Source organism: Cornus florida, unplaced genomic scaffold (genome assembly GCF_030987335.1).
Source record: "Cornus florida cultivar Cherokee Brave unplaced genomic scaffold, ASM3098733v1 CherokeeBrave_3.0.0_Hap2_Chr03, whole genome shotgun sequence".
NCBI lineage: Eukaryota > Viridiplantae > Streptophyta > Magnoliopsida > Cornales > Cornaceae > Cornus > Cornus florida.
In genome coordinates this window covers 42,631,635-42,703,723 of record NW_026775573.1, presented here as the reverse complement: position 1 = coordinate 42,703,723, position 72,089 = coordinate 42,631,635, and the positions used below count along the sequence as shown (strand labels likewise).

Below are 72,089 nucleotides of genomic sequence, written 5' to 3'. Positions count from 1 at the left end.
TCGTGTGGGTTGATTGGGGTCATCGTTTGCAAGTTCAGTGTCGACTAGTGATGGGTTCAGGCTGGGTAGATGGTGATCTTAATAGTTCTCAGTAGTTGGGACATGGTGGAGTCACAGAGTTTGGTTGGGGGCTTGTGCCTCGTGTGCTTAGTATGTGACGGTGGAGAGTTTTGTTTGGCACGGGGTATGTCTTTATGTCCAGTTAGTTATTGTGGGGGATGAGATTGCATATGACTGTGGTCACTATTCGGTCGATGTTGCGCTAAGTCACAAGCACAGGGTTGTGAGTGACATGGGATGTGGGATTCTTTCGTGTTGAGATTTTTGGTGTAGCATGTTACTTGGGGTACTTGAAGACATACTCCGTTTTTATCCTTTCTTCCTTCATTTGTGAGGGGGGCTGATTTTGGAGACGAAATCTTTTAAAGTTGGGGAGATTGTGACGTTTCTGATTTTTCTTATTTTCCAATTTCGGGATTTTTTTGATTTTTCGAATTATTTATTTCGTCTTTGCCTCTTTTTGCTTGTCGGACGCCGTAGGGTATGCCGGGAGAGTCCCGGGAGTTGGTTGGGGCATTTCTTCGAGTTCAGGACTCTTAGAAAATGCATTGTTGGCCATTTCGGTATTTTTTCAGTTTTTCGGGCCTGGAGGTCCTGAGCGGGACCCGCAACCGGTATTGTTGTGCACGAAAATTATTTCTCGGAACCATTGCATTTCGTACATTATTATTTGATGTATATTTATGTGCTTATGTGTTTAGACATGTGGTTATGGTGTGTTAAGTGTATGTACATATATATATAAAGACAAAAAAGATATTTTTAATTGGGTGGGCCCCACGTGTTATAAGCTTATTATATATATATATATACACACACACACATATCATTATCATTCATTAGTTTTTTGGCATAATCACTTTCTTTCTCCCACAGCTTCTTTCCTTTTCTATTTTCTATTATTCTTTTTTTTTTTCCTTCTTTTACCACACAAAATCTTAAATCTATACCATTCTGTTGGGAATTTAACTTTACCACTAAAGGCAAAGTTAATAAGCACGATGAGAGCTTTGATTTCATTGGAGCAAAGTTGGATTTGGGTGATTTTGGTGCATTTCAAATTTAGGACTTTTTCTTCAAATCAAGGTAGAATTGTCTAATTGTCGAATTACTTGAATTTGGTAGTTAATTGTATGTTTTTGCCCCCTTTTTGCATGTCAATTTGATGCTTAAATTGGATAAATTGATTCTTGGGCTTTGGCTTATGCTTTAGTTTTGTCTAATTGATAAGTTGATATAATTATATGTTTGTTTTGTGTATGATTTGCAAAGGCATGCAATTAAATGGGCTAAGTGATGGATTATATATATTTCTTATATGGTAGTCTTGATGTTTTGATTAAATACATGTTAGATAATATTTTAATGTTTGAAGTATGCTATAAATGTGAATTAAATCTCTATGTGGCTACAAGATTGTCTATTGTGTTATGGAGCATAATGAGTAGTTATAATACTCCTAATTTTAAAAGGATAGTCTCGGTATTTATTTATTTCTTTTATTTGCATTTTTATATTATTTATTTGATTTCTTGGTTATTTGTTTAATTGCTTATTTGAATTAATTGTGTATGTGGTTATTTGACATAAGTTGTTTATTTATTTGTATGATAAATGATTAGTTTTTGTTTGCATATATGTTAGGTGTTTAATTGAAATTAATTATTAGGAATTAAATCATTTAAATGTTTGTTTTATTTTATTTTAAATATTTATGGTTAAGGATGGACTTGGATAGTAGTATTGGACCACCCAATGGGTCACATTGACTACTTAGATAAGATTATTTTTGGGTATAGATAATTACCCATGTGGTGTAGGATATATATATATGGGTATATATGTATAGTTATGGATATTATATTTATTAATATTTAAAATGATTAATATTAATAATTATAGTTGGTTATATATATATATATATGTTTTTATCACGTACAGACTTATATGTATTTATTCTTTTATTTTTATTTCTCTTTTATTTTATTTTCCTTCTCCTTAGGTAATTAGAATTAGGTTAAATTATAATTGCCTATATATATATCATTATATGTCTGCTAAGGGTTAAAAACCCTATTCACGTATACAGATAGGTTTGAGAGAACTAAGAGAACAAGTTAGGGTTTTGGCCATAAATTGAAGGTTGGACCAAGGAAGAAGGAAGAAGGTCTGCTTGTGGGTTGAACCAGGAGTAGCGGAGGGGTTTAACGGTAGTTAAAGAGTCACCGGTATAATTATAGAAGATGGTTTAAGGTTTCAAACTGAAACCTAAGGCAAGTTCTTTCTCTTACTCCTTCCCTAGACTTGTGTTTTGTATATACCTAAGTAATCTCCAGGAATTAATCAGACATTAAAATTAGTCTTGTATGCATGCTATTTCAATTTTAAAACAATATTGTGTGACTTTATTTGAAATTGATTGAACTTGAATTTTATTGCATGAACATGTGTTTTGATTGTTATTAAAGATATATATTTGATTTAAATAAATTATGAGGATGTTTTAGGACATAGTTTGGACCCCTAGGAACCTTAACAAAGGAGTACAGAGGGATTTCATATCGTCGGAGACGAAGAAGATGATAGGAAGTAGGGACAGAGCCGGCTCCCTTTATCTTTCTGCTTAGGGCTCTCTGGGAGAGAGAGCCGACTCTCTAAAGGGGAGTGCCGGCTCCATGAGAAAGAGAGCCGGCTTTCCATAAGGGAGTGTGACGGCCCAAGTTTTTCAACTTGGTGAATTAGTGATGAATCAAAAGTTGACCCGGTAACGGGTCCGAAATGCGAAAACAAAACCAAAAACAAGTTTTATAGAGATATCAATCATCCCTAAGACACCCAAGTGACTTTCCATGAAGTCATGAAACTCAAAGAGAACGAAAACGGAAGCAAAGGTCAAAATGGGCAAAATCCATTAACTAAGGGACAAAATGATCAATTTACATATAAAAAAAGAAACTTGACTCTAAACAAGTCAAATGAGGTCCATACAGCATAAACTAATCATTTCACAATATTTTAAGAGGTCTTAAGAACTTTGGCCAAGAATCCCACAAGACGCCCATTCCCGGTTCAAACAAAATCTGACACTGTCTCACTAAAAATGAATAACTCCCACTGTGATTTGAATCTAAGAATGGCATTGGCACCATTGGAAAGTTAACTCAAAATCCTTGAGTTTAGGCTCAAAAATCACCCCATTTGGATTATAAATGAAGAAGTTATAACCATTTGAAGTCGGAACAACAGTGCTGAAACAAAATCTAAAAGGCTGGTGTGTGAAAGCTATTTAGGTCGATCGAAATGGCATTTCGGTTGACTTATTTCGGTCGACCGAAATGAACAGAAATCTTCCTGAAAGCTGATTTTTTAGGGAAGGTCACTTCGGTAGACCGAAATAAGGCATTGGTCGACCGAAATGAACCCAAACAGTGATTTTAGCTAATGGAATGTGTGTTTTTGCTGTTCAAATGAATCCCAAAAGCCATCAATCGACTAAAATGACTCGAAGAAGTGCAAAAACACTTGTTATGCATTAGAATTGATAAGGCTTCACCCAAGCCTTAAACCCCATCATGAAATGGTCCAAAAATAAATCTTTAAAGTTATACAAGCATGCCAACAAATGTACTTTACATATTGAAATGTGTTACAATGGACCATAGCCTCATTACATGTTATTTACTCCAAATCACATATCAAACCTCCTAAGTTAGAAAAGTTACATTTCCAAGGCAAAACTTGGAATCTAAATGCATACATTTGAACCTTAAGTTTTGTGGCCTTTGGCCTCATGTCATATACATCAAATAGGTTTCAAATAGTGCATCTAAGTACACTTTACATATTATAAGGCAAAAAGGGCATATTAAACCTAACTAAGTATTACAACACTATAAGCAAAACTTAAACATGCTAACACTTACATGTGAACAAGAATACATTTAAAGTACTTCAAATCTACAAATCACCCAAGGCAATTGCGAATCCCCAAATCTTGAATCATGTACCTGAAAAATGTCCCCGGTAACTTTGGAGTGAGTAACATAAAGCCACTCGTAGGAGATGAGCATGCAAAGACCCAATGTTTTACAAGTTTCATAATTTAATCATTGTGGTTCATTCCACCTAACGTCTATGTCAAGAGTGAGACCTAAGGAGCATCCTAAGCTACCTTAAAACATTTCTAGCATAAATCACATTTCTTATGTAATTAAATAGCATAGGAGTTTATGGTATAACGCAACAATATATAGATTATCAAAGTTATCAACTTGAAATCTAAAATACGAAAAACAACCAAAGTGGGTCATGCCACCTAACGTCTATGTTCCAAAAGAATCTATAGGAGCATTCCTAAGTGACATTTGAACATTACAACACAAATCACAGTATCGATGCAATTTAACCAACATTGGAACTTCTAATACAATGTATAAAGCATGATTTCTCAAAGTTAACATCTTGAAACTTAAAATGGGAAATCAAATAAGGAATAACAAGTTACAACATCATCTAGTTATCAACTTAAAATAAAATGCGAAATCAAACAAGGTGGATACTCGGATATCACGCCGGATCAGACTGACAACATAGTTACTTTAGGGTTAGTAGCCCACAGGTAACCTCCCTATGTGCGCACTAGACTATTGGAGGACAATCCCCCGTACTAGAATCATGTCCTAGCCGTAGTCAAACAACGACATCCCCAAGTTTCCAAAATCAACAAGTTATGCAACAATGTATATATCAACATGTATATACAAGATAATCAACTATCTACCACTCACAACCAAATTTGGAAACACATACAATACATGTTCTAAGTCCACAACTACTATAGCATGACAAATGTCGAATATTCAGTGTGTGATTCGTTACATGCTATGACAATATCATTCAATATTGAAAACATATATTCATGAATCTAAATATAACAACAATGTTATTCAATGTTCAAAACATAACCAAGTGAAAGTACAACAAGTCCAAGTCCATGATGGAAACATAGAACAACTTCCGAAACACAATTTAAATCCATAGAGCAAAAGATAGAATTTAATTAAATAAAACTAATTAAATTCTCTAGATTCCAAATCAATTCCAAATAACCTCAACTTAATATATGTTAAAGGACATAGCATGCTCATTACATATATCTAGTCAAAAACTTAATTAAGTCTAATTGGAACCATTAAATAGATTTTAATTAATTCTTTTAATTAAAATCTCTAGATTTTTAAACTCATCTAAATGCTCTCAAATTAACATAGGTTAGAGAACATGCCAAGGCCTATTCTAATATCACATTACAAGTTGATTTCATGCAAGTTACAACCATGTGAATTAAACTTTCACAAAAGAAAAATATTAAATAAAAGTTACAATTCTTATTCAAATAATCCCAATTTAATATATGTCAACAAACATACCAAGGTCTAAATTACTAGCATGCCACAATTTAATTCTAAATTATATACCATTATGAGAATTAAATCTTAAATAAAGAAAATAATTAAATTAAATTCTAGAACTTGAACTAAAGCATGGATACAAGTTGTATAAGCATTAATAGCATGCAAGACAACAAAAATATAAACCTATAACATCCCTTACTTCAATTTGAGATGAAATTTCAAATTCCCACCGAAAGAAAAGTGCTCTGAATCCGACGATACTACTTAGTTATAACGGGGACAACAAGGTGATCATTAAACTCTAAGGAGGTCACACCAAAATCCAAACTTGGTTTCAAACCTGAACTCAAAAAATGGCCTAAAACGGATTTTATTGAGGGGGAAAGAACCGCCTCGCCAAGGCGAACAATAAACACGAAGGCACTACGGCATTTACCACGAGGGAAGAGGCCAAAAAATGAAGAAGAAGGGTGGCAGCCCCTTGGCTACCATGGCTGCTGGCCAAGAGAGGGGAAAGAGAAGAGAAATGTTGACTTTTTCTTATTTCACCCCCTATTTATAGAAAAACCCTAAAAGTGTTTCGAACGGGTCCTATAGGGTCTGGAGAAGTGGAATTTGAGCAAATGAGCTCAAATGGTAAAACACCATGAACAAAAAAGAACCATAATGAGATAAAATGAACAACAGAAGAAACGGCATTAAAAAATGAGTCCCGAGTAGAAAGATATACCCCAAACAAGTTTGGCACTAACCAAAGTCAGAAACCCTAAAACTGGGGTAAACAACCAGAAGACAATTCTAAGAGTACACGACTCGATGAAAAGTGAAAATGAATCCCGCACAAGGATCCAGACTCAAAATGAGGCATTTTGCAATAACTTTCATTAATTACACAATAGCCCCTACAAAAAGTTCTAACTACAAAACTGGACAGAATGAAAATATCTTCCAAAAGAGATTTTCTTAAAAACCCCTGAAATATATATCTTCAAAAGATATTTATGAAAAACACTACAAGAAAAGAAAATGTTTCTAAAGAACTATGTATCCATGCCCTTATAGACACCGGGAGCAACCAGAGTACTTTTCTACAAAAGTAAAGATACGTATTTCATGGAAACCACTTAGAATGAAGGTATGTGAAGTCAAAAACCAACTCCGAACACAAAAAGTGAGGTTGTGCCAAAAAGTGACCACGGGAAAAAAGACGAAAAGTGAACAGTGTTCAAAAGTGAAAATATAGAAATGACTTGGTCCTTAAAGGAAGTTTTCAATCCAAAGAAAAGTGTCTCGGAAACTATTCCTCAGCACTCAAAATGATAGTAGGTAACGAGAAACCGAACTCAGAAAGGAAAAGATAACGGAAAAAATTTATCCATATAATTTGAGGAAAAGGAAAATGAAGGAAAATGACCGAGTCATTACAGGGAGAGCCGACTCCATGAAGGGAGAGCCGACTTCCTCTGACGGGAGGCGGCTCCCAAGCTGTAATACATCAACAAGTGTATTTTTGATGTGTTTATAGGTGTTCAGGGGATGTAATGTGGTTCTGAACTTTCATGGGGGGTTTTAAATGATTTATATAAGCATATTAAAATCCCAGAATTATTAATCTATACTATTATGCTAAGATATTGGAGATCATAAAATTTAAATACTGATTTGCATTCTGTCAATGACTATGGAAGATTTAATTGCTTGTTGTTATTCTAACAAGTTAAATGAATTAATATGAAAATACTTTTGAATATTTCAATATAATGTGCTCAGTTAATTATCTGATTTTCATTATATCATTCTCTAGATTTTAAATTGACGAACTACTCTATTTTGTTCTATCAAATATTGGATTTTGTGGATAATATGCACCGGTATGGGACGGTGGCATACTAAGGACGGATTAGTTCAAAATGCTAAGTCTTACCTATTATGGTATAAGGAAATAGGTTAATTATAAAGTTAAGTCCTACTTATATTTGTGTCAGGTCAATGAACAGTTAAATGACATACCTCAGTCTTAGATGGATTTATATATATGATTATGGTACCCATGATATGAGATTGAGTCTCAGGATCATGGTTAGGGTGCGTATATTGCCTAGGATAGATAACTGGATATAGTAGACATCTGAGTGCCCTGGTAGGTTTAGGTACACATGTCCACTTTATGTACGATTTGCATGTTGCCTTCTATTCAGGTTGAGACAGACCTATAGTTCAGTGAGTGTCCTATAATGTGTATATATATATATATATATATATATATATATATATGGACTAATTAGTTATTGTTGGGTTGTCTAGGATGTATATGTGTATTGGGTCTCTGTTTAGATTGTAGTAGAGTAGAACTTGTTCGTGAACCTGACCCATTATATTTTTTCAGGTGTTCGACAATTCCAGTCTTAGAGCTTGTTCGTGTTGGGCAGAGGCAGTCACTCACTCTTCCGACTACGTAGGGTTTTTCTTCATGTTTTAGTTTTGGTTTTTATTTCAGTTCAGTTTTTATTTCCTATTGGGATATTATTAGGGGTTCACTAGATGGATTCCCGAGTTATAATAATATTGGAGGTTTTGGAAATATTGGATTATTTCATTAAAATTTTAAGGATTATTATTTAGATTTCTTTCAGCTTATTTATTCTTTATTCTTTATTTCTTTTGTATTCAATGCTTGTTTATATATTTAATTATTTAGTATCCCTCGGATCTATGCTCGGACTTGATCACTCGTGGCTCTAGAATTGAGGGGTATCACAGTAGTGATTGATTATTATTAAAGCATTTCTATATGCATAACATAAAGGCATTCATGGGCATTGAGTTGTGTGGATGAGGGATTTGATGTGTAGATACGCGAGGGTGTGGTTGTAATGTGTGGATACACGAAGGTGTGGATATGATGTGTGGATATATAAGGGTGTGGATGTGATATGTGGATATGCGAGTTATGTGGGTGTGGTGTGTGGTTGCATTGGGGCATTTTATGCATTGTCTTGAATATGGATGGTATGATGATATTTGGAGAATGAAAATATTATATGTGAATCCCTCGCATGATCCTTAATTCTTTTTCCTATTCATTCTCTGAAAGACATGTGATTATTTACTATGTTTGAGGATATGCCACTTAGGAAATCTCTACTGAGCCGTTGTGCTCACTCTTCTACATTTTTCAGGTTATGGGGAAGAGTTGGTGGATGTTGATCCTCCACATGCATGAACGGGATTAGAAAGGATTTCTATTTGCCATTTTGTATTAGATAATGCATTTTGTAAAGTTTCGACAAATTTGTAAGTAATGGCCTTATAGTTGTAACTGTAATGTTATCGATTTTTCCTATTTTCTATTTTCTGGAATTTATTTGATTTTTATGGATTATTTTAATCCTTGCCTCGTTATGCGTGTCACGCAGAAGTGTCGTTTTGGTCATTTTCTTGAGCTGAGAACTTTTAGAAGTGTAACTTTTATTTATTCTAAGTCATTTAGAGGCGACGGGACTATTTTTAGAATTTTCGGAAGTCAATACAATTTTTGGGTTCAGGAACTTATCCCGGCTTTCTCATTTTAAGTGAGAGGCATTATAGTCATTTCACATGCATATATGTGTGTGTGTGTGTGTGTGTGCGTACGCGTCTATTTTGGTGAGAGATATTTTAGGGACTTTGTTGGTATTGCAATAGATGTTGATGGGCAAAAGGGTAACTAACCAAAAAGTGACATCACACACATTTTAACAAGTGGCAAGCCATTAGCAACAAAGTCAAAAGTTGACCACCTCATTTTCCTCTTCTTCTTCTCCTCAGCAGAATGAGTATCTCTCTCCCAATATTCCATTCTCTCTCTGTATATTTCTTCATTCATGTCTCCATGCTTTCAAGCTTCCTTTTGAGTGAGTTATGTTAGGGTTTAGGTGAAGCCATAGGTGAAGAAATGATGAGCTTGAGGAAAGCTTTTATTTGAGACCAATATTACAAGGGTTAGGGATTTTGAAAATTTGAGGCATTAAGGGTTGTTTGGCTTGGCTAGCTTCTTGAGGTAGGAGTTGTCTAACTTGTGTAGTCCTAAGTTTTTGTAAGTGGTTATTGTGTTTCCCTTTAAAAGCAAGCTGAAATTTTACATGAATTGGTTGAATTGGATTATAGGTTTTGCCTATGATTATTGCTTATTAAGTTATTGGTTAAATTAATATCAATGTTACCTATGTATTGCTTAATTATTAATGAGAACTTCTTGTTAAATTGTTGCTAAAGTAAAGTCATTATTCAGACTGTAATTGTATTGTGATGATGGAAAATGTGTTGAATTTCATTCATCTTATTATGCTCTTTTGTGTTATGTGTCATGCTTACTTGACTCGAGAAAATGCCATTTAGGCATCCTCTACTGAGCGATGGTGCTCACCCCTCTTATCTTAAACATTTTCAGGGTTTTAGGAGCGGCAGAGTGGATAAGACGCCTTCATATGCTTATACGTAGTTGTGAGATATATTTTATAATTGGCTAATTTCGTTGTCAAAATAAGTCCGATCGAGTTGTAATTTTTCAGTTCTAAAAAATTCAAGATTGACGATCGGAAGCGGATTTGAAGAAGTTTAAGTGTTCATGATATACTAAACTCTGAGATGATGAGAACAATGTTCTAAGAAGGTTTGAGAGGTAGTGAGAACATTTATGAAGGTTGAAAGGTTCGGAACAAGTTTTTAGACTGTGTCCATCTTGAACTGGTTCAAGATTTATCGAACAGGTTCAATATCAGCAGAACTGCAAAGAATTTCAAGACCGACCATCTTGAACCTGTTCAAGGAGGCTGAACCGGTTCAAGAATCCGTGGGATTCATTACTGGCCTTCTTGAACCGGTTCAGTCTCCTAGTAACATTCTGATTTTAGTTTCCTTCTTTTGAATGTTTCCTTTTTTATCTCAACTTCTTTCTAAGTCCTATACACAAAATTTTGCATATTTTCAGAGGGATTAGGACTTTATAAACTCTATATAAACCATGTCATATACATTGATTTATTCATAGCTTTGGGAAAATCAATTCTATATTGTGAGAAAGCCTTAAGAGAGAGAAAATTCAGAAAATTAGATTTGATTATTCTGAATTTATTTTAGAGAGCACACACATATGTTCATGAGTGATTTAGTTGTGTTGTTCTTTATCTCATCGGAATTGGAGCTATACTGAAGATTCAGATATTCCAGATGAGAAGTAGGATTTAATTCTTCTACAATCGAGTTTAGATCTTGAAGAACAGAAGTAAAAGTGATCACACTTTGAAAGGGTTAGAGCATTCGAGGAGTGTTGTATAATCTACCTGCTACTCTTCTACAAATATCAAGCATAAGCCTGAGGTTAAGTTGTTGTTCGACAGGGAGTCGCAAAACTAGAGGATTGTCAGTAATTGGTATTTGGTAGAACGATAGGATGTGAGCCAGAGTCAAAGTTCAGTGTACTTTGTTTCAAACTCGATAAGTTGAAAGAAGTGGTTGAGAATGTTATGAGTAACAAAGATTTGGCATCAACTTCAAAAGATTTGAATTTTAAAAAATCGAAAGATATTTTTGTGGAAGTTAAAACCAAACCTTGTGTTATTTCTAATTCTCCTTAACTTATTTCAACATGTCATTTTTGTGGTGAAAAAGGGCGTATCAAGTATAAATGTCATAAAGAAAAATTGAACTAGGAAAGAAATTGAAAAATCTAGAGAGTTCAAATTTAAGGAAGAAGAGGATTAGGACTGTTGAGCCTTGTAACACTTTGCCTAGAACAATAGGAAAATCATTGCATAATGAATCTAAAATTGTTTAGGTAAAGAAAGAGAATTTTAAATGCCTTGTCATGCATACAACATTTAGAGCACTTAGTCCATGTGGTTGGTATTTTGATAGTGGTTGCTCTAAGCATATGATAGGAGATAAAACATTATTTACCACTTTTAAGGATTGCTCAGCTGGTACTGTTACTTTTGGTGATGGTAATGCTTCTACTGTAAGTGGTAAAAGTAAGATCAAATTTCCAGGAATTAGGGAGTTAAAAAATGTTCTATATGTTAAAGGTTTAGCTACTAATCTGTTGAGTATTAGTCAAATTTGTGATGAGGAGTTTCAAGTCAATTTTACTCAACAAGGGTGTTTCGTAACTAATGAAAAAGGTGAATGTATCTTGAAAGGAACTAGAATTTCTGATAATTGCTATGTTGTATTTTCAGATCCTTCATTGATTTGTTTTTCTGCAGTTACTGATGAGGCAGTTCTATAGCATAAAAGACTTGGACATATGAATTATAATGATTTAGTAAATTTGTCTAACAATGATCTTGTTCGAGGTTTGCCTAAATTGAAGATGCTTAAGAATGAAATATGTGGTCCATGTCAATTAGGAAAACAAACTAGAGTGTCACATAAGAGACTTATTCATAAAGTCACTTCTTGACCTTTAGAATTGATTCATATGGATTTGATGAGTCGTATAACACCTGATAGCATTAGAGGAAAAAGATATATGCTTGTTATGGTTGATGATTTTTCTAGATTTACTTTTGTTGCATATTTAAGAGAAAAATCTGATACTTTTGTGAATTTCAAGTCTATTTGCCAACTTATTCAAAATGAGAAGGGATATCGAATTAATCAGATTAGAGTGACAACGGAGGTGAATTCGAACTTAAGGAATTTATTAAATATTGTGATAAGAATGGCATTAAGTATGAATTTTCAGCATCTAAAACACCACAACAGAATGGTGTAATGGAAAGGAAAAATAGGACATTCACAGGTATGACTCGTACTATGCTTTATAAGAATAAGATTGCTAGTCACTTTTGGGCTGAATCAGTACGTACTGCTTGTCACATCCTAAATAGAGTTAATCTTAGGCCTGGAACTACCAAGACTTCATATGAATTGTGGTATGATAGAAAGCCCACTATTAAACACTTTAGAGTCTTTGGAAGTAAATGTTATATCTGACGAGCGCTAAAAAGTGCGCATTTAAACCCCTTAAGCTTAGGTATTCTAGAACCTTTATCTATCTTATTTTCCCGCTTTAGATTGATTTTGTATTATTTCCATTTTCAGGTACTTATCCCCAAAATAAGCTAACTCAGTTAAATAAGAGCATAATTGAAGCAATCTTGAGAAGAATCAAATAAAGGAGCAAAATGAAGCAAGTGGTGGAAATTCAGCAAGTTCGATCGGTCGAAAGTTCATCGATCTAGACATTTCAAGATGGATCCAAGCCCTTTTGTCCTTATCCAAAGATCCCACAAAGTTCGATTGATCCAACTTTCTTACGATCGATCGAAAATATTCCATCTTATTCAGTTGTACCATCACACCTACCACACTTGTCTTTTTCCCAAAAATATCTTCAAAATATCTCAGATTTGTCTTTATCCAAAAAGGTGCCGCCATAGAGGATCGATCCAGCTTAAGTTCGATAAATCTCAACCATGTTCGATCGATCTTACCACAAGATCGATCGATCGAACTACCCCAAGTGCAAGAAAATTTAATTTTTAGCTCATTAAAAGTTGTCTCATATCTAATTATTGGAAGAAATATTAGTGTACAAGCCCAGCTCATTGGGGGTGATATTTAACCTACCTATATAAGGAATATGAGCCATTATATTGAAGAGAGACATACATACACTAAAGACACAATTTTTCATATCATATTCTTAGTGAGGAAGAAAAGAAGAGAGGAGGCTAGAGACACAAGCTTGGAGTTCTTCCATCAACTAAGAAGAGGAACAATCTCTACCATGGAGTTAGCCCTTGAGGGTTGGAGGACACCATCCATGAGTGGCTAGACATCCTCTTAGGGCTAGAGTTAGCCCTAAACATGTTTTCTACATCTTGATTTATGTATTTTTGAGGGGATTTGTATTATGACACATGTTTTGACATATTTATATACATAGATCTTGTTTATTCAATGATTTATGTGGTTTAATGTTTCCAATTGATCATTTCATTCTATCAATATGTCTATGTATGCTAGAATAGATGTTCATGTATTTGTCTCTAGATTTTGTGTTATTGATGCATGTTTATGTGTGTTGATATTATAGATCTAGAGATTGTCAAGACATAGTGCTTAATAGAATGCTCTTGTAGTTTATTTGATGGTTCATACTCATTTCTTGATGGATTATACATTTTCCTTAGTTTAATTAGTTTAATTTCATGTCATTAGTTTAATTGTAGTGTAGTTGTAGTTTAGATGTTAATTGGGAGGATAATCCATGCTTGTTGTTTGATGTTCCACACTTATGAAAACAAGTAGCATATGTCTCTAACCTTGTGATGTGTTTGGATTGTGAGCTTAAAGAAAGGATTAATGGCTTAGTTTGATATATTGTGCTATCCACCATATTGCTAAGACAATATATACTTAATTAGTCATCCATGCTTGTTGAAACAACCACACACACACACTATTGTTGCAATACATGTTTTCCTCCTCATTAATCATTCATTAAGGGTATAGAAAAACTATGCTTAGTGGTGATCTCTAAACCCCAAGATCTTTCTCTCTTATTTTCTCTCTATTGCATTCAATTATTTACTTTAGTTTAATTTGCATCTTAGTATAATTCAATTGCCAACCAATCTTTTGAGCACTCGACCTACTAACCCTAATCTCGATTCCACAACCTAATATGACCCACCAATCCCTTGGGACGATCCCTACTCGCCCCAACTATACTTTTAGTGAAAGGTAGTAGTGGCAAATTATAAATGTAAAACTTGGCCACACTCATCTTAGTCCATCATCTCTTTTGCAAACTTTGGGTGCTTGACAACGTGCACACCAAGTTTTTGGCGCCGTTACCGGGGATTAATTGAAGGCAACGTCGTATTTGTGGAATCAATTAGGAATTAGTACACTTTTGATCTTGTCTTTACTTTAGTTTCATTTTCATTTTGGTTACTTATTGTGTTGGTTCTTGTTCGACTAGGAGCATTGAGCTAGAAGGTGAGCAACGGAGCATTTTAAGCAAGGAGCTAAGCAAAAGTAAGGAAAAAGCTAAAATCTAAAAAATTTTGCAAGGCTAAAATTGAAAATTGAATTGAAGTGCTAAAGGACCCTTTGTGAGCTCTTTCTTAACTCAATCTCTAGTTAAATCGTCGGCCCGTGTGGAGGGTTGTATTTCAATTCTTAGATAAATAGTGAGCCCATGTGGAGGCAATTTTATTATTCTTTGCATATTGTTGATAGCATGAGAGTATGGGATCATTGTATGTGGAGGAAGTTTGATAATTGATTTGTTACGAAGGTGAAGTGATTGTTCATTACTTGTTGCTTGTTGTGTTTTGTTATGCATGCATGGTTGTAGATCATTGAAACTTACTCTTGTCCCTCTTAATTTTCATCTTGAATCCGTTGTTCGAAACCCTAGGGGAAGAGGAAGTTCTAGTCAATCCATTTCATCAATGGAAGTACATAATGAGGACCATGTGGAGGACCTTGGTCACATAGACCAACAAGGTATCCTTTACCCCAATGTGCATCATGATAACATGCAAGTACCATTAGGCATGCCGAGACCATTCATTTACCCACCACAAAAACAAGGCTAAGTTCCATTGGGAATGCCAAGGCTAATGTATGCTCCACAACCTCCCATAGTTCAAGGCAATCAAGGTACCCATGTTGCACCTCCAATTGCTAATCATCCCCTTGCTTTAAGAGATCACTATGTGCCTAATGAATACAATGCACCCACATGCATTCAATTGCTACCATTTAGAGTACACCACTATGAGATCAAACCACAAACCATTCAAATGCTTCCTAACTATCATGGACTTCCAAGTGAAGAACCTTACAAGCATTTGGATAAGTTTCTTGAAGTATGTTCCACCGTGAGATACACGGACATGCCAGAAGAGGTCTTAAGGCTTAAACTTTTTCCATTCACCCTTAAAGACAAGGCAAAATATTGGTTTAACAATCTTAGGCCTTTTTCAATAACTTCTTGGGCAGATTTGCAACAAGAGTTCTTGAAGAAGTACTATCCGGTTTCTAAGATCAATGCTATGAGAACCTCAATTTGAGAATTTTCACACGGAGATGGGGAACATTCTATGAGGCATGGGAAAGATTCAATGAATTGTTTAGGAAGTGTCCACATCATGACATGCCCAAATGGCAATTAGTTCAATATTTCTTTGAGAGTTTATCCGATAATCACAAGGGCATGGTTGATGTTTCCATGGGTGGCTCTTACATTGATAGGCATGAGGATAACGTGTGGTGTCTTTATGAGAGCATGAGTGAAAATTCTTTGCATCGAGCTTTATCTTCCAAGAATGGAAGGAATTAAAGTGGAAGGAAGAGTGTTGGCTTACATCAAGTTGACCATTCCAATGAAATAGCCGCCGAGATGAAATCCTTATCTTAAAGGTTTGATCAATTCTTGATCAACCAAAACTCGACAAATCAAGTATCTTCCGTCCCTAACCATTCCCATCATGCATCCAATGAATCATGTATGGCTTGTTCAAGTGTTTTACATTCTACTTCCAATTGTCCCCATGGACATGTGCAAAGTGAGCATCATGAACAAGTCAATGCAGCTTTTGTTAATCAAGGGAACAATCCTTATGGCAATCATTATAATTCTAGTTGGAAGAATCGCCCGAATTTCCCTTAGAGAAACCAAGGGGAAGGCGCAAACCCTTCCCAAGGTGGTTTTTAAGGGAAGTATGTTCCACCTCTGATGCAAAGTCAAGGTTCCCAAGGATATAGACAATCCCAATCACAAGGAAATCAATTTTCTAATTCTCGTTTCCCTAATCAACCATCATATTCTCAAGGAAATTCTAGGAGTCCCGCTTTTGAAGAGAAAGTTTTGACCTCTCTAGGCACTCTAGAGGTGAATACTCAATTGCTTCATGCTCATTCTCAATCCATTACTAAGCTAGAAACCCAAGTAGGGCAAATAGCTAGTACTTTAAATGCTAGAGAGAAAGGGAAAATGTCTTTGAATGCCCCACCAAAGCAATAATGTGTTGTGGAGACTCAGTCCTCATCTGAAGGTCACATAATTAAGTATGTCAATGCAGTGACTACCTTGAGAAGTGGGAAGATTGTGGACAACTAAGTGGGCATGTCCAATGAAGAGAGTGAACCGGTGCAACCCAAAGTTGACACCCGTCCCTTTTCTTATCATATTCCTCCTTCATTGCATATGCACGATCATTCAAGTGAGAAAGTGTTAAAAAGCGATTTGAAAACTGATTTGATGAAAAGTGATTTGCAAAATGATTTCAAAACTTCTTGTGTTGAAGAGACTTTAAAAAAAATTTCTGAAAAGGTTTTTGAACCAAAAGTTCCATTTCCGAATGTCTTAAAAGGATCCATTTCAATTGACAAGCAAAAGGCCAAAACAAATGAAATTATAGATGTGTTTAGGCAAGTGAAAGTCAATCTTCCACTTTTGGATGCATTCAAGCAAATTCGGCTTATGCCAAGTTTTTAAAAGACTTATACACCCAAAAGAGGAAGAACAAAAGCCAAGCACTTAAGAAAGTGGTCTTAACCGAGCAAGTAAGCTCAATTTTGCAACATAGCACTCTTCCAAAGTTCAAGGACCCCGGTTCACCTACCACTTCATGAATCATTGGTGACCATGTCATTAATCAGGCTCTCTAAGACTTAGGAGCAAGTGTTAACCTTCTTCTATACTCGGTATATGTCAAATTAGGCTTAGGAGACTTGAAATCGACGTTGGTGGTTTTGCAACTTGCTGACCGATCCATCAAAAAGCCTAGGGGTATCAATCAGGATGTATTGATTAAGATTGATAAATTTTTCTTCCCCGTTGATTTCGTTGTGATTGACACGAAATCGGTCCCGAATCCTAAGAGCCAAATTCATGTTATTCTTGACCGTCCTTTCTTGGCAACCACGAATGCCAACATTAATTGTAGGACGGGGATAATGAAGATCTTATTTGGCCACATGAAGGTGAAGTTAAATATCTTCAATCCGACCCCGAATTCATTTGACAAGTATGAAGAAGTGAATGTTGTAGAGAAATATCATGACCATGAATGTGAAGGAATAGAGTCTTTGCTTGAAACCAACATTCCAAAAAATTTATCTTCAACCCTGAATTCCAAGAAAGTTGTTTCAAAATCTTGTTTTGAAAGGGCATGGAAGCCCAAAGATCATTGTGACCATGGACCAAAAATTTCTTTTGAGCCAAATCCAACAAGTTCTCTAGGCAACCATTTATTGGGTGGAGTTCAAAGTACAAATCACCCCATCAAGGAGGGGATGCACTACAAGATGTTTGATCTGGGCTAAAAGAGCCCAACGTCTTGCTAGAGACATTAAAGATTAGTACATTTCGTAGGATGTCACAACCCTACTCCTCCCTCATTTCTATTTTAAATTTCATTTATTGCGAAATCTAGATATTTGCTTTAGGTTCATATGTATTGCTAGGAACTGTGATTAGGATTGCATGCACTTTCATGTTGAAAATGGACCTTTTGCATCAGTTCGATCGATCTCAAAAGAGGTTCGATCGATCAAACTCCATACCTACATCTAAACTGCATCCAATCACCTCTCTGTCCAATCGTTCAAAGAAAACCTGTATATTTCAGCTCTCTGTCCCATCGTTCGAATTGTTCTTAGATCGATCTTTAGTTCTTCGATCGATCCAACTTCATCTTGGATCGATCTGCAGTCTCAACACTTAGAAAAATTTTGAACCTACCTCCAACCTGCATCCAAAGACCTCTCTGGCTCATCGTTTGAACATGTCTGCAGGTTTATGCATGTTCGATCGATCGAAAAGTTTTTGAGATCAATCTGAACATCTTTGGTTTGACTTTTTCTTCCCTTCTTGATTTTTTTTTTTAAAGCTTATTTATTCAAAGCAGCATTACGTCTAGCTAGAGACGTTAAACTTAGCAATCATTGTTCATACTTTCTTGAATTTTTGTTTATTCAAAAAAAAAAAAAAAAATAATAAAAATAAAAAAAAATTCACCATTGTGCCCTTATGTGTAGCCATGCTACTTTTCTATTGGAGTTGATCTCATATCTCTCTTTCATCTTGTGTTATATTGCTCTAGAATACACGATTTGATTATTCTTATCCCATTTGAGATTTGATGTGAATTTGCTAGTGTGGTCATTCAAGTAGGTTGTTGATTCCAAGTTTGGGGGAGACGTCTTTCGAATTGGGTCATTGCCGGGCTTCATGTCTTTGCCACCATGGTATACGATTTCCATCTTTTCTATTGTTCTCATTGCACATTGAGGACAATATGCAGTTTAAGTTTGGGGGTAAGGTGACTTTATTGCATTCTATTTAAAGTTGAGCTTGAAATGTATGATTGAGATTGGAAATCTATGATAGCTATGACTTTGATCATTTGAGGATTATATTGCTTAAAATTTAAAAATTGCTTGACTTGAGAGTCCAATGCTCCTTGTATGCCTTGTGGATGCCATTTAGGAGTAAATTTTTTGAAAAATTGATATCTTGCTTGCACTTGTGGTCCACATCATTTTAATTTTGTGATTGTTTTGAGATTCACTCTAGGATTCTACACTAGCACTGGCGCACACTAGCATTCATTTGTGGGGTACATGCTTTGTTGATTATTGAATTGGTTATATCCCAATTGGGCTAGTAGTGCATTGAAAGTTTTCATTCTTGATAAAGGTGGATAACAACCCCTTTTCACTAAGTAGCCGGGATTCTAGCCTCATCAAGCACTGAACTTCTCGCGCCGAAAGGTGGAGGGCCCAAACTCTAGGTTAATAATTGAACTTGTTTTTTTAAAATAAAAAAAAAAAAAAAAAAGAAAAAAAAAAAAAAAAAAAGAAAAGAAAAGAGAAAAAGTTATAAAAGTAATAAAAAAAAGTGAGGACTTCTCCGAAAAGGTGAGAAGTGTGAAATGATTAGATGGAGGTTATTTTGATTTGTAGCTTAGTTGATTTGATTTGTAGCTTAGTTGATTTGAGATTGTAAGTCTTTAGGGGTGTTTGAACACCTAGTGCCCTAAAGCTGTCTGGTTTGGGAGTCATTGACCTAACGCTCGACCTCATGGATCACTAGAAAGCTTAATAGATCAACACATTGTACCATGCTTCCATCTTTAATCCTTAGGGATAGAAATAAATAAATAAATAAATAATAAATCGAATGAAAAGAATAAGCGCACCTACATGAATAAAGTTTTAATAAAAGGTCCACTCTTTGTCTTGATGATCGGTACTATATTTATGTGCTAGTTTAAGGGTAAGGATGTGATCATTTCTTTAGTTTGCTTAGATAGCAACATACTTGATGCCGGTCCACTCAAAAAAGATTCTAGAGTTGTTTTGATTTGCATGATCATTTTCTTGATGTGTGGAGGACCATACTTGCTTACTTGATGTTGAAATTTTAGGAGATTGCTTGGAAATGTTTGAAAAATTGCATACTTGAGGTAGTTTTCTCCCAATGCTTGTTTGCGATATTAGTATCTCTTTTGTGAGAATGAGTTTAATGTTTGTGAGTATCATTTCTGAAAACCCTCACGAGACTTCACTCGTCCATTAGGGGTAACCTAGAGGTTTAAAAGGCTTGTTGCATATGCTAAATGTAATCGTGTTCCTTACGAAAGTGGCGTTATCCATTTATTGCTTTCTAGATCATACTTGTATAGTTGTTCATTTCATTCATTTACTTTCTAGTTCATTGCTAGGGACTAGCAATATTTAAGTTTGGGGGTGTGATGAGCACTGAAAAGTGCGCATTTAAACCCCTTAAGTTTAGGTATTCTAGAACCTTTATCTATCTTATTTTCCCGCTTTAGATTGATTTTGTATTATTTTCATTTTCAGGTACTTATCCCCAAAATAAGCTAACTCAGCTAAATAAGAGCATAATTGAAGCAATCTTGAGAAGAATCAAAGAAAGGAGTAAAGTGGGAGCAAAAGGAAGCAAGTGGTGGAAATTTAGCAAGTTCAATCGATCTCAGGAAATATTCGATCGATCGAAAGTTTATCAATCTAGACATTTCAAGATGGATTCAAGCCCTTTTGTCCTTATCCAAAGATCCCACAATGTTCGATCGATCCAACTTTCTTCCAATCAATCGAAAATATTCCATCTTATCCAGTTGTACCACCACACCTACCACACTTGTCTCTTTCCCAAAAATATCTTCAAAATATCTCAGATTTGTCTTTATCCAAAAAGATGCCGCCATAGAGGATCGATCCAGCTTAAGTTCAATAGATCTCAGCCATGTTCGATTGATCTCACCACAAGTTCGATTGATCGAACTTCCCCAAGAGCAAGAAAATTCAATTTCCAACTCATTAAAAGTTGTCTCATATCCAATTATTGGAAGGAATATTGGTGTATGAGCCCATCTCATTAGGGGTGATATTTAACCTACCTATATAAGGAATATGAGCCATTATATTGAAGAGAGACATACATACACTAGAGACACAATTTTCTATATTATATTCTTAGTGAGGAAGAAAAGAAGAGAGGAGGCTAGAGGCACAAGCTTGGAGTTCTTCCATCAACCAAGAAGATGAGCAATTTCTACTATGGAGTTAGCCATTGAGGGTTGGAGGGCACCATCCATGAGTGGCTAGACATCCTCTTGGGGCTAGAGTTAGCCCTAAGCATGCTTTCTACATCTTGATTTATGTATTTTTGAGGGGATTTGTATTGTAATACATGTTTTGACATATTTATATACATAGATCTTGTTTATTTAATGATTTGTGTGGTTTAATGCTTCCAATTGATCATTTCATTCTATCTATATGTCTATGTATGCTAGAATAGATGTTCTTGTGTTTGTCTCTAAATTTTGTATTATTGATGCATGTCTATGTGTGTTGATCCTATAGATCTAGAAATTGTCAAGACATAGTGCTTAATAGAATGCTCTTGTAGTTTATTTGATAGTTCATACTCATTTCTTGATGGATTGTACCTCTCCCTTAGTTTAATTAGTTTAATTGCATGTCATTAGCTTAATTATAGTGTAGTTGTAGTTTAGATGTTAAATGGGAGGACAATCCATGCTTGTTGTTTGATATTCCATACTTATGAAAACAAATAGCATATGTCTCTAACCTTCTGATGTGTTTGGATTGTGAGCTTAAAGAAATGATTAATGGCTTAGTTTGATGCATTGTGCTATCCACTATGTTGCTTAGACAATATATACTTAATTAGTTATCCATGCTTGTTGAAACAACCACACACACATACACTATTGTTGCAATACATGTTTTCCCCCTCATTAATCATTCATTAAGGGTGTAGAAAAGCTATGCTTAGTGGTGATCTCTAAACCCCAAGATCTCTCTCTCTCTTATTTTCTCTCTATTGCATTCAATTGTTTACTTTAGTTTAATTTGCATCTTAATATAATTCAATCACCAACCAATCTTTTGATCACTCGACCTACTAACCCTAATCTAGATTCCACAACCTAATACTAGACGTGTTAATGGATCGGATTTTGATCCGAATCCGATCCGATTAGTCGGATAAGGATTGGACAAAAAATCCGATAACCCGTTTATAATCCGAATCTGATAATCCGTTTACTTAACAAATCGGATATGGATTTTACCGATTCGATCCGATAATAATCCAATCCGAATTAAAATTTTATATATATATATATATATATATATATATAAGAGTTCAGCACTCCAGGCCCAAACCCATCTCCAAGCCCATATATATATATATATGAGTCAAGCCCCAAATCCATCTTCAAGCCCACTTCTTGTTCCCAAGCCCATTAAGCCTTCTTTAATCTATCTAAACCCTAGCTCACAAGTTCACAACAACATTATATCATCTGTTCTCTCACTCACACTACCGTTGCCACAAAACAACCTTTTTTCCAAACACTCCCACAGTCCCACGTAGCAAAGTTGCAACACAAATCAGAAAAAGGAAGCCATCGATCGGCGATCACTGCAAAATATTACTCCTTTCAGGTTAGTGTTCTTCCTTTCTCTCTGATCCGATCTTACTTTTAATTGGAATTTTTGCTTTGATTCCTTCAAGCTCTTGGTCGAGCTTCTTTCTTTTGTGACCTTTTTCCCTCAATCTGTGTTAGTTGGGAACAGAGGCCCGTAATATTCAAGTTGTGCACTCAGATCTCACCGTCCCTAAACTAGGCCTTCAACATCGGCATCCCCAAGAACTAGGGCAAGCAGGAGTCAACCCCAGCAGCGGAAGAGTATCTGATGGTTAAACAGAGGAAAAGATCAGTTGAAGAACCATTGAAAGTGGAGTTTTGTCTGCGCCAACTACTGGTCCTTTGCTACCTACTGAACACTGATATATTTTTTACCCTAATTTGTGATGTTCCTTTTTTTCTATTTCATAAAATCTGTTAGTTAATTTTTTTTTTTTTTTTTTGTATTATTCTTGTCTCTCTCAATTTGATTTTTATTACATTTTCTGGTGTAAATATTTTCATAAATTTATCTGTAAAAACTCTCTCTCAAATTTTTTTTTCAAGTTTCCTACCTAATTTGTTTGTTAATTTGTGCAAAGTGTGTAGTTACATTATCGGACCGGACTATCGGATCGGATATCCGATAATCAAACAAATCGGATACGGATTGGCTTAGTAAAAATCCGTCGGATTGTCGGACCGGATCGGACCACTCATTATGCTTATCAGATTCGGATCGGATTGACCATGATCCGGTCCAAATCCGATCCGTTGACAGGTTTACCTAATACGACCCACCAATCCCTTGAGACGATCCCTACTCGCCCTAACTATATTTTTAGTGAAAGGTAGTAGTGGCAAATTATAAATGTAAAACTTGGCCACACCCATCTTAGTCCATCATCTCTTTTGCAAACTTTGGGTGCTTGATGACGTGCACACCAATATCCTTGGAGATAGGGAACACTTGGGAAAATTTGACTCTAGAAGTGATGAAGGTGTGTTTTTGGGGTATTCACAAGTAAGTCGGGCTTATAGGGTTTTTAATCTTAGAACCAAAGTGGTCATGGAGTCTATAAATGTGGTTTTTGATGATACAAAATCTAAGATAACCCCGTTTCAACTTGATGAAGAAGAAACTAATTTTGAAATTGCAAGTGAAAGGAAAGAACCTACAATTCATAAGGAAAAAAGAGTTGATGATATAGGTGGAGAAGGTAAAGAGGTTGAAGAAGATGAAGATGAGAAATTAGAGGTCATCATTGATGAACCTATAGGAATTCCTGCACCATCTCTAGATATACCCATATCTAGCAATTCTAGAGTTAGATTGAGTCATCCGATTGACAATGTGATAGGTCCATGGGATAAGCATGATACTAGGAGTACTGTCCGTGATGATGTAGGACACTCATGTATTGTAGATGATATAGTACACTCATGTCACATGGATCAATTTGAACCTAAGAATGTTGATGAAGCTCTTCAAAGTTCTGATTGGTTTATAGCTATACAAGAAGAATTGCTTTAATTTGTGAAGAATGATGTTTGGGAACTAGTGCCTCGACTTAGTTATGTTAATATCATAGGGACTAAATGGATCTATAAAAATAAACTTGATGAATATGGTCTTGTGATGAGAAATAAAGCTAGATTAGTTGCACAAGGATACACTCAAGTTGAAGGAATTGATTTTGATGAGATTTTTACTCGTGTTGCTAGACTTAAGTCTATTTGACTTCTTTTTGCTCTTGCATGTCACTTTAAATTCAAATTGTTTCAAATGGATGTTAAAAGTGTTTTTCTTAATGGTTTTTTGCAGGAAGAAGTTTATATAACACAACCAAAAGGTTTTACTGATTCACATAATCTTGATTTTGTTTTTCATCTTAAAAAGGCTCTTTATGGGTTAAAGTAAGCACCTAGAGCATGGTATGTGTGATACCCCTCGATTCTAGATCCACGGGTGATCAAGTCCAAGCACAGATCTGAGGGATACCAGATGATCAATATATAAACAAGCAAGAGTACAAAAGAATTCAAAATAAAATAATACGCTGAAAAGAATTCTAAATACAAAAATCCTTTAAATAAAAATTTAATAAATTTTACACCTTCAAATCTGTACAACTCGGGAATCCATCTAGTGGACCCCTATTAATCCCAAACGATAAATAAAATTACAGAATTAAAATCCAAAACTAAAATAAGAAAGAAAATCTTATATAGTCGGAAGAGTGAGTGTCTGTATCTGTATCATCACGATCAAGCTCTAAGCCTAGTACTGACGAACACCTAAAAAATAAGAGTGGGTCAGGCCCACATGTAAGTTCCATCCTACTACAATACATACATAAACCCGATACGCAGATACATCCTAGACAGCTCAGTAATAACTAAAATAGTCTATAAATATATAAATACACACTATAGGATGCTCACTAGCCTATGGTGTAGTTTAGCCTGTATAGAAGGAAACATGTAAACCACACTTTCTAGTGGCCATGTACATCTCCGGTCAGTGAACATCAGCTTTATTTAGTTACTCAACATTTGCGATATACGCACCCTAACCATGATCCTGAGACTCAAGCTCATATCACAATACCATAAGTATATATATAAATCCTTCCTAATGTAGAAAAGTAAAACAAACATCCGTTATGTCGTTCAACTGTTTTAGTTGACAAGGCATGCATCCATGTAGGATTTAACTGTTTTAGTTAATCCATTCCGTATGTATGAAGAGGTAGGATTTAACTTTTTGATCTAATCCATCTCCGATATGCCACCGTCTCATACCGGTGCATATAATGTATATGATTCATAAATGATGCACACTCAAATGAACATCAAGTATATCCAAAAACCAATATAATAGAAATCAGATATAGATAAGATCCTAACATGCATCCAGTATATGATTATAATCATAAAACTTCCATTTAAATTTACTAAAGAATTGTTAAACAATTTAAACCATCCATATCCATCCAATTGACAAAACAAAAACTATAACAGTTCATCAATTTACATCTATAGCATGATATAATGATTATCAGAATTTTACACTGAGCACATTATGCTAGAATTCCCTAAACAATCCTTTTCCATACTAGTTCATTTAAATTACTAAAACAAAGATTAGTAATTAAATCCTCCTCAATCCTTAACGGCATGCAAATCAGTATTTAAATCCCATGACGCCCCTTTAATCCTTAATTTATAAATACTGCACCCGATATAATGACACTCAGAAGTCTAGACAGAGTACACTATATGAATTCCCAATTATAGTTTCATACTAGTCCGTTTAGTTCGCTAACACAAAATGGCAACTAAAACTTCTACTACTCCCGACGGCATGTGACTGACTTGTTAAAATTACATGACGTCCATAACCACAGGATAACCAACCTTCCTAGAGCTGAAAAATGTTATATATACCATTTATACAAAATCCTAACAATCCTTTTTATATCAGTTCATTTAACTTGCTAAAACAACTAGTAATTCAGTCCCCCTTCCTTCTTGACAACATGCACATTAATGTTTTATAATTCATGATGTCTTCTACAATTAGCACACCAACTTATACTAACGGTTTTAATGGTCTAACAGGTAAAATTTAAACATTTACAACCTCCCATAACTGTCCAAAAATTCCATTTAAGCCCCTGGATTCAGAAAGTCATCCGAAAACACCCCGTAGGGGTTTTTTTTCCATCCGAGCCAACTCTTTCTTCATGGGAGTTGGCTCCCTCCATTAGGGAGCCGGCTCTCCTCCTGAGAGCCTTCTCCCACCTCCTCTGTTCGTCTTCTTCGCTAACGGCGAACTTCAATCTTCTGTTCCGAATTTTTTTAAAGTTTTCAGGGTTCAATCAAAGTCTAAACAGCCCTTAGAACTCTTCGGATTCCATTATGAATTGATTTACAGAAATTTAAATCCAAATCATAGCAGTCTATGCAAGAAAGCAAAAACAGTTACACAAAACGTAAAACAGATTGCAGCTTGATTCATTATGCACAAACATTCGTTTTAAAGTTTTATTACATCCCTGGAGTCTATTTAGAATGCACAGAACATAAGTTTACAAGAAGGAGATAGAAGGTTTGAAACCTTTCAACGCCGTCTCTAAGTTCCGCCAACCCTAAGACTGTTCTTTTCCTCTGATCACTGTTCCATTCCTCTATTGTTTCTTGGTTCCATCCAGAAGCAACCCCTTCTTTCTCCTTTAGCCTCATAGGTTATCTCTCAAGACCCTCTCTGTTTTCCTCTCCAGCTTCTTTCTATTTTTCCTCTCAAGATACTATTACATGAATAGGGTTTTCAACCCGAGCAGACCATACTGTTTTTTATATAGGTGATCGGTTGATCAACTATACATCAACCTTCGCAATAGCACGAATCATTGTAAAATAGGGCTATTGGTCGGGTAAGTCGAACCACTGGGACTGCGCTAGTCTATGGCAACCTAAGTGTCTAGAATTGTTCTTAGAATGATAAGGGGTTTATAGAGGTTTGTTGGATGTCACTTAAGCTAGGAAATTAAAAGTGCATAAAACAATAAATTGCAAGAATTCAAGGGAGTGAAGTACAAGTAAAGAAGGCTAGGGAAATGAATCCACCTCCATCCCTATACACATGCTAGGTTAAGAATAATTTAAGGGAAAAACAACATATATGATAGTCATGATACATAACAATACTAGGTTGCTATAATATCCTCAAGAAGTTCATTTAAATAGGAAGGCAAGAATAAACCATCAAAGGTTCACATGATTAACTACCTAAACTAAAATGTAGCTTAGAACATGCTTACTAAGTCAAGGATTATCAAGCCCTAATTTAAATGGTGAATGCACATAAAGCAAGGAATCAAGTATAGACCATCAAAGGGAAACCCTAAGCCATGAACTATCTAGGTTCTCCAACTCCATGCCATTGAAACCATTCCATGATCTAACTTCCATTGTCACCATGGAAGTGCAAGCAATATGATTACGAAAAGCAACCATCCAAGACAAGATGAATAACTCACAATAATCATTTATAAACATTCAACATTCATTACAACAAAAATGAGGCTCTTGACCATGGAAAGACTATCAAAAATACATTGTAATCCCTAAAAATAAACTATACTAACACATGCTTACAAGGGAGGGGTTTCATCACCTCCCTAGAAGAAGAGTTAGTTACCCATTGGAGCCTTAGAATGAAGAAGAAACTTGAACTCCATCTCCAATTTTCGAGCTCCCCCTTGTTAGCTTCAAGAACACCTTCCTTTCTTGCTCTCTTCTCTCTCCTCTATCTTGCAAAAATCAAAGATTCCTAATGTGTGGCCCTTGGGTAGCTTTTTATGCTCCAACTCTCCTCCAAGGAACACCTCCAACCACTTCATAAAGAAGGAAGATGGCATTGAGGAAACCAATGTGCAAGTGGGCTGAAATGAGCCATTTCCGAAGGGCATTCTGCCTGATTTTCGAGCACTCGCTTGGTGATCTCGAGCACTCTAACTTAGTGCAATGTACAACATGCTCCTCTTGCTCAGCGCTGACCTATTTTGGTAAAACTGCTATAACTTTGTGCCCTGAACTCCGAATGATGATCTGTTTGAAGATTTGGAGAGCTGATTCAGTGCTTTAAAAACTTCATGTTTTGATGAAGACCCAATTCTCAAGTCTGGTTGGTCGAAAATGGGGAGAAAGGCAGTACTTCAGTGCTGCCAGGCAGTTCTGCGCACCTCTGTTACGAAGATCATAACTCTCTACTCCGAACTCCGAATGATGAACCACTTAAAGATTTGGAAAGCTGATTCAGAGATCTAAATCTTTCATGTTATGATGGAAGTCTAGTTCTTGAGTTTGCTAGGTCGAAGGATCACTGCTGCCAGAAATTCAGAAATGGCATCCTTTTTGCTTCCTTTTTGCACTTTAACCTGAAAATGCATAAAAGCATGCAAATGGAGTTAATCTACATAAAATAATTAATAACTGGACTTTGTTAATGTAATTTAGGGCGCTTGAATATACAATATTCGGCGCTTATCACACCCCCAAACTTACATTTTGCTAGTCCCTTAGCAAAACTACAATGAAAAACATAATGAAAAGACAACCATGGGCATGCTACTACAAAAATATCATCCATGGTAAAATGAGATAGATACATAGCTCAAATACAACTTGAAACAGACAAAAACTGGAGATGGGGTCATTGGGAAAACTACCTTGCATATATGAAGCATTGATACAAAAAAATGGGAAAAACCATTTCAACATGCATGCATCAACATCATAGTCCATATAAATAATTCAATTGTCATCTCTTAAATGGAAATAACTCAAACTCCAGTGAAAGTGAATTGGATTCTCAACATGCGGCTTTTACTTTCTTTTCCAATTCCAAGGCACAAGTTTTCAAATCAATGAATTCCCTTTTACATGAAGTCCCTAAGGCATGATTTTATTTACAAGACAACTTTTGTTGCTTATTGACAATTTATTGTAACTCATAAGCGAAACATAGAATGGTTGTGCAATGCTGAAGTCCCTTAAGCTTTCTAACCAACCCTTGTAGCAAGCGTTAGGCCAACAACTCCCAAACTAGATGGCTTTAGGGTGTTAAGTGTAGAGACACTCCTAGGGCTTAATAGCTCGAGTTAGAAAGGCTACGAACGTCAACTGGTCATTATTTTCTTTTCCTTTTCAGTTTTTTTTTTTTTTTTAGACAACTTAAATCATGCCAAAGATATTCATCTATCAGGTTCATCAAATCAAATTAACTAGGCCAAGGTCAAGGTCGATCAAGTTGCATGCCTCACAGTTAAGTTTCCAATATGCATCTGTGCATTGTGAAGCTTATAAGAGTGTAAATCCAGCAAGAATCTAATTGAAACATTTATACAGACTAGTTTGAATCTACATGATCATTTCAACTCAAATTTTTCTTTATTTTCAAAAAATTTCAATTGCTTCTATACACAAGGTATTAAACATATGTTTCATCTCCGACAAGTGTCAAGTTATACTATCATTGCTTAGCAAAAATTATGAAACCAAAAATATGCCAAGAATGCTTTGATGCACCCCCAAACTTAAACTATACAGTGTCCTCAATGTGGGACATGGATGCAAGTTAGAGACAAAAAGGACAAAGAGTATAAAAGGAACAACAATACCCAGGGGGAGGGAACGGCATTTTGAGACAAAAACCCCCAAACTTGAATTGGACTGCGCAACCTGGAGAGCAACATGAAGAACAAAAAGAAACAACCATAAACAGCATTAATAGCACAAGCATAAATACAGAAAAAGAATGTAGCGAAAGTTAACAGAACAGAAAGAATTTGCATTGCAAAAAGAGTTTACATGATGACAAAAAGAGCTGTACAGGGATCATGTCGACTAGAGTAACCTATACATAGCAAATTCTTACAGTTCAAAAGGAAAACAAAAGATATAAGAGAAACAGATACATATGAAACAAAAAGATAAGGTCCACACTCGCAACAAGCTACTGTCCAGAAGGTAAACGGGCGAGGATGGAATGGAGGAGAGATTGAGTCTTACGCCGTTCAGCGGAAGCTAAACGACGTTCCTCAGCAGCGACACGGCGGTCTTCAGCAACGAGACGACGATCTTCTTCAGCACGTGAAGAAGTCTCACACAGAGTCTGAGTGCACGCGGACAAAGAATTCTTAAAACGATCTAGTCGCTCATGAATATCGGCAATGGAAGCCCGGATGAAAGCCTGGTCCTGGTGAGAGTCGACCGGAGGCTCTACCCTTGTAGCGGCTGCGGCGGTGGAGGCATCCTCAGAAGGAGGAGGAGGAGGAGCGTGGATGAACAGGGGAGCAGGACGTTGAGGGGTACCAAAATGGCTAAGAACATTGATCCACCGGCACTGGGTAAAAATTTCAATTTTGTCGCCTTTTGGTTCATGGGGAGGAACAACGAAACCCTTGTGCTGAAGGAGCCGAGTAATGAAAAACGGCAAAGGCAATTTCCGATTTTCAACTCGCGGAGCCCGTGTATTATGAGCATCATGCCAAAACTTCATAAATGTGGTCCAAATGAGCTCTGGGATGGAGAACCATTGGCCTTGGTCCATGGCATATAAGGCTTGCAGAAGGAGGCCCCGACGCTCGGTGCTATGCACCAAAGGGCAGACATTGTGCTTGAAGACAGTGTCAATGAACCATAGGCGTTCCGGAAGATTGGTTTTGCGGATAAAAGACCGGGGCCTAGTAGGATCGTCAATAGTGCAAATGGCAGCGGCAATCTGCGCCACAGTTAATGTATCCGGCTCCTCATATAAAGAGAGATTCTCACGATTGACAATGTCATCGGGGCACTCAATGGGGCAACCAGAAACCTGAATGATGTCGGTCATAGTGAAAGCATAGGCGGTGCCATCAATGGATGTAGTGAGAGAAATGGGTGGCTCTTTAGGGCATTGGAGATTCTGGTAGAAGAGGCGCACTACACGGGGGTAGGCAACCCTGGCAAGGGGTGCGCAAATGTGTTGCAGACGCCGGTTAGTCAATTCGGCTACAGCCCACGAAGTTGTGGGTAGAATGTCAAAGGTAGCCGTGAGCGGAAATGAGAGTTCGTAGTTGAGTTGTTTGCGATCCCAAGGATCACGTGGTCGCTCACGAGGGACAGCACGGGCACCTGAAGAGGGTCTAGGAGGGCGAGAAGGACCGGCACGAGACATTTAGAGAGGTGGACTTGGTTGAGGAATTTCAGCGAACACCTGGCGTGCACCACAAAAAGAAGAAGGTGAAAATGAGTGGGGAGGAGGAGGAAACCCAAAATTTTTGACAAACAAACAAGCCCTATTATCAACAAATCAACAACAAAGCATCAACAGAACCAAACTCCAACATTACAAGCCCATCCTCCTTGTAAAACACCATGAATGAACAAAGGAAAAGAAAAACAAATGAAGAGGACACAAACTTGAATTTCAGGGTATCCGAGAGCAAGAAGGAAGGCAGGAAGAGGGAGGTGAGAGGATGGGGTGGTGGGGTATTGAGGTGAGTGAGAAGTGGTGTGGGTGTTGGGAGGAGGATGGTTGCTTGTGAGAGAGAGAGAAGGAAGGTGATGAGGTTGGGAGGGTGTTGGGAGGAGGGCCGATGGTGGAGGGATATTGGAGAGTGAGGTGGGTGGCTTGGTGGATGTTGAGAAGAGAGATGGTTGAGGTTTGGAAGAGAGAGAGAGGAAGGTTGGGTGCCGGGAGGGGGAAGGTGGTGGGGTGGTGTTTGGTTTGTGGTTGGGGGAGTGGGTTTTAAAAGATGAGGGGGGTAAGCTTGGTTCGAGCACTCGAAGGTGGACTTCGAGTGCTCGAGAATGGGGTAGAGAGTTGGGAGTCGAGGGGTGAGAGGACTCAATCAGCTGCGAGCACTCGAAGCTTGGGTTCGAGTGCTCGAAAATTTGGCAGAGAGGGTTGGGTGTGGGTTGGTGTGGGTTTTGTAGTTGGTGTGGGTTGCATGGTGGGGTGGTGTGGGTTGGGGTTGAGAGGAGGTTGGTTGCTGGAGGAAGAAAGGTGGTGGATGCATGCATGGGGCTTGCATGCATGCATGCATCTCCATGGTGGCTGAGAGGTGAGGTGGCATGGTGGGGTGAGGTTGGGAGGTTGGTTAGTTGGTTAGTGGGTGGCTGGCATGCATGCATGCATGGTTGATGGGGTTGAGGGTGAGTTGAGGTTGATGCATGCAGGAAGGTGATTGAAGGTTGGTGGTGGGTTTGGGGGTGGGGGAAAGAAGAAGATGGTTTGGGGAGGGGGTGAGAGTGGAGGGTGGTTGGTTGGTTTGGAATGGTGGGGTGGTGTGGGTTGGTGATGTTTGGTGGAGAGTGGAGAGTGGAGAAGTGGTTGGGGGGGGTTGGTTGAGGGGCATGCATGCATGGGCGTGCATGCATGCATGCAGGAGGGTTGAGGTTGGTTGGCATGGTTGAGGCTGGGTTGGTGAGAGAGAGATGGTAGCATGCATGCATTGGAGCTTGCATGCATGCATGCATGTCTTGGGGATGGGTTGGGTTGGTTGAGAGGAGGAAGAAAGGTGGTAAGGTTGGTGGTTCAATGAATGGTGAAGATGGTTGGGTGGTGGATGGTGGAGTTTTTGAGGGGTGAGGAAGGAGATTCGAATGCTCTACATGGATTGAGGTGCCTGTGTTGGGTTAAGGTGCTTCGAGCACTCGCAAGGGGGAGGTCGAGTGCTCTGCATGGAGACAGTAGGCTCGGGTGGTTTGTATGGGGAGTTCGAGCACTCGGAAGAGGGAGCTCGAGTGCTTGAAATGAGAGCAGTGAGTTGGGTGGGTTGGGGCATGAAATTCGAGCACTCAAACTAGAAGTTAGAGTGCTCGAAAATGGCTCAGTAGGCTAGGGGGTGAGCTCGACTGGGAGGACTGAAGCAAGGAGTGAAGGGGACAACATGCAAGACAGTGAGCACCATGGAAGTTGAATTTGTTGCAAAGGAATATGGAATGTGAGCAACATGGAAATGGAAGCTGTTCAAAATGGAGTCCATGCATGGAAATTCCATGCATTTGCATTTGCAATCTCATTCCATGGGAGACAGTGAGCACTATTGCATGCATTTTCATGCATGTTGATGTATTTGCAACATCATTCCAGGAATTTTGCAAGTTGGCGACTTGGAAATGCAATGGAATGGAATGGAAGAATTTCTGAAAATTTTCAAATTGTCTCATAATGCTTGAATGAACTGAAGAAAATTTTCAAATTGCATCATCTTTGGAAAATTTCCAGACTTTGAATGAATTTGAAAATTTTGGAAATTTTGAATATCTCTTCAATGCAACATCACACAATTCATGGAAAAATTTTTAAAACTTGCAATGTCAATCCAATGCATGGATTAATTTTTGAGAATTCTTCAAACTTTGCAATTGTGCGCCAATGCTTGGATGAATGTAGAAAATGTTTAAACTTGGCAACTTTTCTCTAATGCATGGAATTTTTATTTTTATTTTTTTTTTATTTTTTTATTTTTTTTTTTTTTCAAACTTTGCAATTTCTAATGCATGGAAAAAATGCCAACTTTCAGAACATCACACAAAGCATGGGTGGATGTAAGAAAATTTTCAAACCTTTGCAACATCACACAATGCATGAATGAAATTTCTGGAGAAAATTTTTAAACTTGCAAATTCATTCCATTCCAATGCATGGGAAATTGTGAAAGTTTTGTTTTGAAACCTTGCAATTTTTCAACTTTTTAAACATCTCAAATGCATGAAGAATTTTGAGAAAATTTTCAAACTTTTTAGTAAAAATGAGAAAATATGCACATGAGTCGCATTTGAAAAATCTAATGAAATTGCTAGAAAGCGATGGAGACTTCCGGGAATGAAAATTAGAGTTGAGAAGGTCTAAGAAAAATCAAATTTTTGGCTTTTCTAAACCGTTTCCCAGAAAAATTTTTTAAGGCACGAGCAATTTCAAAGAGAAGAAAGCTTGGAACATCGAAAGAATTTATTCCCTTGCTTTGCTAAATTTAATGTCGATAGCTAGACCAAGCTAGAGCAGGCACTAATCCTCATAAATTGGATCCGTCAAGAGGACTTCCTCAACTTTTCGGGTTAGAATTGTGCCGTCAATGCAAGGCTTAAGCCTTTGGCCATTTACCTTGAAGAATGATCCACTTGCAGGATCATGAAGTTCGATTGCTCCATGAGGAAAGACGGTAGTGACAATGTATGGACCATCCCATCTTGACCGGAGTTTACCGGGAAAGAGTTTCAAGCGGGAATTGAAAAGCCAGACCTTTTGTCCCGGGGCAAAAGACTTTTTGACGATGTGTTTGTCATGAAAAGCTTTAGTCTTTGCCTTGTAAATTTTTGCGCTTTCATACGCGTCATTACGCAATTCCTCAAGTTCATTTAATTGCAACGCACGATTAGAGCCGGCTTGTTTGAGATCAAAATTGAACCTTTTTATGGCCCAATAAGCACGGTGCTCTAATTCTACCGGGAGATGACATGCTTTGCCAAAGACAAGTCGATATGGTGACATGCTAATGGGTGTCTTATAAGCTGTCCGGTAAGCCCAAAGCGCATCGTTTAGCCTTACGGACCAATCTTTGCGGTCCGGTCTAACCGTTTTTTCTAAAATGTGCTTAATCTCCCGGTTAGAAATCTCTACTTGACCACTCGTTTGATGGTGGTAAGGTGTAGCAACCTTATGAATGACTGAATACTTAGCAAGGACGGATTTGAGATAACGATTTCGGAAATGAGATCCGCCATCACTAATGATTGCTCGGGGCGTACCAAAACGACTAAAGATGTGAGATTGAATGAAATGGATCACGACTTTATGATCATCGGTTTTGGTAGCCGCGGCTTCAACCCATTTAGACACATAATCCACCGCTACAAGGATGTACTCATAGCCATAAGAAGATGGAAATGGTCCCATGAAGTCAATCCCCCACACATCAAAAATTTCAACAATTAAAATGTTGGTGAGGGGCATCATGTCTCTTCGGGACATGGATCCAAGTTTTTGACATCGTTCACACGATTTGCAAAAATTGTATGCATCCCGGAACAAGGTAGGCCAAAAGAATCCGCTTTGAAGGATTTTGTTAGCGGTCTTTTTGGCACTGAAATGGCCTCCACAAGCAAGAGTATGGCAAAAATTTAAAATGCTTGTGGCCTCGGTTTCAGGAATACATCGCCGGATGATTTGGTCCGGGCAATACTTGAATAGTTCCGGATCTTCCCAAAAGAAATGCTTGACTTGGGAGAAAAACCGGTCCCTCTCTTGTTTGGACCAATGAGCTGGAATTTTGCCAACCGCAAGATAATTGACAATATCCGCAAACCATGGAAGAGTAGAATGTGAAACTTGAAGAAGTTGCTCATCCGGAAAGGAATCACGGATGGCTGCAAATTCTGAAGATTTCTCAATAAGTAAGCGAGAGAGATGATCGGCGACAACATTGTCGGTCCCTTTTTTGTCCCGGATGTCAATGTCAAACTCTTGAAGTAAGAGGATCCATCGAATTAAGCGGGGTTTTGTCTCTTTTTTCGCTAACAAATGCCTAAGAGCGGCATGATCTGAAAAGACGATGACCTTGGAGCCAAGAAGATAGGAGCGAAATTTATCCAAGGCGTACACCACAGCTAGCAATTCTTTTTTAGTGGTGGTGTAGTTCAATTGGGCATCGCAGAGAGTTTTGCTAGCATAATAAATGACATGCGGAAGTTTATCCACACGTTGGCCCAAAACCGCCCCTAATGCATAGTCGGATGCATCACACATGATCTCAAAGGGAAGAGACCAATTAGGGGGTTTCATGATTGGGGCGGAGGAGAAGAGAATGCGAAGTTTGATGAAAGCTGCCATGCAAGCATCATCAAAATTGAACGGAACATCCTTGGCTAAGAGATTACACAAGGGCCGTGAGATTTTGCTAAAATCTTTGATGAAGCGACGATAGAATCCAGCATGGCCAAGAAAAGAACGGATTTGACGGACGGAATTCGGAGGAGGAAGATTAAAGATTAACTCAACTTTTGCCTTGTCTACCTCGATTCCCCGCTTAGAAATGACATGTCCTAAAACAATGCCTTCTTGGACCATAAAGTGGCTTTTCTCCCAACTTAGAATGAGATTCGTCTCTTTGCATCTTTGGAGAACAAGAGATAAATTTTTGAGACACGAGTCAAAGGAGGAGCCAAATACGGAAAAATCATCCATGAAAACTTCCAAGAACCTTTCAACCATATCGGAGAATATGGACATCATGCATCTTTGGAACGTTGCCGGTGCATTGCATAGACCGAAAGGCATGCGTCGATAGGCAAAAGTACCAAAGGGACATGTGAATGTTGTTTTCTCTTGATCTTGGGGGGCGATTGCCACTTGGTTATAGCCGGAATAACCATCAAGAAAACAATAGAAGCTTTGGCCGGCTAACCTTTCTAGGATTTGATCAATAAATGGGAGTGGGAAATGATCCTTCCTAGTTGATGAGTTGAGTTTACGATAATCAATGCACACACGCCACCCGGTGGTGGTTCGTTGTGGCACGAGCTCGCCCGCTGAATTTTCAACAACGGTGAGCCCGGATTTCTTAGGGACAACTTGTGTGGGGCTCACCCACTTGCTATCAGAGATAGGATAGATGATTCCCGCATCTAGCAATTTGATCACCTCTTTCATGACCACTTCCTTCATGTTTGGATTTAACCGGCGCTGGACCTCTTTAGTAGGCTTTGCGTCATCCTCCATATGAATGCGGTGCATACAAATGGAGGGGTCAATTCCTTTCAAATCTGCCACTGTCCAACCAATAGCTTCTTTATGCTCTTGGAGCACCGCTAAAAGGTTGGTCTCTTAGTCTTTTCGAAGGTTCGAGGCAATAATGACCGGAAGGGTTTGCTTTGGACCAAGGAACACATACTTGAGATGGGCCGGGAGCGGCTTAAGCTCAAGTTGTGGCGGAGATAACAACGATGGGACCGGAGGAGTGGTGGCAAGTTGGGGAAGTGGTTCTTTTGGAATTTTCCAAGGAGGTACATCCATGATAGCATTAATATCAAGCAAGGAATTGACTTCTTGAATGGCTTGATCAACATCAAAGTTTGAGAAGTCAAAATGGGACATACAAGTTTCAAGGGGATCTTTACTTAGGATGAAGGGGAGAGATTCTTCGACCACTTCATCGATGACATCCACAAGAAAACAATCATCCTCATTGGAGGGATGTTGAGTTGCATGAAAGATGTGTAGTTTGACTTGCATGTTTCCAAAAGCAATGTCCATCACCCCGGTTCGGCAATTAATTGATGCATTAGCCGTGGCTAAAAATGGCCTACCAAGGATCACGGGAATGTGCTTTTTTGGGTCATGGACCGGTTCCGTATCAAGAACCACAAAATCTACCGGGAAGTAGAATTTGTCCACTTTGATGATAACGTCCTCGAGAATACCTCGTGGATGCTTGACCGATCTATCGGCAAGTTGCAAAACCACGGAAGTCGGCTTAAGATCTCCCACACCAAGTTGTAGGTAGACCGAGTATGGAATTAAATTCACACTAGCTCCTAAGTCAAGGAGGGCCCTCTCGATTTTGCTGTTACCAATGACGCACGAGATTGTGGGGGCACCCGGATCCTTATACTTCGGGGGAGTGCTGTGCTGAATGATAGCACTAACATTTTCAGTCAACCTCACTTTTTTTGGCAAATGATTTTTAGAAGTGCGCTTTTGAGTGCACAAATCTTTGAGAAATTTTGCATAGGGAGGGATTTGCTTGATAGCATCCAACAGGGGCAAGTTAATCTTCACTTGCTTGAAAACTTCCCACATGTCTTGAATTTTACAATTCTTGTTCCCAAAATGTGTCGACTCTTGAAGACGTTGAGGAAACGGAGCTTTTGGCTCATAAGTAGTTTCCACATTTGGGGAGACATGTGTGGGATTTCCGTGAATGGTATTTGGACAAGAATTTGGATTAGAAGAGCTTGAATTTGGATTTTTCAAAGGAGAAACTTCCTCACTTTTGTCTCCATCGACCTTGTTGTCAACCACTCAACCACTCCGAAGGGTGGTGATAGCTTGAACTTGTTTATGAGTCGGCCCACTCGGAGGAGGGGTTTCGTCAATCACATGCATTCCTCTAGGATTTTCAAAAGGTTGAGAGGGAAGCTTGCCCTTGTCCTTTTGAAGCAATTGATTCACCGAGTTAGTTATTTGGCCCACTTGATTTTCGAGATTAGCTATGGATTGAGTATGAGAGTGAACCATTTGGAGAGTAGGCTGCAAGGATGTCAAGAGTTGCTTGTTGGCATCCATTATTTGCTTATTTAATGATTCCATCATTTGTTTGTTTGCAGCTACTATCTCGTCAGTTGGACACACAGGAGGTTGATTGGAGACATTTGGATTGTAAGGAGGACGGTAGCTTGAAGAGGCTTGGAAAGGTCTACCTTGATATTGAGAAGAGGGCTGATTTTGCCGCCCTTGGTTTTGGAATTGGGAATTCTGTGGGGCTTGTTGCCGCCACGAGAAATTCGGATGATCTCGCCAACCCGGATTGTAGGTGTTGGAATATGGATTGTTCCCGGGCCGCGAGAACATGGCATTAGCTTGCTCTTGGTTGGGACTAGGAAATTGCTCCAGTGTGGGGCAATCTTCCGAGAGATGGAATGGACTAGTACATGAAGCACAAACTGAACTTGCCGAATTTTGAGACAATGAAGGAGGAAGATGTGGTGCCATCAATTGGTAGAATTTATGAGCGATGGCATCCACTTGAGATGATTCCTCCCTTATTGACTTTGGTTGACAAGGTTTGGTGTTGTTTGGAGTGGTTGCGGTCGGAGCCCTACGAGAATTGTGTTGAAGTGAATTTTCACTCAAATTCTCAAGTAAGGTCCAAGCCTCATCCGCATTCTTGGACATGAACATCCCACCACAAGAAGAATCAACCATGAATCTATGGGTTTCGGTCAAGCCAGCATAGAAAGCTTGCACTAATTGCCATTTTGGGATCAAATGATGAGAACATTTTCGAAGAAGATCTTGTAGCCTTTCCCAAGTCTCGTGGAGTTGTTCTCTATCAACTTGAGAAAAGCTTAGAATGGAACGCCTCATTTGGTTGGTTTTACTCACCGGATAGTACTTCTTAAGAAATTCTTGTTGCAATTGAGCCCAAGAAGTAATAGAGTTGGGAGCGAGGGAGTTCAACCAATATTTTGCCCTATCCTTTAGGGAGAATGGGAAAAGATGGAGATGAAGTGCATTGTCCGGAAAACCTCTCAACCGGATGGTCGAACAGATTTCAAGGAACTCATCAAGATGCTTATATGGATCTTCATTATCAAAGCCATGAAATGATGGAAGCATTTGAATGGTACTAGACTTGATCTCATATTGAGCTGCATCGATGTTTGGCATCACTATACAAGAAGGAGAAGCATAGGTGGTAGGAATGAAATGATCTCTAAGAGTCATTGGTTCTACATTAGGAATTTCAGCCCTTTCATTCCCCAGATTTCCTACGTTATCCCCCATTATATTGAATTCAGTTTCAAGGTCCCTTGTAAGAGTGGGTTCCCTAAGGTTCCGTCTAAGAGTTCTTTCAAGTGAATTTATATCAATAGGCGAGTCAAGTGTGGGAAGAGAGAGTGACCTACGGCCAAACATCAACAATTCACAACAACAGCATCACAACAAATCTTTATCATCAACTCCACATACGATGTTCCCTTTCTCCTCAATTATCAAGACAGAAAATAAATGGCCACGATAAGGACCGATGCTTGGAATTGAAAATACACAATTGAAATAGCCTCGACAAGGGCTTGCAATTTATCTACTTCTAAGCTTAACACATGCACGATATTCATAATTTGAAACTAGAAGTCACGAGACTTACCTGGGGTCCTCTAGACTTACAATTTGCTAGCATTCCCACGGCGAGCTTTGAGTTCCTAGAATCTCACTTACAACACAAAGATGATCAAAACACATAAGGAATATTCACAAGACATAATATTCACAATCAAACTAAAATTAACCCTAAACTTTGGTTGCTAAACCGTTTGCAGTCCCCGGCAACGGCGCCAAAAATTGATCGGTTGATCAACTATACATCAACCTTCGCAATAGCACGAATCATTGTAAAATAGGGCTATTGGTCGGGTAAGTCGAACCACTGGGACTGCGCTAGTCTATGGCAACCTAAGTGTCTAGAATTGTTCTTAGAATGATAAGGGGTTTATAGAGGTTTGTTGGATGTCACTTAAGCTAGGAAATTAAAAGTGCATAAAACAATAAATTGCAAGAATTCAAGGGAGTGAAGTACAAGTAAAGAAGGCTAGGGAAATGAATCCACCTCCATCCCTATACACATGCTAGGTTAAGAATAATTTAAGGGAAAAACAACATATATGATAGTCATGATACATAACAATACTAGGTTGTTATAATATCCTCAAGAAGTTCATTTAAATAGGAAGGCAAGAATAAACCATCAAAGGTTCACATGATTAACTACCTAAACTAAAATGTAGCTTAGAACATGCTTACTAAGTCAAGGATTATCAAGCCCTAATTTAAATGGTGAATGCACATAAAGCAAGGAATCAAGTATAGACCATCAAAGGGAAACCCTAAGCCATGAACTATCTAGGTTCTCCAACTCCATGCCATTGAAACCATTCCATGATCTAACTTCCATTGTCACCATGGAAGTGCAAGCAATATGATTACGAAAAGCAACCATCCAAGACAAGATGAATAACTCACAATAATCATTTATAAACATTCAACATTCATTACAACAAAAATGAGGCTCTTGACCATGGAAAGACTATCAAAAATACATTGTAATCCCTAAAAATAAACTATACTAACACATGCTTACAAGGGAGGGGTTTCATCACCTCCCTAGAAGAAGAGTTAGTTACCCATTGGAGCCTTAGAATGAAGAAGAAACTTGAACTCCATCTCCAATTTTCGAGCTCCCCCTTGTTAGCTTCAAGAACACCTTCCTTTCTTGCTCTCTTCTCTCTCCTCTATCTTGCAAAAATCAAAGATTCCTAATGTGTGGCCCTTGGGTAGCTTTTTATGCTCCAACAACACCCTCTCTCCTCCAAGGAACACCTCCAACCACTTCATAAAGAAGGAAGATGGCATTGAGGAAACCAATGTGCAAGTGGGCTGAAATGAACCATTTCCAAAGGGCATTCTGCCTGATTTTCGAGCACTCGCTTGGTGATCTCGAGCACTCTAACTTAGTGCAATGTGCAACATGCTCCTCTTGCTCAGCGCTGACCTATTTTGGTAAAACTGCTATAACTTTGTGCCCCGAACTCCGAATGATGATCTGTTTGAAGATTTAGAGAGCTGATTCAGTGTTTTAAAAACTTCATGTTTTGATAAAGACCCAATTCTCAAGTCTGGTTGGTCGAAAATGGGGAGAAAGGCAGTACTTCAGTGCTGCCAGGCAGTTCTGCGCACCTCTGTTACGAAGATCATAACTCTCTGCTCCGAACTCCGAATGATGAACCACTTGAAGATTTGGAAAGCTGATTTAGAGATCTAAATCTTTCATGGTATGATGGAAGTCTAGTTCTTGAGTTTGCTAGGTCGAAGGATCACTGCTGCCAGAAATTCAGAAATGGCGTCCTTTTTGCTTCCTTTTTGCACTTTAACCTGAAAATGCATAAAAACATGCAAATGGAGTTAATCTACATAAAATAATTAATAACTGGACTTTGTTAATGTAATTTAGGGCGCTTGAATATACAATATTCGGCGCTTATCAATAGGCTCATATAAAACCCTAATCCCTAATTCCAACTGAATATCATAAATCGGCTAATCCTAGTTACATAACATAAAACCCTAACCTATTAAGTCATACAAACATAATTTAACACACGTCAATTAACACCAATAAGTCAAATAATTAACTTTAATCACAATTAATCAATTTAAATAAGCACAATTAATCAATTAAGAAAAAAAACACATAAGTCACGTATATCACATAATTAAATAAAAATGCAATAAAAATCAAAATTAAATTCCCATTTTATCCTTTTGAAAACTAGGGATATTACAGTATGAGAAGTTAACTTCTTATCTATTGCACAAGGGCTTCAAAAGAGGAGGAGCGGATAAAACATTGTTTATTTTCAGGAAAGGAAAAGATTTTCTTGTTGCTCAAATATATGTGGATGATATTGTTTTTGGTGCTACATGTGATAACCTTGTTCTTTCTTTTTCTAAAGATATGAGTAACACTTTTGAAATGAGCATGGTTGGTGAACTGACTTTCTTTTTAGGTCTCCAAGTGAAACAACTTGATGATGGAATTTTCATATCTCAACCAAAATATGCAAAGGAGCTAGTTAAGAAGTTTGGTATGAAAGATTCATAGTATATTCAAACTCCTATGAGTACTTCATCCAAATTGGATAGAGACTCTGATCCTAACAAGGTTGATCAATTCTTGTATACGAGTACGATTGGTAGATTGTTGTATTTGGCAGCAACTAAGCTAAATATTTCATTTAGTATAGGTGTTTGTGCTAGGTATCAAGCTGATCCTAGAGAACAACACATTCTTGCAGTCAAGCGCATTATTTGTTATGTCAATAGTACATTGAATTATGGAATGCGTTATTCTTCTGAGTCTAACTCTGAGATTGCAAGCTATACTGATGTTGATTGAGCTGGTAACAAGGATGATAGAAAGAGTATTTCAGGTGGTTGTTTCTAAGTTGGTTCTAACCTTGTTTCATGGTGCAGCAAGAAGCAAAATTGCATATCTTTATCATCTTGTGAAGCTGAATACATTGCTGCTGGAACTTGTTGCACACAATTGCTTTGGATGAAACAGATACTTCTAGATTATGGAGTTGATCAAGGTACTATTGCTATTTTTTATGATAATACTAGTACAATTAATATTTTAAAGAATCCAGTTTTGCATTCTAGAACTAAGCACATTGACATTCGACATCACTTTCTTAGGGAACTTGTTGAACAAAATGTCGTGTCTTTGGAAAAAGTGCATACTGATCAAAATTTGGTTAATATTCTCACTAAACTATTAAATGCTCCTAAATTTTCTCATTTTAGGAAATCTATTGGTATTTATTGTCTTGATTAGATGCATTACAAAGATATAGTCTAGAAAGGATTTTTATGCATATCTTGAGAGTCTAGATTATGTTTTTGGAAGTTAAGCAAACCATATTGATTGAGTATGTTGAACACAAGGAGTTTAATGACACATGGATTATCTGTGGAAAGTATACAATGGCTATGAATTGATGAAATTGGTTTTACTTATTTATTTCGTAGATTAAATGAATCATTGATAGTACATTTACTTGAGATTTCATTGTTTTGGTCAAAGATGATGTTGATATGATTGATCATTGTCTTGGAATTTAAACCTGATTTATGTGTTTTAAACCAAAAAGAGTGAAAAGAAAAGAAAATTGAAAAACAGCTTGGAATAAAAAAAAAAAAAAAGTTTTTGAAAAAGAAAGAAATATTTGTTGTTTTGAAAAACGTAAGATGGAAAAGGCTACCTTTGGGAATTGTACGAAAGTAACCTTGACTCGAAACAAATGAGAATAAGGGAAAGAGCTGGCTGCCTATAAGTGTGAAAGCCGCCAATGTGCATAAAGAAAAATGGAGCACAAAGAGAGATAAAAAAAATTGTCTTTTGCACATATTAATTGTTTGATTTCTAAGGATATGAGATACCATTGATTTATTATCTGAAATCTGAACAATTGACAGTTCATATGTTCTTGGAACTTGGTGGTGATTTTACTACACTTACTAAGTTTGTGGAACTTAATTGATTTGATTTTGGTTATTTCCATTGATACATATAATCTTATGGAGTCTACATTCTCATTGGTTTCCTTTTACAAGATTTATATGGTTGGTTGCTTCATTCTTCTAGGATTTTTCTTCCTTAAGACCCTTGTTAATTTGTGACAAAAAGGGGGAGAGAGGTTTAGAGTCTTATCATTCAGGGGGAGAAATTTCTTTAGCAATTCTTTTGCATTAAAGGGGAGAACTTTTTGCATTGAGGGGGTGAACCATTGATCATTACATATGTTTACATATTACGTTGATATTCAAGCATTAAAATGTGTTATTTTATGCTTGTGTTTTTTTTTTTTTTTTTCTTGATTAAGCTTCACGGGTAGTTGTGTTTGAGCTAATGTGCAGATTATAGGTTGCTACATGTGTTAAAGCTTTATGATGTTCAAGAAAATTTTCATGGTTTTACTTCCTTTAACAATCATTGTAATATACTTCCCTGCTTGGGTAGATTGCTGAATTGTTTTTAGGATTTTGTCACGAAATTGCCAAAAGGGGAGATTGTGAGATATATTTTATAATTAACTAATTTCATTGTCAAAACAAATCCGATCGAGTTGTAATCTTTCAGTTCTAAAAAATTCAAGATTGACGATCGGAAGCAGATTTGAAGAAGTTCAAGTGTTCATGATATACTACATTCTGAGATGATGAGAACAATGCTTTAAGAAGGTTTGAGAGGTAGTGAGAACATTTAGGAAGTTTGAAAGGTTCGGAACAAATTTTTACAATATGTCCATCTTGAACTGGTTCAAGATTTATAAAACAGGTTCAACATCAGCAGAACTGCAAAGAATTTCAAGACTGGCCATCTTGAACCTGTTCAAGGAGGCTGAACCGGTTCAAGAATCCATGGGATTCATTACTGGACTTCTTGAACCGGTTCAGCCCATCTGAACAGGTTCAAGGTTTCCTAGTAGCATTCTGATTTTAGTTTCCTTCTCTAAATGTTTCCTTTTTTATCCCAACTCTTTCTAAGTCCTATGCACGAAATTTTGCATATTTTCAGAGGGATTAGGACTTTATAAACTCTATATAAACCATGTCATATACATTGGTTTATTCATGGCTTTAGGGAAAATCAATTGTATATTGTGAGAAAGCATTTAAAGAGAGAAAATTCAGAAAATCAAATCTGATTATTCTGAATTTATTTTTGAGAGCATACACATATATTCATGAGTGATTTAGTTGTGTTGTTCTTTATCTCATTGGAATTGGAGCTATACTAAAGATTAAGATATTCTAGATGAGAAATATGATTTAATTCTTCTACAATCGAGTTTAGATCTTGAAGAACAGAAGTAAAAGCGATCACACTTTGAAAGGGTTGGAGCATTCAAGGAGTGTTGTCTGATCTACCTGTTACTCTTCTACAAATATCAAGTATAAGCCTGAGGTCAAGTTACTGTTGGACAGGGAGTCACAAAGCCAGAAGATTGTCAGCAATTGGTGCTTGGTAAAACGATATGGTGTGAGCTTGAGTCAAAGTTTGGTATACTTTGTTTCAAACATACTGGATCAGTTTACTTTGGACTGAAAGTCCACGAGGTTCTTCCAATGCAAACAGTTGACGTATTTTATCAATTGGGGTTTCCTCACTAAAATCCTAGTGCAATCTCTTTAACTCTAACTTACTTTATTTTACATATATTTGTAATTGTGGATGTTTAAATTGATCAACTAATTTAATCAATCATAAATTGAGCAAGTTAACCTAATAATCAGATCTAGGTCAGAAAAGGAGTTAATCACAATTAAAATTAACTTACTGTTTTCGCACCCTGTGCAACTCTTGTTTCTTGTTAAATTGTTGCTAAAGTAAAGTCATTATGTAGACTATAATTGTATTGTGATGATGGAAAATGTGTTGAATTTCATTCATGTTATTATGCTTTTTTGTGTTATGTGCCATGCTTACTTGACTCGAGGAAACGCCATTTAGGCATCCTCTACTGAGCGGTGGTGCTCACCCCTCTTATCTTAAACATTTTCAGGGTTTTAGGAGTGGCGGAGTGGATGAGACGCCTTCGCATGCTTATACGTAGTTAGGAAGTTTATAATTTGAAGATTCATGTATTTATATTCAATGTAATTGAATTTATTTTGATGTATAATGATGTAATTTAATTTCATTATGATGTAAGAACGTTATTTTATCAATGTGAGCATGTTTATGGATGTTTTGGATAAGATTTTAACTATATTAGATGTCACAAGTGAAACCATAAGGTTGCCAAGTTGTTTAGGCCTTTAAACAGTGAGAAAAACGCATTTCTGGGTTGGCCATTTCGATTAACCGGTAAGCCATTTCGGTCGACTAGTGTCATTTAGAATTGAAACCAGTAGCCTCGGACACTCCAGAGCCACAATCGGTTGACCGGAGTGTCATTTCGGTTGACTGATGGGTCATTTCGGTCGACTGGTATACCCTTCATGGTCAGTCAAAATAAAAACTGGGACAATATTTAACCTTTGACTTAAAACGATCATATCTCACTCATTTTAACTCCAAATTAGGTTAAATTAAGTCTAAATTCAAGGATTTTAAGTCAGCTTTCCAATGAAATTAATTTCACTCAAAAATTCCAATCGTACAGAGAGTTATGACCATTTTAGTGTGAACTGCTCCGGTATTCTTTGAAAACGAAGGGGGCAATTGTGTAAAATCCTCATTCTCATGTCCAGGACCTCGTGTCATGGGTTTAAATGACCCTTAGGACTTATAATGACTTATTTAGACTCGTTTAGAGTTATATTATTTATTACCACATCTTAGTTGACCGTTTTACCCTTGGATGTTCTTGGGTTCGTGTAAGGACCCGGTTAACGATTCGGACCCACGGGTTCGAGTTGTTATAGTAACTTTGAAAATGTAACCATATTCTTTTAAGACATGTTTAAATCTGTTTTTAGGACATGTATATATATTGGACTGGACTTCTGTAGTTAAATGTAATTAATTATATTTTCACATTGGAAATAACTGTAATGCTTTAGATGACCTCGGGTTCGGGTAAGGACCCGCTTAACGATTCGGCCCCCTGGATTTGGATCGTTACAACCGTGGTTCATTTGACGATGGTGACAGTGGCGGCGGAAAGTGCTAGGGATTTGGTGTTGGGTTTGAAGGAGAGGTAGTGGCGGCTTGTTTGGGTTAGGGTTTGAGAAAAGAGAAGAAGAGAGTGAGGAGAGAGAAATTGGGTTTCTCAGATAGTTTATACCCAGTAACCCATTTACACATATTTGATTCAAGGGTATTTAAGTCCATAAAAAAGGGTGGTACGGTTTAAATTGATAATTTAATGTGTCAAAAGGTAATAAAGTCAATTCACCATTATCGGGTGTCTTTGTCAACTTTATCAAATATAAACGAATGTTATTGTCCAAAAATAGGTCAACTTGTATATTTATGTCTTTGTGCCAAAATTCTTTATACTTGACACTAAAATAAAATAAAAATAAGGCTAAAATGCAACAAACCCTCTTAAACTATTAACAAATTTCACAAAACCCCCCTATACTAAGAACTGCCCCCCTAAACTATCAAAAATGTGCATTTAAGGACAAAACGGTTAGTGGAGGTTACCGAAAATAGAGGATTACCAATTTACCCTAGTGCTTATTGCCGACGTGTCAAGTGTAATCCTCTATACCTAATAACAAATGGACAGCACATCAACCCTTATCCTTACTATACAACTCGCAAAGCCTGCAAGACTTATAGTCAACATGTTTCTCATTCATTCTCCTTGTCCAAAGGTTACTCCATGGATGAGTTTGGGAATACAGAGATAAACTTTTGCAAAAAATTGATTGTATAGAAATAAATCAAGGGAACTCGACTTCCATGGCAGCATCAAGAGAGAAATCGAAATTCCATCCTCTATGATGCACGTGACCAGCCCTCGCATCAGAAGTTCAGAACTGAGACAATCGGAGGTATGCATCTGGAAAAGCAGTTTGGTGGCGGCTTCCAAAGCATCAAAGTATGAATCGATCGCGGGTGGTCTTTCAGGAGTTCATCGAATAAAGTCTAGAAACGAGCTAAACGGGAGTAAATGTGGGTATGGCAGAGGAGACGGCGGTGGACCTTTGATACGGTTGTCGGCATTAATGTCATCTTCCTCAACACCGACCTTAGAGACGGCAGTGGACCTTAGAGATGGGATTTTGATCGCGTGAACTGTATACTCATGCTTTATGGTCGCCGGCATCAATATCATCTTCCTCAACTACAAATGGAGTTGCTCAGTTTTGGGTGGGTTGCAGAGAATGAGAATTGTGAGACCTTAGAGATAAGATGGCGTGAAGGGTTAACAATGGGGAGTTTCAATTTGGGGCCTTAAATCATTTATTAACCTAACAATAACAAGGGTAATATTGTCATTTAGAAATTATAATCTAGGCCACGTAATAATCAGATGACGGAACAGTGTTGCCTGGTGTTTTTTGCAAAAATTAGGATAGTTCATGGGGTTTATTGTAAAAATGGAAGTCTAGGGGGTTTGTTAGGAGAGAGAGTAAAGATCAGGGGGGATTTTTCCACTTTACCCTAAAAACAATTAAATGTTCAGTCCAATCAGCACTTCACGGGGTGGGCTGTGCTGATCACATAGAGCCACCTCAGCCCATTACTTAATACTGTATTCTTTATTTTACAGAAAATTTAAAATAAATGATACCAAATTCGCCTTCATTCGTTGATCACGGCAACCGCGGCGGCGGCGGCGGCCGCCGCCGCCTAGTTTGCGTTGGTGAAAGTGAAGGGGACGATGTTTCCGTAGACACTGTTTCTTGGGTTCCTTCTTGGGATTCTGACGATTGATGCGGTCGAAGCTCTTGAAGTCCCTCTTTGTGATAGACCGATTGAATCGAAGAATCAAAGAAGAACGCGAAAAGGCGGCATCTAAATCTCATCCAGAACTCCCTGGTGACCTTGATCCCGAATTCTCTTTCAATCTATTCTTCTTATCGCAACAAGTAGGTCACCATTCACTTCATTTTGTTGCTTCATTGCTTCTTTTATTCGCCTTTATAAAATGAATCCTCCTAAACTACTCTTAATCCTGGAATAACATTAATCCTCCTAAATTATAAAACGTTTGCAGATCAATAAATTAATTGTCATTAGGTGATTGCTAAATGTCTGAGAATTACTAAATTTCCCATAAAGTCGATTGAATAAAACCCCTTAAATTTTAAAATTTTTGCAAATTATCGCTTAGGACAGGGTATTTACAATTTATTATTATTTTGGGATTTTCAAGAACTCCCATTGATTTTCCTGTTTGTTTTTTAAGAGTCATGATATTTTGCAAAATACTTGATATTTGAAGGTGATTGTCTGTTAAAAATTTAGTACGGTATATGCAAATATTCAGTATTTTTTAATGTGAATTTAACCCAAAATCATACATAGGTTGAGCTATCTCATAAATGCTATTTTTTACCTGGTCACTGATTCATTTAAAGTTAAAATAATTTTAATCTACCTTCAACTTAAACGAAAATAATTTGCGGAAAGCTAAAAATGCCACAAATGGTAGCCAGGGAAAAAAATGCCACAAATGGTTTTAATTTTTTTTGGGTAGGTGCATCACACAGACACCCATTTGCCTCATTAAAGCCTCAAATTGTCAACATTCTATTTGAAAGGAGGAGATACCTCTTAAGCTAAGCCTTTGTTGATTTATAAAAATAAATGCTTTTGGCATTGTATGCCATGGGTCTTGCCTAAGTTAATTTTGGTACCATTTAATTCATTTCATTCTATAGCTGAAAAGCAGCCACTAAATATTATAAACACAAGCTATCTTATCTACAGCTTCAAACATTTGTAAAGTGCTAAAAATATTTCAGTTGTATCAATGTTAAGTGACTTGTGTACCAGTGCACCTTCAACTAGTAGGTGAACCTGAGATCCCCCAAATAGCATACAAAATAAACTAAAAAGCTGTGTTGGGTTTTGGTGGTTAGCGTACACTGATGACAATAGACTTCATTTCTCACACAATTAGATGAACAAGTGTGCTATTGCATTTTGCAAATTTGGTCTGTTCAATGCAATACACTTATTAGACAGTGTGGCGTGGGCTTGTTTGCTAGGGTTCCTATAAAAAACTAAGAATATCTTTCAGATTAATGGATATTAAAACCTTAGATAGGGATTTGTCTTTGAGCCTTGGTCAAATAGGTTAATTGTAATTTGTAAAGGTATGGGTAATGGATGAACACAAAGTGATTTGTCATATTGGTAGATTCCATTCTAGAAGTGCTTTATGAGAAATCAATGTCTAATGAAATACTTTATTAACAATTACAGGTCATGTTCAAGCAGAAAAGTTGCAGGAATCAATTAATGGGCCTAACTAACCGTCCATTCTTGGGAAAAATTTAATGGTTTGAATGTTGTTGACAGATAAGGTATGCATTTTCCTTCCGAAAATTATAGCATTTGTTGTTCTCCACTTAAAACTTTCCTCTACTTGTCCATGAGATGTTCCTATCACCTTAGCAATTGTAGACCTATAAATAATCCAAAATATGGCTACCAACATATGAGTCTATAAATTTAAAAGAGTAATGCTATTATGAGCACATTGTTTGGAGTAACTTTTCTAAATCTCACAATTGAGGTGGTGTTCACGGTAAGAGTGCCCCATAGCAATGAGAAATTATTAGGTGGTCCGGGACCATGTGGTCTCGGCCAATCAGGAAACACCATAGAACCAAATGTGTCAGTTTTATTCAGCGTTTTGGTTGCATGCATCTCCTGATTGGCATGGTCCCGGACCACCTAATAATTTTTCCATAACAATAGAATCTATTATTTTTATACAATTAGGGACCAGGGTCCTTGTGAATCTTGAAAGTCTTTCCTCAACAAATTATCGGCAATATATTTAACAAATCCTTCCTTTTATAGGCAGTATATGCGTGCGCGCGCGCACACACGGATATTAAAATACGACTTGTTTCCATATTATATTGCAATATTCTACGTATTAAACAAATCCTTCCTATGAACATACTCGTGCTCAAAAACTTCCCTAAGACTTGGTCTTGCATAATCTATGTGACAACTAGAATAAACGTAGAACTAGCATATAATATAATTTTTGGCCAAATTGCACTAAACCCCTCTATACTATAAAAAATTTGCAAAATAAATCTACTATTTTTTATGGCAACGTACACCTTCATTTTACCAAAAGTTGCAAATTACCCACCTTTGACATACAGATGTATAAAATTTTGAGTAGTCGGGTGCAACGCATGTGACACATTGGTTGATTGTTTTGACGAAAATACCCCAATACATACCCACTTTACCCTTTCCAATTGATTTTACAAATGAGAAGTTGAGGGTGTTTGTTGCATGCATAGTGATCTAGGAAGCACAGACACACTTAAAAGGGCAAAGAATCCGTGTCGGATACGGAAATGCACCGGACACTCCCCTACACGTGTCGGACATGCCAAAAAACGTGTTTGAATTTTTTATTTTTTTGAATATTCGGATAGGGTGTGGCCATGGCACGGACATGCCGTGAATTTTTATTTTTTATGAGTAAGGCACTTGGGGATTTTAAGAAAGTTGTTGAAAGAAAGCTAGGTTGAGTGTAACTATGAGGAGTTGTTAATAGTTCTCAATAATATGATGGTCATTTTATAATTACTTAAAAGTTGTTGTTTTTAAAATAATTTTATATTAAACAATCAAATATTTATGCTTATATTTAGTTTAAAGGTTCAAACTCTTGATTTTTATGTTTCTTTGTTTTCTCCTCTTTCTATCATTCTCTCTTTTCCCTGGTAAAGCACAATTTATTTATTTTTCATTATTAGGTTAATAAAAAATAACATTACTCTTAATTTCTTATAGTACAACATCATAAATATAAATGTATATATATTTATTATTCGCCGTGTACCCGCTGCGTCCATGTCCTAATTTTTTAGGATTTGCCGTGTCGCCATGTCCGTGTCGTGTTGTATACGTGTCCCGTATCCATGTCCGTGCTTCTTAGGTAGTGATATTTTCATCAAAACAATCAGGCCATGTGTCACGTGTGTTGGGCCTGACACATTAACACTGAAAATTTCAATTTTTGTATTCCAGAGAGGGGTGATTTGCTTTTTTTGGTAAATTAGGGGTGTTTGTTGCCACAAAAAATAGTAGAGGGGGGTATGTTGTAATTTTTTGATACCATAGGGTGGTTTAGTGCAATTTGGCCTATAATTTTTATATCAAATTACAGACTACGTATAATAAAAAATTATGAAGAACCTTGCGCATTCCATCTGCATTAGAAATAGTTTATAATGTAAAACAATAGGTTTTAGTTTAATATATTTTATGGTTTACCATCTAAGAGGCAGAAGGGTAGATATTATTAGGTGGCCAATTGATTAATACTATTCTTTTAATGCATTTTTACCATTTCAAATAAATATGCATGTCAAATTCTCATGATACTCTCTATAAATGAAAAAAATATTTATTTAGTTTGAAGCAATTAATGGCCTGACACGTCCTAAGTTGTGAGTGCCTAATCCGACTTCTCAGTGCCTACAAGGTGCCAAATTTGTAAAAATTTATAACTTAAAATATATTATTGTAATTCTCAATGGATTAATGTTGTTCGCGTCTATATTTTTTGTCACTTGAATTTTGTTGTCTAGTAGTTCTTCATTTTGCTTGTCACTTTGGAGTAATTAGATTTCAATGCACAATATCTCACTCATATTTTATATGAGTTGCACATATATATATATATATATATATATATATATATATATATATATTTTAAAAAAAAAATTGGCCAGGGTGTACCTCCATTGAACTGGGGTCTAGCTCTCATACCTTTACTCATGCGGAAGAGGGGAATAGGGATTGATTCATGGGATTAAAATTGAATTGACTTTAGTTTATTGTCTCATGTGTGTGTGTGTGTATATATATATATCGAGAGAGAGAGAGAGAGGATTGATTCAGTGGAATGAAAATTGAATTGACTTTAGTTTAGTGTCTCTTGTATATATTATATATTATATATGTGAAATATATATATTTATAACTTGAAGTCATTTATTATGTGTATCTAAGTTTATAATTTTAAATCATTGATTATCTTTTGTAAGGAAGGTTGTTGCACGACGTATTGAAATATATATATATATATTTATATTATATCACTTTAAGTCATTTATTATCTTTATATAAATTTATATCTTTAAAGTCATTTATTATCTTTTGTAAGGATGGTTGTTGCACGACTTTAATACATCATTACAATAATCTTTTGTGATGACAAAAGTCCATGGCTGAATATTGTTAGATTGCAAATGTTGTTACCCAACATTTATCACATTATCTTATTTATTATTAAATTATGCATTCATATTTATGTTAGATTTTCATATGATTAGCTAATAATATTATTTTCTTCTATTTTTCTATTTGGACGGGTAGTGATTGAGGTGGTGTTTGAGAAGCTTTGAGTAGGCTTAAAAGGACTTCTCAAGATTCTTAAACACTACCTTAGATATCATTAGAGGGTGACGATTGTTGCAAGACTTTAATACTTTGGTAAAATTATTTTTTGGAGATGACAAATTCCATGGCCAATATATGAATATTATGAACTAACTTAATATATGTTAATAGCACCTGGAATGGACTTAGCGTTTGAAATGAACTCGATGGTGTCATCACATTCAATTTGACCTAAGAAGGGAAAAATTGTTATGAACACATGCTTAATGCACACACGAAGGGAAAAAAAAAAAATCATAACCAGAAGAAAATATATGAAATCTAGCGAAGTAAACAACCTGAATTCTTAATTATATGAAATCTAGGATGGATGGACAGCTTGCAGAGTGGTGGATTATGGGTATTCTAAGAGGTCCCATGCTTTTATTATTAACAAAAAATAAATAAAAAATCTCGGTTATTAGTTATATAATACAAGAAAAAAAAATCATGCTTAAAAATTTTGCAATAAACAACTGTAAGCCATAAATCCCAACTAATCATATCCATATAGACCACACTTAGAATAGACTTGATGCATCTATAATGAACTTGGTCAATATCATCATTTAAACTGAATATTAGGGGCAGTCACTGACACTCGACGCATCTAGAATGAACTTGGACATTATCGTCATTCTAAACTCGAATTAAGGGGAAAAGGCTGTTATAGACACATGCTCAACTAGAGATGAAAATGAGAGGGATAGTAAAACATGGAGAAGATATATGGAAGTTAGTGCACTAAACAACTTTTTGATTAACGCGAAGGCTTATAATCAAGTGGTACCTTTTCATCTTTCAAAGTAGAAGGTCGAGTGTTATTGAATTTGAGTTTTTTGGCAAAGTAAAATTGTAAATATATATTTATATTTATATAAAGAAAAAGAAAAAAAAGGAAAAAAAACTCTGGACTCTTAATTACATAAGAGTAATGCTACAGTGAGGGCGCTCTCATGGCAGTACCCACGAGCTCTCCTCTTGTAGCCGTAGGATAAGAATTTTCTTGAGATTCGCAAAAGGCCAACAAATGCCGTTTGCGCACAACTCTCTCTCTCTGTTCCTCTGCGCTCACTATTCCTCTCTAGCTCTGCTCACAAACCCAGATCCAGATCCTTCTTTCTCATCCTCTCCGACCAGAACCTCAACATCTCCTCCAGCACCACCGTCCACATTGAAGTCCGGTGAGAGCATCAAATTTCACACCATGAACGCCGGCGAGAAGAACTTATCATTAGTGAAAAAAATCCCAAATGCCTCTCCTCTCTCCGGTTTTGAGCATGGCAAGCTTTTTGCTCGGCGAGGATGGCAGCGACGTACTCCGGTGGGTTCAGTGTTCCGGTGAGCATAGAGAACGGTACGGTGACATGCTTGTGTACGCCAGTGATGGACACGGGTGATTTCCTTCTCGTCTTTGATGGGTTTTAGAGAGAGAGTTTAATGGATAGAGAGAAATAATGGTAGACATGGTGCTCGCTTTTGGATGTGGGTTTGTGAGCAGAGGAAGGGAGGAATAGTGAGCGCAGAGGAAGAGAGAGAGAGAGTTGTGCGCAAACGGCGTTTGTTGGCCTTTTGCGAATCTCAAGAAAATTCTTATCTTACGGCTGCAAGAGGAGAGCTTTTGGGTACTGCTATGAGAGCGCCCTCGCTGTAGCATTACTCATTATATAAAACAAAGAGTTATGCCACTGAATTTGCTACTAAAGCAACTGTCAACTGTAAACCTCTCTGGAAATCTAAGATGAGCTCTACAACATCATCACATTAAACTCGATATCATGAGAAAAAGTATGATATAAGCACATGCTCAACACAAGAAGAAACCAGAAGAGAGTGTAAACCATATGAAATTTAGTTGACCGAACAATCTATCTTGGAAGTTGGAAGTTCGTATCCCCATGGAGCCACTCTTAGAGAATTTTTACAACAATTGCCTAGTGCACATGGGATAGAAGAATAAGTACATGTGGTTTGTGGTGGATTATGGGATTGTGAAAGAGCTAATCACTACCATCGTTAACAGACACACACACACACAAAAAAGTCTCTATCTTAATTATACAAAACAAAAGTATAATCCCAATAATCAGATCCATGCAAACGACAATTGAAATGGGCTCAATGCATTAACTAAAGTGGATTTTCTACCAGTCTCGAAACCTTGGCGTATGGCTTGGGAATTAAGACCCAAAGCCACTAACTAAAGTGGACTTAGACAATATCTTGTTCTTAAATATTAAACAAAAAGAACTATACTAGCAAATATATAAATAAAGAAATTGTTGACTAAAAATAAGGATGACGATTTCTTTCAACCCGGCGGGTTTCTGCCCAGCCCTGCTCTTAATGGGACAAGTAGGAAAAGGCGTTTTATTATTATATTTTAATTACAAGTCTGGGATTTTAAAATTGAAATGGGCTCAATGCATTAAAGAATAAGAAAATATATTAACTAAAGTGGACTTTCTACCAGTCTTGAAACCTTGACCTATGGCTTGGGAATTAGGACCCAAAGCCACTAACTAGAGTGGACTTGGACAATATCTTGTTCTTAAATATTAAACAAAAAGAACCATACAAACAAACTTACAAATAAAGAAATTGTTGACTAAAAATAAGGAAGACAATTTCTTTCAACCCGGCGGATTTCTGCCCAGCCTTGCCCTTGACGGGATAGGTATGAAAAGCCGTTATTTTAATTTGAAGTATGGATTTTAAAATTGAACCCAAATCGAGTTCAGAGGAGTTCATGTGTGTGTTTATCGCGCCTCGTATTATGTAGCAATTAGGGCTGTAAACGAGCCAAGCTTCCGTCAAGTAGCTCGGGCTCAGCTCGTGTCCATTTGTTAAATAAATGAACCAATCCCAAACACAATTTATAGGCTCGTTTATTAAACGAGCCAAGCTCAAACATCTATATGCTCGGCTTGTTTGTTTGTGTACATGTTCATGAACAAGCTTGCTTAAGGGCTCGATTTGGGCTCGTGAAAAATGTATGTAATCATTTCTTTTAAGTCCTCGTGATGTTAAATTAGCCTACATAAAAAAGCCCAGTTACCTATTTAGTAATCATTAATTCAGCCCAGCACATTTCATAACATTATTGTACTTATTTATAAAAGCAAAACCAAACCCATTATCCATTTGCCTAAGCTCATTACAACTCTCACGTATATTCAGGCCCATTTGCTTCACATTATCCATTTCCTTCACATTGCTCCTTTACCATTGAGAACCCTAGCCACAACACAAGCAATAGCGCTACCCCAAGCAATGACGGAATGCTTCTGTCGGACGTTCATCCGCCGGCAACTAGAACAAGACCATACACAGTAAGTCTGCAACACGATCAGACTCTCCCATCTTAATCTGATCTTATGTTCTCTCACCTGATATCAACGGTGGCAAGTTTTCTTCGATATCAGAAAGAGATTAAAGAGATATGGTGTGTAGATCGAAAATTTGGTGATTTCATCCACCGATCAAATGGTCAGGTATGTGAGTGTGTGTTTATATATATATATATATATATATATATATATATAGATTGATGTATATTAGGGTGTGTGTATATATATATACACACACACATATATGGAATGATATATATTGAAATTTTGGAATATGTAATCAAGCTCATGAGCCGAGCTCGAGTTTGCTCGAATATCACCGAGCCGAGCTCGATCTGGCCCAAGCTAGGCTCAATCGAGTACCGAGCGGTCCGAGCCGCTCTCGGACAACTTCTAGACTTGCCGAGTCGAGCCTAAACAACCCAAGGCTCGGCTCGATTTCAGCCCTAGTAGCAATATTACCCTTTTACCCCTCTAATATTTTTACCCCTTTTACCCTTGTTCTTACTATATATATATGCTAGAAGCCTAGGGTTCGTCGCTCCTCATATCATCCACCGCTTCTCATCTTACCCCCACTTTGCTACTCACTACCCACTCTGACCGGCGATCTTCGATGACCAAGGGATTGATGATTATGTCTCTCTCTCGATCGTGTAAATCGGCTACTTAATGCTCACTCAGTATGTACCCTCTCTCTACGTTCTCTCTCAATCTGTATCTCCTTAATTTCTCTGTCACGTGTTGTGTGGTCACTCCAATATGTAAATTTCCTAATTAGCATAAGTTTGAAGTTGCATGTTATGTAATCATGAAACACTCATTTAGATTTGTTTCTTAATTTGACGCTTGAGTGCCGAAGTTTAGTGTGAGTGTGTATTGGAATATGAGATTTATTTTTGGTTTGTTTGGTTCAATTTTCAAAAAATAATCATCAAAATGTCATCAAACAAAAAAATGAGTTTTTTGAAAACAAACTTTTTTTTTTTAACTGAGTTTTCAAAAACAATATTCAGAAATTGTTGATTTTGTATAGATTTTTAGTTCTTAGAAAATAGAAAACTATTATCAGTTGTACTAAGCAAACCATTTTTCCTTCTCTCTCCCCCTTGTCCTAGGTTTGGAATAGAGATGCGATACTTTCATGTTTAACGGGACCGGGTACGGTTTAAGGAAACCTATCCTGAACCTGCCCAGTTGTCATTCCTAACTACAAGCCCTAATTAACTAGATCCATGTATGTTGTATACTAAACTTAGAATGGACTCAACATATTTCAGGTGAACTCAAGGGAAATTCAGTGCACAATGCTCCCGCTATTGCGGGGTTTAGAATGGTCAGATGTATGCCACCTTACTTTCGCATGCGAAGAGGCTGTTTCCCGTTTCGAACCCATGATCTCTGGGTCAAAATAATGCAACCTTACGGTTGCACAAAGGTCCACTCTCAGGTAAACTCGATGCTTCATTATATTTATCTTGATATAGTGAGAAAAAAAAACAGCGCATGAGAGGTATTTGTGAATCTTTTAAGGATCATTAGACTACGTCATTATATAGAGTATATAACACTGTTAATCTTTTAAGGATTATCAGACAACGGGGGTATTTGTAAGATTTAATGAAAGTTCGAGGGGTTTTTGTAAAAATTACCAGTAAGGGTAATATGTAAAAAGTGAAAGTTAAATAATTTCAATTGCAATTTATCATAAACAATATTAATTGAGAAATAATATTTACATTCCATTTTTCAATACTTGCACTCTCACTCTTTTATTAGCAAAATAATATGACACCACTGTCCTTTAACACCATTACCACTTTCCATAGTTATCCAAAAAAGCATTATTACATTCCTTTTCAGGATAGTTTAGTCACTTTAAGATTGTCAAAATCTCATCCCACTAATTAATGAAAGTTGTTGGTTAGTGTGCACATTAATACATATATATTACATGTATAAATATTTATTATCAAATTATAGGCATATTCGTACTTCCTCTTTTATTTACACTTCACCTTTAAAGTAAATTACCCAAATGCCCCTGACTTAAATTCAGCTTCAATAATTATAGGTTCTTTTGTCATTTAAATCAATAATAAGACCAAATATATATATATATATATATACACACACACAATATCACATATATATGTTTATACTATTATAAAGTCTTTTGTCATTTATATAATAAGACCAAAGATATATATATATACACACACACACACAATATCACACATATATAGTTGTATATACATGCACCTATATATATATGCACACTTAGAAAGCCATTTCAAAAGAGAGACTCTCTTGCATTGACACTGCCACAACATGCAGCGAAGCAAACACTCACAGACCTGACACTTCTCGTTCTCTCTACTTCTTCGCACCCTTTTTTTGTTCGTTTCTCGCTTACCCTCTATCCCTTTTGTCTTCTTCTTCCTCTGCCTTTTTCGTAACTCTCTTCTATAATCCTACAACAAAATTTGTATTTTATTCAACTACTTGTCCCTGTTTTGGCCTTTTTCAGTCCATTTTAGTATCTCAACCTCGTCTCACCTCTCTCTCTCTTTCTGAGGAACCAAACAGTGCATTTCAGTTTCAGTTTCAGAATAACAAAAGGGTAAGGGAAATTTTTTCAGGATTTTCCTTCTCCGATTCAAATATTATATTATAATAGTAGCAATTATTGTGTCTGTTTTGTTAATATAATTCATTGCTGTTAAATTGAAGATAAGAAGAAAAAGAGAGAGATGGGTTGTGCAAAATGTTATCTTTACCTTGGTTTAATTTGGTCTGGAACAGCTCCAGACCTAGGATTTCTGTGCAAACAGTCCTAGTTTTGCTGCATTCCATTCCTTCATTTTATTATTTGAGAAGAAAGGGGTTCATTTCCCCATCTATTTGTCCGTTCTCTCTTGGGATAAGTCCAAACTGTTTCCAATGTATATATATATGATCTGTACATACTTGTATACCCAACCCATATATTTGATCTGACAAGCATCTTGTTTGGCTGTCCTCAGATCTGTTAGACCCATGCACAGAAAAACTGAGAGAGTAACATGAAGATTAGTCGTCCTTGTTTAACATCAAGCTCTCTAGCTCATAGGATGTAAATAACAATACACCTCTTTTAGGAAAATCTCATACTTTATGCAGTTTTAGCCCTTCATGGGTTTTTGGGTCAGAGTCATATAACAGAAAAACCCAAAAGGTTCTAAAAGAAAAAAAAGAAGTAGCTAGATCAAAAATACAATGAAGAAAGATGTAAAAAAAAAAAGCACATTAACTTTAATACTGCTTTCTCGGTGACCCATCTCTCTCCATCCAAATGATCACACTTCATCTGAGCATTGAAGTTAGTGATCGGAAAACCACTTCTTCACAGGGAATAGTAAGACCCATGTTGTGAGTGAAGCCGAACTCTTCCTCGGCTCTCCGGAGCAGACACTGGAACTCAGGATGAGACAAGAATGAGATTGGAACTATGTATCTGCTTCTGTTCTCTCCAACATACACAGCAAAGTGCCCTTTTGGCACGTCGGGTGGGAGGCCATCATCCTCATAGCCATGTTTCTTTCCCAAGCTTGAGAATCTCTTGAGAATTTTCTTGAGAACTGCACTTTGTGCTAGTTTGTTTGATTTTATAATCATCATTTTTGGTTGTGGGAAGGAACACGAGAGAGAGAGAGAGAGATTCCAAAGAAGAGAATATGGTTGGTGGCGTGTGGTGAGTGGATAGAGGGGTTTGAAGGGTATTTATGAAGTAAATTTAGAGAGAGAGAGAGAGATTTGGTGAGAAAGAGGGAGTCATGTGGAGGCGCAGGGGCAAAGGATAGACTACAGGTGTTTTGGGATATGTGTATTGTGTACAAGGACATGGAGGGGGCCAGGCCCATTGGGCTTGCTCTCCTTTGTTGGCCCTCCAAATGACAACATGGACCCTATTTTCTCTCTCTCTCTCAATAAAATTTTCCTCTAAGGTGGTCTTTTCTATGTTTTGTCCGTTTTTGTCCTGCCCAATTCACTCCGAAATTTTCTGCAGATTTCAACATCACACTTTCAAGTATATTTGTTTTCGTTACCAACATTCTGTCTCAAGTTTTAAACAATTTTCTTTTCTCTAATATCTATTTGAATTGCTGGCAATTTATCAATCCCAATTTCTCTCTCTCTGTCTCTCCTTTTTTTTTTTTTTTTTTTGGTAAATTTGATTTCTTGCAAAATATCAATTTTCTTGCCACTCCTGTGTGGTTTATCACATGGGACTCATATATATCTAGATATATTTACTGAAACATTTTTTCAGAAACATTCTGGAAAATGCTAAATGTCTAGAACGAAAATTTGTGATATAGATCACAAATGACGTAGCTAGATACATGGCACACCAAATATGAGTTGAGAAGAAATAGGACATACTGGCATATATAATATCCACTGACGACAACCGGAAACGATGATTAATCAGTCGGAAAAGTTGCCGTCTTTACCATATATAACGAATAGTTTGCAAATTTTCATTGTTCATTCTCTTTTCTGTCACTAGATTCTCTGTATCTATATCCCTCACATTAAGGTGGAGATGGAGATGGTGCTGCTACCATTCCACTACTACCATTTTTTCTGGCAACTCCTAATCAACCAAAACCCCTTCGAGATTCCAATCGCAATACAATGGGAATGAGTCATTATCTCCTTCCCTTAAGCTTGTTTATTCATGTTAGTTCAATTCAATGTGAAACAAAGGACCCAATCATTAAGAAATCAATAAATTTTGCCAATTACTTGAACTGGTGAGATAAAAAATAGGACACAATTGCAGAGTATTGAGGGTTTAGAGTGTAGAGGTAGGGTTAAACTATTATACCTAGGGTTTACATTGTGTGAGTGAGGGTTTCAAACTAGATCAAACAATTGGGAGAGAGATCATTCTGGGCAAAGGAGAGAGAGTGATATTGTCGGCAAATGCAAGATACTCTAACAAAGGGCTTCAATGTTTACTGGTGCTTTGATGTGGCCGACGGTAGAGTATTTTCCTAAAGAACATATGCCCTGAACAACCTTCCAAAAAAAAAAAAAAAAAATACATGCTCTTAAAAAACCTTCCAAAAAGATATATCTATGCCCTGAATATCTTACTGTAGAAATCTTTTTCTTGCCACATCATTGCCACGTGACAGACACGTCCCTGTCATGTAGGTTTGAGATGCACATCTCGAAATTGCTTTCGAGACGTGTAGCACTGCTTGCAACTTTTGTTTCTCTCCAGCCATATCTATTTGAATGGCTGGCAATTTATCAATCCCAATTTATCTTATTGTTTTTTGTGAGTTTGATTTCTCACAAAATATCAATTTTCTATCCACTCTTCTGTGTGGTTTATCACATAGGACTTGTATGTTTCTAGATATATTTAGTGAAACATTTTCAGAAATTTTCATTTTTCTGTCATGTATTCACAACCATGAGAACAAAGAGATTTAACATTGTTCGACTTATAACATATGCCCACAGTAAAGATGATGAAGAGATTTCAGTGGGGAAAAAAAAAAGATATGTACAATTCTCTCAAACCCTAACCCTAATTTGTCTCTCTATTTTGAAATTCTTAATATTCTAACATCCTTATAAGGCTTATATACCAGGTTATAAAGTATAAAAATCATCAAAAACAAATAATCGGGTCAAAATTTTCAATCGAGCCACAACACGACCCGAACTGAAAGAGAATCCAGGTCATAACCCATCAGTTTCTTTACTTTTCCTAAATTAATAAAGAAGCTGTTCTAGTCCAGTTTGTGTTTGAAAGTCAACTCTCTTTCCTTGTAAAGTGAGACTAATGATCAGTGTACCAAGGAATACAATTGATTCCTTTATGATTATTGGGCTTGTGACTACAAACTGAGGAGCTAGCCAGGTGAAAGAAGCAGGTTCCTAACTTCCCACAGTGGTCCATTTAAATTATTATGGGTAAATTACAGTGAGACTCCCTGTGGTTTGGTTTATTGACAGCCGGATACAACTTGGCCCATTTTTGAACAATACACCCCCTTAGCTTTGGTAAGTTAACAATGACACCCCCAACCATCACCTGCCACATGTGTCAGTGGGTAAATTGGTCTTAATGCCCTTTGACTTGTGAATTGACCTATTTGAATCCTGAAATTACCATTTTAACCTTTCCTAGTCATTTTAATGGACCAAACTAACGTCCATCTCTACAAATCTGATGTAAGCGGAAGCGATAAATTTGTTCATGCGGAACAGGCTACCTTGAATCCACAAGGTGGGTGTTTTGAATCCACAAAACAGAAAGAGAATTCGGAGAAATCTGATCTATTATTTGATAATTGAATGAATAAAAGGTTAATTCTGCACTTTGCATTACACTTATTTATAATAATAGAAATCTAACTTTAGAAGAAAACTAAAACATAAAGAAACCTAATAGTAAAAGGAAAACAATTCCTTAAAGAAATTTAATAAAACTACACTTCCTATAAAAAATATAAAAATAAAATAAATAAGAAATCTAAATAATAAAAATTACTAAGTAGATAAAATTGTCCTACATCAGTCTCCTCCACTTCAAAAAAATTCGTCCTCGAATTTTGCTGCTAACATAGTTCCACCCTCATCACAATGCCATCTGATGTAATGATCACCAATATTTTTCACAACATTCAACATTGATTTTTCTGAATTTGATGATGGTGTCCCATCAAGTACTAAGATGACTCCAATTTGGCCTTTATACATTACCTACAAGGAATTAAATGTATTGAAAGACCAATCTTGGAATAAGTCCATCACCTGCTGACCAAAACCTTCACTTAAATATTTTTTTTTGCAAAGCCTCAATGCCAACTAAATTTCCTGCCACCAACTTAATTGGACTGCACATGCTTCTAGATGAATCTTGATGCACAAGACTTCCACTATATTTTGGGTCAGCTTTGTTTAACATATGAACAATCTTATTCAAGGGGATGGTTAACTCCACATTTAATGATTCAAAAGTGTTAGCAACACTGATATATGAACTTTCCAATGAGGACGAAAAATCCTTTAGCGCTTCCAAGTCGTTCTCATCATTATCATTCAAGAACGGGTCTATGTAGTTACTTGGTTTGTAACCATGCCAAAGCTCCATGCTGGACAATTCAATTCCATTATCATTGTCATAAAATTCTTCCAATTCTGCCTCACCCAGACCATCAGTTATGTCGTCCAAGGTAGCCTTTGAAGCTGTGTTTTTAGAAGCCTTCACAAGGGAATCTATAGTAGCTAAAGTATGAGAAATTTCTCATCTTCAACTACAAAAGGTGGATCAACAAAATTTTCTTTTGATCAACCTCAATAATGTTAGTCATTGCCTCAACAAAATTAGTAGGATCCTCCTTCTTGTTATCTATTTTTTTCTTCTCTTCAAAGCAATTACTCTCGAATTTCAATTCTTGTGTAAATTTGACCATTGTAGGAGGTGATTGAGGCTTCGAAGAAAATAATAAATTGGTAGAAGGATGAACCTTTGTACACCTCAGTCGATAATCCTTGTACGGCTGAAATTGGATTTCCTCGTACTCCTCGTAATTTAGTGGAAGAAACTTGATTTTCAAAAGATGTTTCATCTCAAACCAAGATTGTTTCGGTGTTTTTATTTGTCGTGCATGAGTAATCCACAACTGTTCCCACCAATTAGAAGCTCTTCCCTTCAATTTGTATGCGACGAGTGCCACCTTCTTATCCTCTGGAATCCCCATGTAATCAAAGAACCTCACAAAATCTTCTAGCCAATCTAGAAAATCTTCAACATTAAAGAGACCATCAAAACTAGGAGGAAAATTCCTAGAATCATAATCTTTATAATCATGATATCTTCGTGCATCTCTATGACCCCCAAACACCTTTTCCTCGTAGGATGACTAACTATGCGGAGAGAAGGGGTTGCGATTACGAATAGGATGAACACGATATATGTCGTTGCACAACCTATTGTTTTCGCGATTCTGATTTAGACCCAACGCGAGCCTAGCAATGGTTGCTTGAATTTCTTGCAACGCCTATTGGGTTTTGTGTTTATAGTCTTGAAATTCGGCTCTAAAAGGAGCCATTCTCTGTCGATCTTCGTCGCAAGTGAGGTTCCCAGGAAAACGATCACCTACCTTCAGACCAGGAAAAGACAAGGCTTTGATACTAACTGACGTAAGCAGAAGCGATAAATTTGTTCACGAGGAATAGGTTACCTTGAATCCACAAGGTGAGTGTTTTGAATCCATAAAACAGAAAGAGAATTAAGAGAAATCTGATATATTATTTGATAATTGAATGAATAAAAGGTTAAATCTGCACTTTGCATTACACTTATTTATAATAATAGAAACCTAACTTTGGAAGAAAACTAAAACATAAAGAAACCTAATAGTAAAAGGAAAACAATTCCTCAAAAAAATTTAAATAAACTACACTTCCTATAAAAAATATAAAAATAAAATAAATAAGAAATCTAAATAATAAAAATTACTAAGTAGATAAAATTGTCCTACATCAAAATCCAACTCACCCAATTTTTCTCTCTACATATATACATACATACATACACATATACAATTCCGTTCAGTTGCTCCCTGGTGTGCAAGGAGCAATATACGCGATTTCAATTTCAGTCGGTGCATTTCATCCAATGACTGAAATTGAAAACAACTATATTAGTTGTTTTTGGTTTTTTAAGACTCCAAAACCCGAGTGTTTTAAATAAAATTAAATACCTTATAATAAGGATGTATTAATAATGAAAAAATTAAACAAATAATTCCACAAAAATTGTGGAGTCTTTCTATTACGGGAAAAAAAGAAAAAAAATTCTCTTCGTACAAAATTTTTGACTGAAAACTTACATTTTTATTTATTTATTTATTTTTATTTTATTTTATTTTTTTTCTAGCTCTTTTCTCTATATTCATGTTCCGGTGAAAAAGTTTCTCTTCAAACAGCGCAAGTTTTGTTACTGCATACTTGGGTAAATTTCTCGCAGAGGTTAGTATCTCACTCAACATACTCCTTTCTCGATGCATGACTATGAATAGCTTCACATGGGAGACATTTTTTTTAGTTCGTATCCTCGGGTAATTAATTTGTTTCTCCAATTGTTGAGGTTTTTTTTTCCCTAGCTAATATTAAAAATGAAAGAAGATAAAAAAAAATTTGGGATTATCATCACAACTGATGGTATAAAATAATTCTTAGAAAGACTCCACTACTCTCACTCTTCTATATCCAAACTATGTTAGTGGAATTATTTGTTTAATTTTTTTATTATTAATACCTCCTTATTATAAGGTGTTTAATTTTATTTAAAATATTCAAATTGAGTGGTTTTGGAGTCTTAAAAAACCAGAAACAACTAATATAGTTGCTTTCAATTTCAGTCATTGGATGAAATCCAACGACTTATATTGAAGTCGTGTATATTGCTCCCTGCACACCAGGAGCAACTGAACAGGACTGTGCAAATACTTGTGTCACACCACTTTCTCTCGGTATTCACTTTCTTTCTTTATATCACCATCGCACCCACTGCACACCTCTACCACTCCAACCACCCACCACCATCACCACCACCCACTATCCACCGCCACCACTCCAACCAATCATTGTCACAACGCACCTTAATCCTTTACCCCAACCAACCCTGGCGGTCGAGAAGGACAAGGTGAAGCTGGGCCTTGGAGAAGAATGATCTCCGACATCGTTCTGTTCCAAGATGACTCAGTGAGTCGCACCTTCTTGGACGGCGACGATACCACCACCGGCCACAATCTCACCTCCGAAATCGGGGACGGTGTTTGGTTGGAAAACCATAGATTTCAGGAGGGGGTGAGATATATTTCATTGACCACGGCCACTCTCTCAAATCCCTCTTCTCTCGCGTCGTTATCTCTGGCAAGACCCTCTATTCTCCGCTGTTGTCGAACCACCTCGTCCACCATCTCCATCGCTGCCGTTGGACCACCTCGTTCACCATCACCGCGACACCGAGCGATTTTTATCTTCCTTTGTGCAGTAATTCCATCAGCGAATATTAGTTCTGATTAGTTGCTGTTGTTTTGATTTTAGGGTTTCAAGTTAGCAATTGGTTATTGATGGTAGTAGGAGGTTGAAAGGTGGTGGCGATGGGGGTGGGGTAGGATCACGATTTCTCTCTCTATATATATAATATACCATAGAGAGACTAGGGGTTTTTTTGTGAAGTGGTGATGGTTGTGGTGGGGCTATGAAGTGGTGGTGAGGTGAGGTGTTGTGTCTGGCGCCAAAATGCATTATATGTGCTTAATATTGCATTCTCACACAGAAAGGCAATTCGGTTATTTAAATGTTTTGATATTTTACAAAAAAAAGAAAAGAAATAATAATAAAATAATGAAGGGCAAATTAGACTTTGCATACGTTTTTAGGCTTTGTTTGGATCCCACATTTGATAGGGGATGTCATTGTTCAAAAATGGGCCAAGTTGAATCTACCTGTCAATACGGCAAAACACAGGGGGTGTCACTGTAATTTACCCATTTATTATTAGGTACTCAACTTTTAGTCTCTTCCGTTAGTTTGAAAACCAACTCTTTTTTTCTCTCACAATGTTGCAGACGAATAACCAATAACAAGTGTACTTTAAAGGTACACATTGGTTCTTCTGTGATTGTCGAGACTTGAGCTTGTGATTCTATAAAATTGTGTTGGGATTCTATTGACCATCTGTTTTGGTTATGTGCTTTTGCCTCTCAAGTATGGTCGTGGTTCACTCAATGCTGCAATGGGGAGGATCTTCCTTTGTGCAGTAATTCTATCGGCGAATATCAGTTCTGATTAGGTGGTGTTGTTTTGATTTTAGGGTTTCAAGTTACCAATTGGTTGCTGTTGATGGTAGTAGGAGGTTGAAAGGTGGTGGCGATGGGGGTGGGGGTGGGGTAGGATCACGATTTCTCTCTCTCTCTCTCTCTATATATATATATATATATATATAAAATATACAGAGAGAGACTAGGGTTTTTTTTTTGTGAAGTGATGGTGGTTGTGGTGGGGCTATGAAGTGGTGGTGAGGTGAGGTGAGGTGTTGTGTCTGGCGCCAAAATGCACTATATGTGCTTGATATTGCATTCTCACACAGAAAGGCAATTCGGTCATTTAAATGTTATGATATTTTACAAAAAAAGAAAAAGAAATAATAATAAAATAATGAAGGGCAAATTAGACTTCTCACACGCTATTAGGCTTTGTTTGGATCCCACATTTGATAGGGGGTTGTCATTGTTCAAAAATGGGCCAATTTGTATCTGGCTGTCAATATGGCAAATCTTAGGGGGTGTCAGTGTAATTTACCCAATTAGTATTAGGTACTCAACTTTTAGTCTCTTCAGTTCATTTGAATACCAACTCTTTTTTTCTCTCACAATGTCACAGACCAATAACAAGTGTACTTCAAAGGTACACATTGGTTCTTCTATGATTGTCTAGACTTGAGCTTGTGATTCTATAAAATTGTGTCAGGATTCTATTGACCATCTGTTTTGGTCATGTGCTTTTGCCTCTCAAGTATGGTCGTGGTTCACTCAATGGGAGGATCTTATTCCGATGACATCTTTTGCTGAAGTCTTGGACTGGTTTGTTGCCCACCGTGCTGGTATGAGAATTAAAGCACTCAAGACCTTTTTCACTTCTACTGTATGGTGCATTTGGAATGAAAGGAATAGAAGACTCTATGGTGGTGCTACTCATTCTGCCCCGGAATTAGCTATGGAGGCCTGTTTTGAAGGCCTTGGTTCTCTTGGCCTATCTATTTGAGATTTTGCTCCCTTATTTTGAGTTCTAGCAGTTTCTTGTTGCTGTTAGCTCATTTCTTTTTCTGTTTTTTGGTCTGGGGATGCCCTATGCTGTTTTCGGGTTAGTTATGCATTGCCAGTGTTCCTTGTATTGTGCTATAGTGGCTTCATCCTTTTTTAAAATCAACACATCTAGGAAAAAAAAGGTTATTTATTAATGTTTATAACATGCTTTCTTTTCTGTATAACTTCATCTTGTATTTATTGTTTGTTACTGTTCATGTATAGATTTCTGTGATTTTTCTATTTATTTTTTCAAATTTGGAAAGTGAATTTTCATTACATTTTCTCTGTTTTAGCCTAGATTACATTTGATTCTAAAAGCCTTTTCGATTATGTATATATCGCAGAGTGGTAGAGATCATCATCCCGGGACAATGTCGACTTGTTCAGAGAAGATGACAATGCCCACAAATGTGCAGAGCTTTCTACATTCTGCAACACCAACTGTACCTTTAAAATGCATTCCTTAGGTAATTTTTCTAAACCCCAAAAAGAATTATCTTTTGAATTAATTTTCTCTGATTCTTTTTCAATTTTTCTTTTATTTATTTATTTATTGGTTTCATTCTCATTTTGGTAAATTTTGGTGCTTTGCAGATGAATTGTATATAAATTTGATCTCTGATCTTTTATTTGCTGTACCTCTGCTATTTGGATGTCTTGGACATTTGTTCATTTCTGAATTTTTATTTTCTTGGTTTTATTTAAGGTTTACTTTTTATTTTTATTTTATATATATATACACACACACACACACACACTTTATATGTGTTTTTGTGTGCATATAGATTATATATATATAGTTTTAAAAAATTATTTTTGTCATGTGTGTATCTTAAAAACGATAAGATTGAATCTTCAATCCTTAAAATAAATAAATAAAAGAGTAAAAAAAAAATCCATAAATTTGTTGTTTACTCTGTGTTTGGGAGGGGGGAAGAAAGAAAGAAAAACCATCCAATGGCACTTAATCACAAAATGCTATATAGTTTTATGTGAAATCTCAACATCTACTCTTTTTCTTGTTGATGCGGGATAAAATATTTCTTCTTATACCTGAATTAGAAGAATTTGGTTGGAGGATGACCACGTTGTACAATAACATCAAACTTTACTATTGACTGATGCAATGGTAATGTTTGGGCAGCTTGTATTTTTGGGTTTGTGAAAATCAGTGACCACAATCTTAATTATTAAATATTTTTTTGGACCATAAATGGGAGTGGGAGAGAGAACTCCTGACGCCCTCAATTAACAATGATTACATTGAGTAATTTCCTTTTGACCTTCATTAGAATAATCACAAAGAAAAGAATTCATAATTGACCACTTGGGTATTGATCAGAAGTGATTAAACAAATAATGAGTCACCTGGATCATGTACTTCAGAATGCTGATATTCTATCTACTTTGTTATTTGGGTTGAATTTTGCAGAGATGTATCCCAGTTGTAAGGATACAATTGAATATTTCACACTGGGAGGCCTCTATTTGAAGAAGGAACTGATTTCATTAGAGCTGAAAATGCTAGATTTAAAAGAGGAAGCAGGATAAGACAGCCAAGCTTATTTCTGTCACACTTCCCAAACACAAGTGAATGTTTTGGGATGATACGGACTTCCCAAGAGGGGTCAGTTCCCAGAAGTATGAAGAAGAAGTGGAAGTAGAAAGATTATTGCACCTGAACAGTTTCACCATTTGAGATTTTAAGCATCTCTCTCTTCCATCTCTCCGAGATTGCTTCTGCAGTTTTGTACTTTGAAAAATTCAATGTAGGGTCATTGAGCATCAGTTCCCAATTCCCCTGCCCATGCCTTCGTACACCAACCCAAAGAGCATCAAGTTCATCTTTGAACCACGCTTCTACCATTATTTGACCTTCGCACAAGCTGTCTGGCTGTGCCTTTGTTGTCATCTTATCATTATTACCCAAATATTCATTTGTTGTACGGTATTCTTTACTCCTGCTTTGCCCAAAAAATGGTGTTTTGATGTCAGGTCTCACGAGAAAGTGCTGAGAACTTGTACCATTGTATTCAAAGTTTGAAGAACAAACTTGCCCCAAGCTTGTGCCAGTTCCTCTATCTGATGTGACAAATGGCTTGTAGAATTTCCCATCTTTTCCTGAAACCATATTTGTAACAGGTTCTTTGGGTTGGAGTGTGGGGAACTGAAGGGGTAGAACAGGTTCGGTTAGGCTTGGAACCAAATCAAGTCGCTCACTCATGTTTCTCAAAGCAATCTGTTCTCTGTGTCTTGCATGAAGCTTGGCACTGTTGGAAGTTATATCAGAAAATGTGCATCTTAACCCAATAGCGTCAGCAAACATCCTATAAATTCAGAAGTTGCAAGTTTTCTTTTATAGCTTGGCTTTTAGGTGTATATTTGAGATGGAATGCTATAAAGAATGGAGTGCATTTGGTGTTGGCATCCCAGTGGTGTTGAACAATGGCGAGAATGTTGTGCAGTACCATGTGCATTATCTACTCGCCATTCAAATTTACATCAACCAATCCTCTGCAACTCAGGTATTGAAACTGTTTCTTCTAACCTCCTATATACACAATTGCGTGCTGTGTCTTTCTGTTTTTGTTGTTGAATTTGGCAATATAATGGATCATCCTTTAATCTATAGGAATACAAGAGAGGATTCTGATCTGGCAGAATGTGAGAGTGAGTCTTGGAGTGACAATAGTGAGGGTGATAAACTGTCAGGGTCTCTAAGCAACCACTGTTGCAAGATTTGGGATTCCACTTCTCTGGATTCACGTTTTGACCAGGATGGTTCCTGTCAGAAAGATCGCCTTGGCTCTCTACCTTCAGTACCATGAAACGTGTTCGCTGTACCGGAGGATTCCACCGATAGACAAAGTAAATATTATGTCTTTTATATTAATACATTGTTTGTTTTATTTTATTTTATTTTTATTTTTATTTTTATTTTTATTTTTATTTTTTTTATAACTTTTTTGTGTTTCCTACTGTTGACATGTAAACTGGGAGTGAATTAATAATCTTTATTTATATAAGTGGGTGGGATGGCTGATGATTTATGTAACCGACCCCAAGTAGGAAAATGGCTTGGTGAGTTGAGTTGTACAAACTCTTATTAGCGAATAATTTCCTGTTTGGTTCGTTTGATTTAGATCACTGATCTCATTCAAAATTGTTTGGGGCTCTTGACAGCATCTCTCTCTCTAGCGAGTTGGATGGCCATTGCTTAGTATGTTTGCTAGTTAGTCTCTGAAAGATGTTCTTGTAATATTATTGTCCATAATCTGTCTTTTGTTCGTGATGAATTTTTTTATAGGTAAGATATACTCGCACATCCACTTTTTTTTTTTCCCATCCTGGACTTGAACCCTTCAGCCTTTTCTTTGTCCTTGGGAATCCGGCTTCCGGTTTTGAGCCCTTCAGCCTTTTCTTTGTCCTTGGGAATCCGGCTTCCGGTTTTGAGCCTTCGCAC

At 36.9% G+C, this 72,089-nt stretch overlaps 1 protein-coding gene, 2 long non-coding RNA genes and 1 pseudogene across 5 annotated transcripts; 2 read left to right on the top strand and 2 right to left on the bottom strand.

The window, feature by feature from the left end:
* Positions 1-15,531: 15,531 nt before the first annotated feature.
* LOC132301854 (small nucleolar RNA R71) lies at positions 15,532-15,629 on the bottom strand (annotated as a pseudogene).
* A 6,737-nt stretch (positions 15,630-22,366) lies between these two features.
* Positions 22,367-23,033, top strand: LOC132298770 (uncharacterized). The gene is made up of 2 exons (XR_009479950.1): positions 22,367-22,481; positions 22,604-23,033. It is a non-coding gene; the product is annotated as an uncharacterized LOC132298770 (long non-coding RNA).
* A 25,475-nt stretch (positions 23,034-48,508) lies between these two features.
* On the top strand, positions 48,509-71,768 carry LOC132300370 (uncharacterized). Of its 3 annotated transcripts, none has more exons than XR_009480407.1 (7): positions 48,509-48,830; positions 50,173-50,273; positions 56,569-56,882; positions 58,019-58,188; positions 68,971-69,093; positions 70,059-71,151; positions 71,259-71,768. It is a non-coding gene; the product is annotated as an uncharacterized LOC132300370 (long non-coding RNA). The 3 variants fall into 3 exon arrangements; XR_009480406.1 differs by lacking the exon at positions 56,569-56,882 and adding an exon at positions 65,689-65,780 and having other exon boundaries at positions 48,516-48,830; XR_009480405.1 differs by lacking the exon at positions 56,569-56,882 and having other exon boundaries at positions 48,523-48,830.
* Positions 60,084-60,398, bottom strand: LOC132300369 (auxin-responsive protein SAUR50-like). The gene has a single exon (XM_059797408.1). The coding sequence runs from the start codon at positions 60,396-60,398 to the stop codon at positions 60,084-60,086; it is 315 nt and encodes a 104-aa protein (XP_059653391.1).
* Positions 71,769-72,089: the final 321 nt, after the last annotated feature.

What these genes read in the sequence shown, in the direction of transcription:
- LOC132300369 (XM_059797408.1), bottom strand. Translation starts at nt 60,398, where the DNA reads ATGATGATTATAAAATCAAACAAACTAGCACAAAGTGCAGTTCTCAAG.